The following is a 72,089-nucleotide window of genomic DNA, read 5'->3' on the forward strand; positions in this document are numbered from 1 at the left end:
ACACCATATGTGTTCAGTCACATCCGTTCTTGTAACAGAACATATTAATATTTTTGAGCCTTTTATCTAGTTATTTATGCTATGTTAGTTCAATGAAGTTCTCCACATGTACTAACATTACTATTATTAAAATATTCTGGTGTAATTTTTTTGTTAAATTAGTCATTCATTTATTCAATAGATATTTATTAAGTGTTTACTATACACAAGGCATTGTGTTCCATATCTATTCATAGCTAAGATGAAAAAGATACTCTTGTTTTCAAGAAGATTACAATCTATTTGGAGTAACGTAACATGTACGTAAATAATTACAATAAAAGACTACAATCCTTTGAAAAGCAACACACTATAGGAGTTCAAAAACTATATATATATATATATATATATATATATATATAGGAGTTCAAAAAGATCAGAAATAGTAATAGAATTAGAATTAGAATTAGGATCTATTAAGAATACATCAGATTTGCTTTACCTCTTTAAACTTTTTTTTTATAAAGAGATTTTCAGTTTCAATGGGATTCATCAGATCTATGAGCAAATGTGTAATCTTGATCTTTGGAAACTTTAGCATTTCAATTAGAAACTGTTAGCACCATTAGTTAATAATCTTAAGAATATTAATATAGGTGCTATATCTCAATAACCAGATGAATAAATATTGCAAAGAGAGTTAAAAGTTAAATGCCATTCACATGATTTCACTTTCTCCAGCTAAGTAATAATGGTTCATCAGAAAGAATGATACTTCTGTGGACTCAAGTTGACTCAAGCCATACTGAGTTTTCTGATAATATCTCTGAGATTTTCCATGAAGAATAGTAGAGGATTGAATTTCTCCTCCCCAAAAGCATAGTGATTACTCCTATGTGACAGTGAGAATAGGGATTGTCAGGCAAATGTGATCTGAAGACTAGTTATGTTATGAATATTTCTTTACCACTTGCAAGAGGATGATACCAAGTACTACCCTGGTTTAACATAGAACTGCCCACACAAAATATCAGTGTTTCTATATATTACTGACAAAACCCAGCAACGAGATAGAAAGAGAAATTCCATTTAAAATAATTGTAGAAAAATAAAATATTTAAGTGTCTACCTGCCAAGACAAACCCAAGAACTATATGAAAACAATTATAAAACACTTCTCACACAATTAAAATCAGATATCAACAATTGGAAAAATATCACTTGCTTGTGGATAGGCAAAGTTCATATAATAACAATGACAATTCTGCCTAAATTGGTCTACTTGTTCAGTCCATACCAAACTGCCAAAAAATTATTTTATAGAACTAGAAAAAAATAATGGCAAAATTCATCTGAAAGAAAAAAGGTAAAGAATATCAAGGGAATTAATGAAAAAAATACAAAGGATGGTGGCTTAGCAGTACCAGACCTAAAACTGTACTATAAAGCACACAGTCATAAAAACCATTTGTAGTGGCTAAGAAATAGAGTGGTGGATCAGTGGAGTAGATTAGATACACATGACTCAATAATCAATGCCTATAATAATACAGCATTTAATAAACCCCCAAAGTCCAGCTTTTGGAATAATAACTCACTATTTTACAAAAATAGCTATGAAAACTGGAAGATAATATGTCAGAAATTCAGCATAGAGCCATATTTTACACCCTTTACCAAAATAAGGTCAAAATGCATAAATGATTTGGGCATAAAGTATGATACCATAAATTAAGAGAGCAAAGGTTAATAAATATAGCAGAGCTTTGGAGAAGAAAAGAATTTATGAACAAGGAAGAACTAGAGAATATTATGAAAGGCAAAATGAACATCTTTGACTACACAGAGTAGGGAAAAGAACCCACATGTGCAAAAATGTTTCTAGCAACTCTTTTTTTGATAACAAAGAATTGTAGATAGCAAAGAGTAGATGTGCATCAATTGGGGAATGGCTAGCATATGAAGGTAATGGAATATTATTGTTCTATTAAAAATGATAACTAAGCTGATTTTAGAAAGGCCTGGAAAGATTTACAGGAACTGATGCTTAGTGAAACAAGCAGAACCAGGAATAATTGTATACCATAACAGTAAAAGTATATGATGATCAACTATGAAAGATTTGGTTCTTCTCAGGGATTCAGTGATCCAAAGCAATCCCAATAGACATTGTACAGAAAATACTATCTGCATTCAGAAAAAGAACTATGGAGATTGAATGTAAATAAACATATGCTATGTTCACTTCTTTTTTCTATTGTTCTTTCTCTCACCCATGGTTTTCCCTTTTGTTATGAATTTTTTTCTCTCCAAATATAATTCATAAAACAATGTGTATTAAAAATAATTAATTAATTAAAAAAGAACACATGGACTAGAAGAAAGTGTTTCAAATATAGTTATATAGATAGGATGAGGTAAAAACCTCATATAGTGTTGAGAAACAATATGAAGAAAGTCCTCAATTAATAGTCTAAGTACCTTTCTTCCCCAAGTCAGAGATCATTCTGAAAGAATTAACTCTTTAATTTCTGGAATTACAAAACTTGGGACACATTCTCTCTCTCTCTTTTTTTTTTTTTTTAAATTTAATAGCCTTTTATTTACAAGATATATGCATGGGTAACTTTACAGCATTAACAATTGCCAAACCTCTTGTTCCAATTTTTCACCTCTTACCCCCCACCCCCTCCCCCAGATGGCAGGATGACCAGTAGATGTTAAGTACATTAAGATATAAATTAGATACACAATAAGTATACATGACCAAAATGTTATTTTGCTGTACAAAAAGAATCAGACTCTGAAATATTGTACAATTAGCTTGTGAAGGAAATCAAAAATGCAGGTGGGCATAAATATAGGGATTGGGAATTCAATGTAATGGTTTTTAGTCATCTCCCAGAGTTCTTTTTCTGGGTATAGCTAGTTCAGTTCATTACTGCTCCATTAGAAATGATTTGGTTGATCTCGTTGCTGAGGATGGCCAGGTCCATCAGAACTGGTCATCATATAGTATTGTTGTTGAAGTATATAATGATCTCCTGGTCCTGCTCATTTCACTCAGCATCAGTTCGTGTAAGTCTCTCCAGGCCTTTCTGAAATCATCCTGTTGGTCATTTCTTACAGAACAGTAATATTCCATAATTTTCATATACCACAATTTATTCAGCCATTCTCCAACTGATGGACATCCATTCAGTTTCCAGTTTCTAGCCACTACAAAAAGGGCTGCCACAAACATTCGTGCACATACAGGTCCCTTTCCCTTCTTTATAATCTCTTTGGGATATAATCCCAGTAGTAACACTGCTGGATCAAAGGGTATGCACAGTTTGATAACTTTTTGAGCATAGTTCCAAACTACTCTCCAAAATGGTTGGATTCGTTCACAACTCCACCAACAATGCATCAATGTCCCAGTTTTCCCACATCCCCTCCAACAATCATCATTATTTTTTCCTGTCATCTTAGCCAATCTGACAGGTGTGTAGTGGTATCTTAGAGTTGTCTTAATTTGCATTTCTCTGATTAATAATGACTTGGAGCATCTTTTCATATGACTAGAAATAGTTTCAATTTCTTCATCTGAGAATTGTCTGTTCATATCCTTTGACCATTTTTCAATTGGAGAATGGCTTGATTTTTTATAAATTAGAGTTAATTCTCTATATATTTTGGAAATGAGGCCTTTATCAGAACCTTTGACTGTAAAAATATTTTCCCAGTTTATTGCTTCCCTTCTAATCTTGTCTGCATTAGTTTTGTTTGTACAAAAACTTTTCAGTTTTGGTATAATCGAAATTTTCTATTTTGTGATCAGTAATGATCTCTAGTTCTGCTTTGGTCATAAAGACCTTCCCCTTCCACAGGTCTGAGAGGTAAACTATCCTGTGTTCCTCTAATTTATTAATAATTTCATTCTTTATGCCTAGGTCATGAACCCATTTTGACCTTATCTTGGTGTACGGTGTTAAGTGTGGATCAATGCCTAGTTTCTTCTATATTAGTTTCCAATTTTCCCAGCAATTTTTATCAAACAGTAAGTTCTTATCCCAAAAGCTGGGATCTTTGGGTTTGTCAAAGACTAGGTTGCTATATTTGTTGACTGTTTTATCCCTTGAATCTAACCTATTCTACTGATCAACTAATCTATTCCTTAGCCAATAACAAATAGTTTTGGTAACTGCTGCTCTATAATATAATTTTAGATCTGGTACAGCTAAGCCACCTTCATTTGATTTTTTTTTTCATTAATTCCCTTGAAATTCTTGACCTTTTGTTTTTCCATATGAATTTTGTTGTTATTTTTTCTAGGTCATATTCTCTTTTTTAGTGAGTATTCCCATTGCCCAATATAACAGATCAGGCCAATCTCTATTACTGACTATGGTAAATTCTCTGGATGATAATATAAGGAAAGTAAAGTAGAATTGAGGAAGTGGTGTGCTGGAAGGCTTGAAGAGAGAAGACAAGGTGTAAAACACTACTATAATGAGTGGGATATAGCATCAATTACAGCAAAATAGAAAAACTGCTTTGATGCTTTCAGTGCCTATCTTAGATTTGATAGAAAACATGTGAAATCAGTCAAAAGATTTTGTGATTTCCTGAGTCCCTATTCATCAGCATGCCAGTAGAAACAATAGTACTAGATGGTAAAAGTAATCCTGCATTGATCTTTGATGAGATATGAGCAGTAAAAGGCAAAGAGAACAAGGGAATTAAATAATAGCAGAGGATAGCATAGACTTAAACTGCACCACTATGAGATTGAAATTGGGAAGTAAGGCTGTAGAATTAAAGCAGAAATAGGAAGCGCACATTCAAAAGGCTTCAAAAAGGCTCTTTGTAACAAAGTGCATCTGCTATCCAAAGATCAGACTAATTGAGTATAGAAAAGTTTATCAGGTTATCCTAGAGATGAAAAATTCTTTGACCAAAGTACTCCAAAAAAATAAAGCAAATACAAAATGCTTCTAAGTCACACAACTTTCCATTTTCATGGAAATAGTGGCAGTCTAGGGGGGAAAGAAAATTACAGTTGTAGATTATCTGTAAAATTTAGTTTAGCTCACAGATTTTTTTTGGAGAAGTAATTAAAGGAGTTGGTTTCTAAAGAAACATTATATGATTCAAAGTAAACATAATGTCATGGAACATTTGATCACCTTTCAGTGCAATGCTAATGAAAAGCATTTACAAAGACTATCACAAAAACAACTGAAATATTTAAATGAATATATTCTATGAAGAACTACAGACACCATAGATACCAAAAAAAAACTCAAATTTGTGGCTTTGATTCAAAAGATAGCGTAAGTAAGGATGGGGCAAAGGTGGTAGAAAATGTGGCCCAGACACTAAATTCTTATGAATTCCCCAAAGCCTCATGCCTCTAAATAATGAATACTTTCTTTAGGAAAATAGTCAAAAGATTTGATACAAGGAGAGCACTGAGCAAATCACAAAAGATAAGTCTTAGCATTCTAACAAACAAGACACATCTGGTGTCTAATGGTACTAATTTGAGTCAGCTGTCTGTATACTCAGATCATAAACTTGTTAGAACGAAGACAAAAATCAACATCAAATGAAAGGAGGCAAATGATAAATATGAGAAGACATTGTAAGCAATTAAAACAACTCTAATTTGACTTTTGAGAGGCAGAACGGCATAGTAGATGTAAAGGCTGAACTAAGAGTCAGAATTACCTGGGTTTAAATTGTGTCTCCAAAACATACTGGCTATGCAACTTGAAGTAAGTCATTTAGTTGCTTAGTGTTTCAGCCAGCTCTCTAGAAATATAAGTTATAGAGAAAGTGTCAATCTGAATTGGTAGAAGGAAATTATAAGAAGTTTTTTTTTAATTTAGAATATTGTATACAACATATATTGTATTTAACTTATACTTTAACATATTTAACATGTATTGTTCAACCTGCCATCTGGGGGAGGGAAGGAGGGGAAAAGTTGGAACAAAAGGTTTTGCAACTGTCAATGCTGAAAAATTACCCATGCATATATCTTGTAAATAAAAAGCTATAATTAAAAAAAAGAAAAAAATAATATTGTATACAAATAAAATCACAGATCAAGGGGTGGAGAGGAAACCTGACAATGGGAAATGAATAAAGAAACATATAAATACAAATGCTTTATTCAAAGGAGAATAGACAAGAACAATATATTGGGCATAAAGAGATTGTGATATATATCACACATAAATTATATGAATTGAAAATAAAATAGATAATATAGCAAGAATAAGGCCTAACATATGGACACACACCCTGAATAAATTAATTGGTATCCACATAACTGTAATGATCAAGACACTTATCCTTGAAATGAAGTTCAGAGAACTCTGAAGATCCCTAAGAGTTTTCACAGGGGCCTACAAAGTGACAACTATTTTCAAAATACTAAAGCATTTTAATTTTCAACATGGCAAATATCAATAGATAAAATCATAGGTGTAAAAAATCTTTTAGAGGTCCTCAATAATTTTTAAGACTATAAAGGGGTTTTGAGACCAAAATGCTTGAGAACCTCTGAGTAGAGGAAAGCTCCAACATATTAAGCAGAACTTTTATGAAGGATTTATAAAAAACATGAATAAAGGTCTCACACTATAAATGAGAGATGATGGGCCGTAATCTGTTCTGTTAAAATGATTGATTAAAATATGTCATAAATGTTAGAATCCTAGTGTTAACTCAATGGAATTGATAGAAACAGTGCTTATGTACTTGGTTTTATACCATTGGAATTCACACCTTTGGGTGAATTCACACATTAGAGCTTCCACATTTAAGAGAGTTTACACATTGGCTCACACATTGGAGTTCACAAGTCGGGAGATATCCAAGTTTATGCCTCCCATAATCCTACGCTCAGAGGAGGAGTCAACCTTCGAGTTTACACCTTTAAAAGAGCATAAAAAGGAGCTGAGTCAGTGGAGTCAGTCAGTTAAGGAGATTGAGAAGCTAATCTGCAGTTGGGGAGAAACAAGATTCAGAGAGAGCTGGAAGCTGAAGCTGGCAGACAAGCTGCAAGAGCTCTTGGAACCAAGGAAGGAGATAGGCCTCTAAGAAAACTAACCTGGCTATTTTGGAAGAGACAATAAAAGATTGGATTTTAACTCCTGGTTGTATTTGAGGTGATTATTACTCTGAAACGAAACTAAGGCTGCCTCTAGAAACCTCTCCCAAGAAACCTGCTCCCAGAGAACGATCATATATTATAAAAAAGAAGAGAACACTACACATAAATCCATTGATATCTTGAAGATGTATTTTTTTAACCAAAATGGTCTATGTATATTTCAAATTCATCATAAATTAAATATTAGAAGGATCAAGAGGTCTATCAAAAGCCTCATCTTTATAATCATACAACTGATTGAGAGAAGTTGTACCACCCAAATTGTTTGTGATTTTAAGACAGCATTTTGTCCCTAACAGCAAAATGTTACCTTTCTAACTCACCTCTAAAAAGACATCTTTCATACCAAAATGGAAATTATAAAAGATATCAGATAAACAGACTACAGAGATTGTCTTGTTCAAAGGTCAGCTGCATATTAAAATGAAAGTAACTGCTTGCCATTGCTATTTATATTTGCCAAAGTATTGCTTCAAACCAACATCCTATAAGCTTTCTCAGTAGGATCCACACTCATGAAATTGATCTATTCATTTGCATGGGAAAAATAAGGTGGATGGACCCTTCCCAGATGATTATATATATATATATACATATATATATATATATATACACATATATATATATGTGTATATATATATATATATATGTATATATATATATATAATCATCTGGGAAGGGTCCATCCACCTTATTTTTCCCATGCAAATGAATAGATCAATTTCATGAGTGTGGATCCTACTGAGAAAGCTTATAGGATGTTGGTTTGAAGCAATACTTTGGCAAATATAAATAAGCAATATTTAATAATATAAAACAGATTTTAGGCAAGGAGCAGGAAGTGATTATACTAGATCACATTTGGGCCTCTGCACCTTGCTTTCAATGAGTCCAAACAGCTCAACAATGCAAATGTCCATATGTTTAACAATCTTCTTCATGTGGTCACCCATGATTCTAAATCATGGAATGCCATGATCTCAGAAGAATGAAAATTAAAAATAACACAAATGGCAATGGAAAAACATATGGTGGACATAAACAGACTGCAAGATGTTACCATGATTAGTTGCATGCCAAAAAAAAAAGTCATATAAAACTTTTTTCTAAAATAGTGTTTTGAATCAGTTAAAAAGCTTAATTATTTACCTTGTTCAGCTTTCTTCTCACTAGATCTCTGTGGAACTTAGTGAGTAATAGTGAAGATGTAACTGGAGTAGAGTGGGAGCTGACACAAAAGCAGATAAATTAATCATTCCCCATTCCCACTTTAATTTTTAATACACAGAGACTTTTGTTAAAATATGTTGTCCAGACAATGATAGTTCAAGTTTTGTAGATATTGACAGGAAATATAATTTTGAAGATATGTTACCATAAAAGGGTGTCAAAAGAAAACCATTTCTTTTTTGGGGGGTAGGAACTATAAATTTAATCTGATCCAAGATCCTCATTTTGAATTTGAGGAAACATATGACTAGAGAGGTTAGGTGTCTTAAATAAAGTGATCTTGAAAATACAGACACTTGTATTTGAACATAGGTCCTTTAACTCCAAATCCAGAAGTCTCCATTTTGTAATGGTACAGTCATAGATTGAGAATAAGAGATAACAAATGGACAGCCAAAAGGATAGATATATCCTAAGTTCTTCAAATAAAAAAATGGCCTCCATCACCTAATCAATATATATTGGAATTATGGCCAAGTATAATATAAAAGGGAATGGAGAAAATACAATCTGTGTCAATAGAGGCAGTTCCTACAGCACTTAAATATTTCAAAGTGTCAGATTTAAAAAAGGGGGAAAAACATACTTAGGAATTCTCCTGTTTTTGAAGCTTTGATTCTCTGATAGATTAAAATTCCTTTAAAAAATAGTTTTGACCTTTCTTTGTAGACCCAGAATCTAACACAGTTCCTAGTACATAGCAGAAATTTAAAAAAAAAAAAGTCTGATGCTTGATTTTATTGCTAGGTAAATAATGGCATTAACTGACTTTAGAAGATATATCTTTTGAATTTCAAGGGTTGTTTTGGGAGACTTCTGACAATATCTTAATACTTTCCTTACACCCAAATTCTTAATTTCCTTTTAGGATTTAGACACTGTCTGAATAAATGATGATATATTCTGTAGGTTTCAACAACTTAGTTTTGCCTCTGATTGATACAATTATAGTTGTACTGCATCTACTTTCTGATTATAAATCAGTTGTGAGTACAAAGTTACTTTGTAATTTTGTTTAATTAATGGCATTACATTGATAAAATGACATTTTAATTTCCAATATGGCATATTATCAATAGATAAAAATGACATAAGTCAAAACTCTTTGAGAGGTCCTCAATGATTTTTAAAAGTATGAAGGGGGTTTTTGAACCATGAAGCCTGAGAACTTCTAACTAGAAAAAAGTTCCAATATATTAGACAGAACTTTTATGTTGGATTTATAATGGACATGAATAAGGGTCTCACAGTATGAATAAGAGATGATGTTTTATTTGCTTTTCTTTACTGCTAAGTGGTCTTACAAAGTCATTTACTTCATTGTGCCCTAAATGTTACATGAGGGAAATTGAACTGCATACCCTCTGAAGCCTATTATTCTTCAAAAAATTTTCACTTTTATTAAGTAATTTTTTCCTAAAGATATTTTAAATAAAATATGTAAATGCTAAATCCAAAACAAAATAATTATAGAAAGAAATGTAAAATTTCAGAAATGTATTCAATTTTAATCCAATAAGTACCTGCAATGAAGCAGGCACCATGCCTAGGTGATAAAATTAATAAAAATTTTATGGGAATGCAATTGATATTTAAAAAAAAAAACAATCCTTGACCTTAAGAAGCTCATAATGTAATGGAGGTGGGGAGACAACACAAAAAGAGTCTGGAAAGATATGGGAGATAAGACACCATAGGGTAACTAGCACAGAAGCATTTTGTTCTATAACAACAGTAGATGCAAAGTTGAATGAGCTCAGAATTCAGTTTCTACCCTCTATGAAAGACAGAACTGGGAGGAATTTAATACTCCAACTTCTAGCCCTCCAATCATCAGAGAAAGGAGGATGGGAAAGGTAGTGTCCATCAAGTCTTGATAACTCAAGAAGCTGGTAAGGAGATTAAAGATAATGAGTTTATCCTGGAAGGGGAATTGAATACAGGCAGATTTGCAGTGTGGAATATTCTAGTAACTACAGCTACTCCAGAAAAATAATTGAACCTCTGATATTAAAATTGTTATAATTTTGAGACTAGAACATCCCAAGTTTTAAATATTTTAAATACATTTTGTAGTTTAGTCATTTCAGTTATGTCTGACTCTTTGTGACACCATTTCGAGCTTTATAAGCTTAATTATATTTTCCTATTTCCTTCTCCAACTCATTTTATGGGTGGGGAAACTGAGACAAATAGGGTTAAGTGGTTAGTTTAGGATCATACAGCTAATAAGTGTCTGAGGCCAATTTTAGATTCAAGAAGAGTCTCCCTGAGTCCAGATCTGTTTCTCTATCTACTGATCCACTTTGCTGCCCATCTTTAAACTTAGACTATTTTAATTTTCTTCTCACCTTTCTTCCTCCCTTCCCTATTTCAATATCTTTTTTTGCTTTCTCAGTTTTCAAGATAACTCTCTCCTTCTAAATATTAGCATTCTAGTTATATCCAAATCTCCTATACTTTCCCTTCTTCTCCTTTAGGAGCTTAATGAGGTATATGGGGTATTCAGGAGAACTAACACCTTAGGAGTGACGGCTTGCTGAGCCTTTTTAAAAAATGTTAATAGCCTTTTATTTATAAGTTATATGCATGGGTAATTTTACAGCATTGACAATTTAAGCCTTTTGTTCCAATTTTCCCCTCCTTCCCCCCACCCCCTCCCCTAAATGGCAGGATGATCAATACATGTTAAATATGTTAAAGTATAAATTAAATACAAAGTAAGTATACATGCCAAAACTGTTATTTTGCTTACAAAAAGAATCGGACTCTGAAATATTAAACAATTAGCCTGTGAAGGAAATCAAAAAATGCAGGTGGGCAAAAATATAGGGATTGGGAATTCAATGTAATGGTTCTTAGCCATCTCCCAGAGTTCTTTCGCTGGGTGTAGCTGGTTCAGTTCATTACTGCTCCAATAGAACTGATTTGGTTCATCTCATTGCTGAGGATGGCCAGGTCCATCAGAATTGATCATCATACAGTATTGTTGTTGATGTATATAATGATCTCCTGGTCCTGCTCATTTCACTCAGCATCAGTTCATGTAAGTCTCTTCAGGCCTCTCTAAAATCATCCCGTTGGTCATTTCTTACAGAACAATAATATTCCATAGTATTCATATACCACAATTTATTCAGCCATTCTCCAATTGATGGGCATCCACTCAGTTTCCAGTTTCTGACCACTACAAAGAGGGCTGCTACAAACATTCTTGCACATACAGGTCCCTTTCCCTTCTTTATGATCTCTTTGGGATATAAGCCCAGTAGTAAAACTGCTGGATCAAAGGGTAGGCACAATTTGATAACTTTTTGAGCATAGTTCCAAATTGTTCTCCAGAATGGTTGGATGTATTCACAATTCTACCAACAATGTATCAGTGTCCCAGTTTTACCACATTCCCTCCAACATTCCGCATTATCTTTCCCTGTCATTCTAGTCAGTCTGACAGGTGTGTAGTGGTATCACAGAGTTGTCTTAATTTGCATTTCTCTGATTAATAATGACTTGGAACATATTTTCATATGGCTAGAAATAGTTTCAATTTCTTCATCTAAGAATTCTCTGTTCATATCCTTTGACCATTTATCAATTGGAGAATGGCTTGATTTCTTATAAATTAGAGTCAATTCTCTATATATTTTGTAAATGAGGACTTTATCAGAATCTTTGACTGTAAAAATGTTTTCCCAGTTTATTGCTTCCCTTCTAATCTTGTCTGCACTACTTTTGTTTGTACAAAAGCTTTTCAATTTGATATAATCAAAATTTTCTATTTTGTTATCAGTAATGAACTCTAGTTCTTCTTTGGTCATAAATTCCTTCCTCTTCCACAGATCTGAGAGGTAAACTATCCTATGTTCTTCTTATGTATTTATAATCTCATTCTTTATGCCTAGGTCATGAACCCATTTTGACCTTATCTTGGTGTACGGTGTTACGTGTGGGTCAATGCCTAGTTTCTGCCAGACTAGTTTCCAATTTTCCCAGAAAGTTTTGTCCAACAGTGAGTTGTTATCCCCAAAACTGGGGTCTTTGGGTTTGTCAAACACTAGAGTATTAAAGTTATTGACGGTTTTATCCTTTGAACCTAACCTATTCCAGTGATCAATTAGTCTATTTCTTAGTCAATACCAAATGGCTTTGGTAACTGATGCTTTATAATATAATTTTAGATCTGGTAGGCCACCTTTCATTTTTTTTTTCATTAATTCCTTTGAAATTCTTGACCTTTTGTTTTTCCATATGAACATTCCTGTTATTTTTCTAGGTCATTAAAATCTTATTTGGGAGTCTGATTGGTATAGCACTAAATAAATAGATTAGTTTAGGTAGTATTGTCATATTTATTATATTTGCTCACCCTATCCAAGAGCATTTAATATTTTTCCATTTGGTTAGATCAGACAATTTGTGTGGAAAGTGTTTTGTAGTTTTGCTCATAATGTTTCTGACTTTCCCTTAGCAGATAGATTCCTAAGTATTTTATACTAAGCAGTAGTTACTTTAAATGGAATTTCTCTTTGTAACTCTGACTGTTGGGTTTTGTTAGTGATATATAAGAATGCTGATGACTTATGTGAGTTTATTTTGTATCCTGCAATTTTGCTAAAGGTGTGGATTATTTCTAATAACTTTTTAGTAGAATCTCTGGGGTTCTCTAAGTATACTATCATATCATCTTGCTGAGCCTTTTCCAAGGTTGCTCAACTACCTTTGGTGTCCACTTTCACCCAAATCTCACCTGTGGCTTTGAAAAACAGTGACTACAATTCAGTAAATGGTCTGAACAGGTAGGCTCAACCAAATTGAGGGTAACTGACAGATTTTAAGCCCATTTGTGATTTAGGGAGATGTCTACTCCAACCATGTGAAGGCTACCCCCAGTGGAATGGGCTGACAAAAACAATTTTTTCCAACAATCATGAAGATGGCTGAAGTAAGCACTGAGGAGTACTTATAGCCTGATCAGACATCTAAAACACTAAGGTCATTCTGTCATCAATCACTGAAGGAGTTCTATATATATGGTAGTGACAGATATCACCCAAAATCTCAGCCTATCATCAGTAATTTTACTTTTGTCTTTCAGGTGGGCGTGGATGATTCTGGAAGCAGGAATGAGGGTGCTAACTTTGTGTAACCCTGTCTCACTTAAATGCAATTCATGAGAAAATTAAGACATCACCCCATGAGATCACTGGTATTCACCAAAAATGAAGGAGAAAAGACAGGAGTTTATCTCATTGACCTGAGTGTCAGTGTGTCTAAGAAAGGCAAAAGGACAAAGGAGAGACAGACGAGACTTCAGTTGAGATTCAGCTCAATCCCTTTCAGAAGAAAAAAAGGAGCAGTAGAAATTAATTATTCTACCAACTCATAGACCAATATTGCAAAAAACAAACAAACAAAAAAAAAAAAACTATGTCACTTCTTTTTCATCATTACATCCCATTGCTTAGGATATTGTTCCTTTAAGCACATAGAAACATTCCTTAATAAATGTTTGTTGAATGAAAGAAGGAAGACAGCCAATAAAATAGCTTTGGTTAGGGGAGAATAAGGCATATTCCTTTAAACTATCTAATATCCCTACTTGATATGCTTAGGACTTCCAGCAAGAAGACTCATTAATATTATTAATCTTTCTTCTCTATTCCCAGAGAGAGAAAATCCCTTGTGTGTCCACTTCTAAGCCAGACATAAGTAATACATTAACAAATTTCTGAATTATCCATTCCAGGTCACAAAAATATCCTTGATTTTCTTTGCCTGATTGACTTATTTTCTCTTAATTTTTTAATAAAAATTTTATAGTGAATTTGTCAGTTATCAACAATCATGAATATTTCTATATATAAAGAAGACAGAAAAGTATTATCTACAAATTATGGATTAATTACATGGAGCTAATTTATTTTAAAGTGCACAGCAAATTTAACACAGAAGCAATAGCACTACCTTCTTTGCCTCATCTATATCCCCTTATGAAATTTCTTCTGTTCTCTTCTTTGTTTAATTGATGAACTTTTCTTAATTTTCCTAATTTCTTTTTTTAAAATATCCATCACTACCTTTATATATGCAATTCCCTCTGCCCAAATAAAATACCTACTTGGTGTCAAAAAAAAAGTTTAAGTATAATTGGCTCCTAAAGATCCATAGGACTTATTTTAATTGTCCCTTTTAGTCTAAGAGGCCATCCCATCATGCTACAAACCTTTCAGGAGCCCTGAGCACCATTTTTGAATACCTATAAATCTGCAAGTCTTACTTTGCCCCTGGCTGAGGATCCTCCATATTTTCTTTCTCCTTCCCTCTTATCCAGACTCACTGAGACCTGATTCCTTTATGATGATATAACTTCCCTGGCCACCTTTTCCATCATGTTTTGCACTTTCATTCACATCGTCAAAATTGTTGGTCATGGGAGGGATGTTGGAATTCTTTTTTGCTTCCCATTACTTTTTCCAGGCTTTCCCTCTCCTACCATCTTTTCCTTGGAAGTCCTTTTAATCCATATTTATACCCAAACCAGAATTATTTTCTTACTTCTTCAAATAATTCAATGCCCATCTTACAGGATGAATCCTCACCTCAATGACATATATAGTCATAACCTTGATCTTATCTTTATCTATGGATGGTCTCCATGCCACAAGTCTCAGTCCTCTCTCATTCGAGTCTATCATCCATTCAATTATCAAAGTGATCTTTTTATAGTAAAGATCTAACAATGTTACTCCTCTACTCAGTAAATTCTAGCGACTCCCTATCACCAATAGAATTAAAATCTAAAATCATTTGTATGGCTTCATAGCCAACACACACACACACACACACACACACATACACACACGTGTGCTTGCACACCCACATGCAAACACACATATACATGTTGCAGAAGGTGATATTTTAATGGACACTTGAAAAAAATATCTCTTAGTCAAGCAAGCAATTAATTTCTATTGATATTAAGTAATATATCATGATATTGACAACAATTAGCAAAGCCTGAATTCAAACTTGGGTCCTCTGATTTTAAATCTAATGGTTTTTCTAATAGATTTCTCTTCCAACTTTTTCACTCTATAATTCATCTTTTTTTTTAACTGACCACTTTTCAACCCTCGGTGGCCTCAGACACACATACTATTAACTTTCACTTATGTTCTATAAAATAAAGAGTACCATATCCAATCAACCATCTGGTACATCTCTTCCTTAGACATCAGATTTCAAAGTTACTAAAATTGGATTAAAAAAGGATTTTTTTACTTGGTTTGTTTACTTTAATTTCAATTGGACTATTTTCTTTTACTATTCATTATAAATGTAAAATATTTCACCAAAATTAAAGGTAATAAAATTTCTCCTAAAATTTGAAAGATAGTATGGCATAAGAAATGGAACTGACTTTGGGATCAGGAAGATTTGCCTTCAAGTCTTGCTTCTAATACATACTGCTTCATGACTTTTGAACCTCAGTAAGGTTGAAGTTGTAGAGAAGGCATTGATTTGCACAGGAATTTCTTCCCTAGTATGTCTCTATTTCATCATTCCTGATTAAATTACAGATCTAGTTCCTTCTCTCCCTCCATTTCCCCACTGCCATCAAGTATCAATTTTCTGATTGTATTTGGGAATCAAATAAACATGTATATATAATTTTCTAAACCAATTTTTGGGTTACAGCTTACATATGAAGTAGGACTTCCTATACTCGGCTTCCATTGTTTTCTTTAGAACTTTTGTGTGCTAGATTTGTGTGCTTAAATTGTATGTATGATCCAGACTATACAAACAGAGAATACTTTGGTTTTAGGATCTTGGGATCATAAATAGAGATTTAAAAACTTTGGAGATAATCCAGCTCAACTCTTTATTTCACAAATAAAGAAATGAGAACTAGAAATGTGATGCAGATATTGGACTCTAATCCAACATATTTTCCATTCCTTCATTTATCTACCCATCAACCAACCAACATTTATTATATATAATGTGCTAGTTATGATCAGTGTCCATGTTTTAATGATTATGAAGAACTTCCATTAAAGAAATTCCCACTAATTCAGTTCTACAGCTATTCTGCTCTGGCCTGGAGTCAAGAAAACTCATCTTCCTGAATTCAAATCTGGCTCAACCACTTACTAGCTATGACTTGGGCTAATCTTGTTTATCTCAATTCCTCCTCTGTAAAATGAGCTGGAAAAGGAAATGGGAAACCACTTGAGAATCTTTGTCAAGAAAATCTCAAATGGAGTCACAAGTCTGACATAACTGAAATGACCAAATAACAATAAAATTCTGCTCTGAGACTTGATGGTATATGCCAGAAGCAGTATGCCAGGCTTCCTGAATCCAGGCAATCTTTCTATTTACTATGCCAGAAGCTGGTAGTATAGTTGATAGTAGTGGGCCTGAGGTCAAAAATACCTGTGTTAAAATCCAACTTCAGATACTAACTATGTGACTTTGGTCAAATCAATTAACCTGTGTTTGCTTCACTTTCCTCAATTTAAAAAATGGGGAATATAATAACAACTACCTCATAGGGTTGTTCTTTCTCATAAGATCATGGTGAATGTCATGTGAAATAATAATTGTAAAGCACTTAGGACAGTACCTGCCATACAGTAAGCAAAATTTGGCATTCTAGCAAAAGTGAGTATAAGATGAAATTATATAGCAAGAAACTGACTACTTATGAAAGAGAATCCGCTCCAAGCCATTTCCCATTTAAAACCAATATTCATTCCTGCCTGTTATTATCTGTCTTGTATTAGTAATCTCTTACTAATTGTCCCTACAATTCAAAAGAGAATGACTTGAACATCAAAGTGCTAAAAGAGGACTTTGAAGATATTCATATATTTAATATTAACTTTTTAAAAAATGATGACCTTCTTTACGACTGTGTTAGCAGAGTCAAATATGAACAATGTCATTCTATGCTATATAAACAGTATTTTCATAAAAACAATGTTGAAAAATGAACACAGTTTATTCTTTGTTGTAAGAATTAGCTCATAGTTGTAAATTTACCTTAAATCTTATTAAATACAAATATGATAAACTTTTCATCATTTTTATTTCATTTTTCTTCTCTTTTTTCTTTTCCTTTTTTTTTTTTTTTTTTTTTTTTTGCTTAGGCAATTGGGGTTAAGTGTTGCCCAGGGTCACACAGCTAGGAAGTGTTAAGTGCCTGAGACGAGATTTGAATTCAGGTCTTCCTGACACCTGACATCAGGGTTGGTGCTCCATCCACTTTGCAACCTAGCTGCCCCATTTTTGTTTCATTTTTCAAGAAACTTTTTTTCACTGCTTATTATGATATGTTGGTTCTCAGTTTAAGTGGACTCACTTCAGGAGACCTTTTCCTAACCATGAGTGTCCGAAAGACTATCCTGAGCTTTTTTCTCTTCTCCCTCTATACCATTTTGTTTGGTGCTTTCATCAGACCCTGTGAATTCAATTAGTGTATCTATGTTGAGATTTCTCTATCTACTTATCCCACCCTAACCTCTCTTCTAACCTTCATTCTCTCATTTCCTAGTAGACATCTTGAATTGAATTCCTCTAGATAGCTGAAAGCCCAGAATATACAAAACTGAGCACATTATCTTTTCCTCAAAACACCCTTTTTTATTTCCATTATCTCTCAGTCATAAGTACTACCATCCTCCTAGCTTGCAACCTAAGTATCATCCTGAACTCCTCATATCTAATTTCATGTTCAATCAAGTTTTTCCTTTGCAAAATCTCACATGTACACTCTTGTCTCTTCTGACACAAGAACCACCCTGGGCCATGCCCTGATCACCTTAAACCTGGACTATTGCAATTGACTTATTGGTCTATTTACCATAAATTTCTCTCTACTTAATTATGTCCTCCACTTATTTGCCAAAGGGATTTTCCTAATGCACAGGGTAGACCATGCCAGTCCCTTACTCAATAAAGTACAATAGATCCCTATGTCAGGAGACCTGAACCAAATACAAAATGCTTTGGCATTCAAATCCTAGGCACCTCCTACCTTTCCACATCTTCTTCTACCTTATTCTCATCCATGTTCTCTGCAAGTCAGTGACACTACTTTCAGGTACCTCAGCCAAGGCATTTTATCTCATTATAGGTATTTACACTGACTGTTCCCTATGCCTGGAATATTCTTCATTTTCATCGCCAACTTTAAAATTACCTAAATTCCGTCAACTTTTAGTTAAAAGTTCACTTTCTTCAAGAAACTTTTCAAAACACTATTAATGGTAGTACCTTCCCTCTATTGATTAACTTCAATTTATCTTGTATACAGTTTGTTTATACAGTTATTTGAATATTGTCTCCCCATTAGACACTGAATTCCTCAGAAATACTTGCTGTTTGCCTTACTTTAAGTCATCAATGTTTAATAGTTTTTAGAACATAGTAGCCACTTAATTAATGTTTTATTGGTTTGTCTTGACTTTTTTTATTTTAATTATCTGATACATTATTGATTTGTACTTTTGAAGGACAAAGCTTTATTTTTTAATTTAAAAAACTCTTCTTGATAGGCAACATAACATAGTCTTAAGAGGATAGAAATATGCATTTTAGAATGAATTTCTTTACTCAGAATTTAGGCAAAGAAGTGGTTTGATTGATAGAGAACTTTACTTGGAGTTAGGAAGCCTTGAATTTGAATACACTTAAATTACTTACTATCTGCATGGTTCTGGCAAATCTATATAATTTCTCTCAATTTTAATCCTTCATCTAAAATAATAGGAAGGAGTTTGATGACTTTCAAAGTCCTTTCTAGTTCTAAATCTATGTACTGAAGAATGCTACAAATCATTGATAATCATGATGAGGTTTTAATGTAAATACATTTTTTCCCAGTGGAAATAGTCAATATTTGAGGGGTTGTGGATAGGCACATGAATGCATTATTGGTAGATCTCTAAATTGGTGCAGCAATATTGAAAAGATATTTGGAATGAATTAAACTTACTAAAATGTTCATTTGCTTTGATCCAGAGATTTTACTGTGAGGAATATAATACACTTCAAGTTCATTGACCAAGAGAAAGGCTCCATATATAATGTATTCTTTATGGTAATATATTTTACTAGCAAAGAATTACAAACAAAATAGATGCCCATAGATTAGGGAATAGATCAATTACCACACCATGGCCCTTGAATGTAATGGGATTTTACTGTGCTATAAGAAATGAAGTATATGACAAATATAGAGACACATAAGAAGAATTGTATGAACTGCTGCAAGTTAAAGGAAACAGAACCAGGAAAACAATTTAGACAATGACTATAACAATGTAAATGGAAAGAGAAATGATGACAAAAAAATAGTTCTTTATTATGAAATTATATTGGCAAAACCTGGCTCCAAAAGAAAAAAAAATGTGAAATACTTTACACACAGATATAGAATATTGATTATATTATCCAAATATTTTATTTTCTTCTTTAAAAAACATCTTTTTCAGACAGAACATCTTTTTGATAGAAATGCAGGAGGGGTACAGGATACAAAATGAAGGTAGAAAAAATAATAAAAGTTTATTTTTAAAATTATTTCTAAATTTCTTTGGCCTTTACAATTTCATCAAAATATTTTACCTCTCTGGGGGGTAGGTCTGATTTTGATATGAGACAAATAAATGGTATTTTACCTGCTTTAGAATCCTGGCTCTCTCTCTCCTTTTCTACATCTATTTTAAAAATAAGGGCATTTATTAGATGACCTCTAAAATTTGTTCTGTCTTTAAATCACCAAGAATGTGATCCCTTGTTCTTGCAGTTTAAGGTAGCTACAACTGTATATTTGCCATCTTCCCACACCTTACTCTTTTTATAGGAAAGAAAATCCAGAGTTAAAACCCTATTTCAGAAGTCAAACTCGATTCTAATAGTACTCAGCATTTTAAGCATTGTTCTGTACATAAAAATAATTATTCAAATTGGTATATGCTAAGGTTTATAAAGTGATATCCTTACAACAATCCAGTGAGTTAGATAACACACTATAATCCCTATTTTTATAAATGAGAAAAATGATGCTTTAAGGAAGTTGTCTTTTTTCATAGAATCATATAGAAAAGTATCACAGCAATCAGAAAATAAGCAGTGTTAAAAGAATTATTTGTTAAACACATCCTATCTACTACTTTGTAAATGGGTTATCAAAAATGACTAGAGCCCTTCTTGCACAAAGACACATACATGCAAAGTCACACACAGCCAAAACAATGTTGTTTAATTTTTATAATTCCAACCCTCATTCTGGTAGTAAGAATCTATTAAGACATTCTCAGGTAAAATTTGTGAAGAGGCAATTTAAAATCAAGGTAAAGTGTAGAGGGCCAGAACTTTGGAGAAATGTACTTGAAACAAGGATACTTACAACAAGGTGTTAATTATAAAGAGAATAGTCAGAACTCCTTTTAAGTCCACTCAGTAGAATGAATTGTTTGCAATCATGCTAGCTCTTACTTATTATTCAGGAAATAAAAATATAATATCTGATTCAGCCTATTCAGTAGGTGTGGTACAAAGAATTGCCACAACCCAAATAAAAGTTGTAGCTTCTAATATATATATATATATATATATATATATATATATAAGCATTCCACTCTCATAGTGGACTTCCAGGTCCTATTTTTGATGGAAATTCAAAGGCAGATAGCCTTCTATACATCTTGGCCAATACTCTTTTATTTCAAGAAGCCCAAGAATCTCATTCTAAATATCATCAGGCTGCTCAAGCTTTATTTTTGCAATTTGGGTTAACAAAAGAGGAAGCTGGGAACATAGTAAAAGCCTGTACAACTTGCCTTCCTTTCCATGCTTCTATGCTCCCTCCAGGAAAGAACCCTCATGCTTTCAGACCCAACGAAATTTGGCAAATGGATGTGACCCATTATAAATCTTTTGGTCGTCAGTCTTTTATCCATGTTGAAGTGGTCACCTTTTCAGGATTTACTTTTACAATGCCAGCAGCAAAAGAGATAGCCCAAATGGTCATTGAATTCCCTATACAAGCATTTGCAATTATGGGTGTGCCACAAGCAATAAAAACAGATAATGGACCTGCATATACTTCTAAACATTTTGCACACTTTTGTGCCCAGTATCAGATTTTACACACCACTGGCATACCTTTTAATCCTCAAGGTCAAGCAAAAGTAGAGAGGAGAAACAGAGACATCAAGACGCTCCTCCAAAAACAAAAGAAAGGGTGAGCCACAGGTAACCCTAAAGAACTTTTAAATCTAGCTCTTTACACTATTAATTTTTTGATTTTTGATAAAGATGCATTGGCTCCGGCAGACAGGTTTTATAATCTACCGTAAGGACAGTGTTCCATGCAAGCAACTCCTCTATCTTTAGATAATTGCCAGGTAATGTGGAGAGATACAGAAAGTGGTGAATGGAAGGGACCAGATAGGTTAACTGCTTGGGGGAGAGGAATTGCTTGTATCTCCACAGATGGAGAAGGAATTAAATTGGTACCAATGAGCCATATTTGCTTGTCCATCAGAGAGAGATGAAAAAGGAAAAGACCCTTGAAACAAAGGAGAAGTCCCAAGAAACATCAGATGGTTCCATTTCTGACTACATGTGCCAATAAACAACAAAAATTGTTAATGAGACTATTACAGGACTTCAAAATCTGCAGGAATCATTGAATTCCCTGACACATGAAGTAATGGACAATAGATTGGTTTTGGACTATCTCTTGGTGTAGATATATATAATTCCTCATGTTGATTCATGTTATTTTTTATATCACCACTAGCATTGTTATATTACTATGGGCTTTTATAATCCCTCCCATGCAGATGGATTTATGTATACCTATTTCAAGTAAGACCATTCAGTCCAGAGGAAACCTGCTAACAATATCTGGTTTGGGGTTCTCACCTCCCTGAGAAGTCAGGAAGGGCTTTACCACCTCTGTTCTAAAACAAAAGAAAGTGGAAGATGTAAAGGGCAGGAAATTTGGAGAAGTATAGTTGAAACAAGGATACTTATAACAAGGTGTTAAGTTAGTGGAATTAATGAAATGATGGTTCTCTAAATACATATACTTAGTACTTAGCATGGTGTTGTAATGGTTCTCTAGTTCATACATAATCATTATGCTATAATGATATAATTGTAATAGGGTATTTAAGGGCTGAGAAGGACTGGAAATGAGACATCCCATTTTTGGCCATCCTTCTGGTGGCTCTCCTGCATTCATCACTTCTCCATCTAAAGACCAAGGCCCATCCAAAGGACCTCCACAAAGCTAGCCTAAACATTACAGTAAAGGGGTTCAAATATCATGTTTAATACAAGTTGTGTGTTTCTGAGCAAGGATCAACTAATTCAAGGCAAGAAATGTTCTTGTATAGCAAGTTCCTGTAAAGGGCTAAAACTCTTAAAAGGTGTGCTTAAATCAGCAAAAGAGTGTTTAAGGCTAATTACCTATTTGCTATGAGACAATGACTCTATTAGTATATATTTGGATAAATGGCCCTTTTTACTGTTTGGTGCTGGTTCAATGTTTGGGGTTAAGATGATCCTAGGCAAGGATTAAAGAGGTGGGGTGACAAAGGCCAGAGACATACTTCTAAGCAGGATGAGGAAGAAAAAGGTGGAGATTCTGGACTCCAGAATCAAGAAGAGATCTTTGGCAAAATTTTTGGCAATTTGCCTGCTTCTTTAACTTCTCTCCTTAAAGACCAAGGACTTTTACTTATCCAGACTCTGCCTGATCCTGAGGCCTCAGGGAGCTAGCCTGGTCTTAACAAATCCCCATACTAAGAATTTTCTACACTCAGATCTTTTAACTTTCCTAATAGTTTATTTTGAAAAGAGAGCCCCAAATTGTGTTCATTTTAACATAACTTGTACTAATTATAAGTTATTTAAGTAAGTTATTTAAAAAACCAGGTTCCCAACCATTGGTCTGGTCATGCAATTATCTCAATGCAAGGTCATAATTCAGTTTTAATTGATCTTTAACTTTTTGTGTCACATAGATTCCACCTGGCTTGGATCCTGTTGGTCTTAGTTCAGATCATGGAAATTTTTAGCTCATTTTGACTCCACCCAGTTAGTAAGTGAGAATACGCAAATGTATCAACCATACTAATGGACACAAGTAAAAAAAAAAAAGGCTTTGAAACTGTAAAATATTTATTCAGGACTGGATGAATAATAAACCTACAAGAAAACAAACAAGCATTATCTTCCTTTCCCTTCTGGAGCTATTTTTGAATCAGGTTCTATAAGACTTATGGATCTGGGAATAAAACATTGTACATAATCTATATTCCTAGACAATCTTGGTTTGGTTTGATCTCATTGGAGAGCCAAGTCAATGTCTAGTTAATTAAACTTATCTTGGTTATCTCCATCTCTAATGTAGTGCCCTGGGGATTCTGCAAAAGGGGAGATGCAGCAGTTTTTCTGTTATGACAAACAAGATGCTGTCACCATATCCTTTGAATCCACAGTCAACAAAACTGCTCTGATATCACCCTTTAGGTCTTCAAGCCCCATTTCTGGCCCTAGCACATACTCCAAGGGTCTCCTTGAGAGTTAATGGTGCTTTGCAAATATATGTCACAGAAAATACTCTTCCCTTTCTTTGTTATCAATCTATTGCCAGCAGTATCTCAGGTCAGACTAGACACTACAGAGCAAAGCCTGAATCACAGATTGCTATCATGAGAATCTAAAACTTTCTCTGGTTTCGAGGTCAAGTCATAAGAAAAATATTTTAAAACCCTGTCTTCCTTGTCTAAACTTCTCAGTTGTAGCTTTACTTGAAAAAAAATATCAAGGTTTTGACATTTTTTTTCTCTCTAGCTAATCTTAAGTTATAAATAAAGCATTGCTGATAGTTTTAAACCACAGAAAGATAAATCACTCAGTATTTGCTACTGAAATTTTATCCACAGTAGCAGTGACATATCAGACATAGAACTCAGTATCCTTGTGACTATACCTTGTTCTTAATGATTTTGGCTGTTGTGGTCAAGAGCTAACATAATTCTAAAAACTTCTAAAAATTAATCTCTATTCTGCTGATCAGTTATATGAATTTGTGCAAGTCTGCTTCTCTGGGTCTCAGTTTCTTTCTCATTAAAATAAACAGCATTAGATCATCTTTTAATTTTTGCTCTAAAATTATATTACTCTGTTCTGTCAATGCCTTTCAATGGCATAGTTTTACATCAAAAAAGACTTAATGTAATTAATTATTTGGTTGTTTTTAAAAGAATTTCTATTGATTTTTCCAAATGAACAAATTTGTAAGTGAAATAGCTTTTATATTGTAGATTTTGCTTTGGTCTTTGAGGATCCAGTGATAGTAGGATAGAGTAGGTCTATATAATGAAGTGTTAGGATTTCCTTCCAGTTGTGGTCTTTCATGACTCCAAATAAGGTAGTCAATAAATAAATTCCTCAATATATCTGTTGATCTCACTTTACATCAGGATAGAAAATTAGGGGGGGGGCTATGTTGTTGCTGTTGTTCATCCTGTTGGAATCTTTGTGACTCTGTGTGATCTTTGGGGTTTTCTTAACAAAGATATTGGAGTGGTTTGCCTTTTCCTTCTCCAACTTATTTTATAGAAGAGGAAACTGAAGCAAACAGGATTAAGTGATTTGTCCAAGGACATATAACTCATAAGTTTCTCTAGGTTCAGATTTGCATCCTGGATTAAGACTCTGAAAATGGACAGGCAGATCCATGAATATTTTAATCTTACCAGAAATTTAAAAATTAAATATTATATTATAGACAGTAGCAATGGGAGAATATAATTTCATTAAGATAGTATACAACTTCTAATTTATACTCTAATATATTTAACATCTACTGGACATCCTGCCATCTAGAGGAGGAGGTGGGGGGAAGGAGGGGAAAAATTGGAGCAAAAGGTTTGGCAATTGTCAATGTTGTAAAATTACCCATACATATAACTTGTAAATAAAAAGCTATAAATAAAAATTAAAAAAAAAAAGATAGTGTACAACTAGTTATTTTAAAAAAATGAAATACCATGGCACATTTAAATACCATTTGAATAACAAATACAAATGTTGCATATGAATCTAACAGTGGAATTTGCTTAAAATTTAGCTGATGAATAGGTGTTAGAATTGTAATCAGTTCCTAGCTGGACAACTGTTCACTAGGGGTGTTACTTCTCTAGTAACCTTCTTGGTCTCTCCCCTGTGGGGAATATTTTTTCTTTCAAATTAGGCCAGGAAGTAATGGCAATGTCTCAATCATTTCGTTAACTAGTTTCCTGAAGTCTTTCTGATTCCCTTTGATGCCTTAGAGAAACTCTAATTAGTATATTTTTTATTGAGAAATTATTAAATAAATCAATAACCCTCTCCTTTAATTTTAAATGCCCCCTAACCCCTTTCTCCCCCAACACATTAGTCAGAAATCTCTCTGGCAGATAAAAGTTATAAATCTCCCTCCCCTCTGGTGCAGAGTCACTTTCAATCTCTCCTATCAATTCATTCAAGTAATTTACTCAAACAAATAATTCATACAATTTAAAATTTTGCTTGATCAACAACTTTATCATATTTCCTGGTTTTTGAAATAAAATGAACATTAAAAGAAAAACAAAGAAAAGAAATAAATATCAACACCTCCAAAGCTTATAGGGAAGCACCAGGTTCAAAGGAACTGTTCACTTAGCCCTTTTAGAGAAAAGAAAAGGGGATATGGATGGGGGGCAAGGAAAATGAAAGTGATCACTAGCCTTAGTTTCCAGTCTTAGAAGATTTGAGCAGCATACAGGTTAAGCTTCTCAATTTTGCTATATTTCTTGTTTTCAAAACATGAATTTGTTCCAATGCAATTGATATATTAGGGAAGAATCTGAGCATAACATGAATCTCAGGTTTGTTTTGTTATGCCATGGTTCTCTTATTGTCCTGACTCAGTTTCCCTAATTTTTCTGCTTCAGTTTATAATTGTCTGTTTAGTCCTACAAAACCTCACCTCCCTCTTAATCAGAATATTTGATAAGGATAAAAGATCTTATGTTTTAGAATATCAAAATGCCTCTCTCCATCCCAAGCTATCAGAATATCAGATACCTTCTTATCAAGATGCCTCTCCCCATGTCCCGGGTGCCTCCCCCAATTATGTCATTCCCCTCTCCAGAGATTCACCCCACCCTGTCAGAGACCCTTTCCCGCTCTCAGCACTGACTCCACCCTTGCCTCAGTCTACCCCCGAGTCTGAGCCATGTGTATATATATGTCATTGAGAACTCACATTGTTTGCTGGATTCTTGGAGATGATAGTCTCATTCAGCCCTGGGACCAAACCATGGATTCATTTAGTCCCAGTAAATCTCTTCCTTTTAAAATAAATTATTAAATACTCTCTAATCTCTATCTTGCCTCAGTTTCTCTGGCATTACAGTTTATCCCCCCAAAACCTAGAAAATGTAGAAAAACAACAGCACTTCACAATAACTTTCAAGCATGCAACACTTTTTACATTAACTTTTACAAGTAAATTTCAGGCCATTTTTAAGATAAAGTATCACATTTATTCTATTTTTTTTTTCCTTATGAAGGAAGAACTGTGGTCAAAGGAAGTAAAGTCTGAACTCACAACTGCACATTCCCACCTACTAACATGGCCTGGTCCCAGCCTCCTTCCAAGAGTTAGACTAAAGATAGAGGCTGCAACCATTGCTTTTGCCATCCTAGTGTCCTGGGGCAAGCTAAAGTGTATCAGAAAGTCATGGACATTATCACTATTCATTGTAATATTTTTGTATTTCTTAAGTGCTTAAAGTGCTATTAGGTTCTTATAATTTTTTTTTCACTGATGAAGTTTTTGATTGGCATGCTATAATCCATTTCCCCTTTAAATCTTCTGGTTTTTATTTTATGATTTTGCAAATATTTGAGATTTTTTTGAAACATTTATTTAGATATAGCAGACTGACTGTTATTGACTTTTTGCCTGATAAAAATATCATCCACTCTCTAACCAGTTATCATTTTATTTGCATGCTTTCAATTGAATTTGATTCATAGAATTTTAGAGCTAGAAGAGATCTCAGAGGCCACATAATCCAACCTATAATGTAAAGTTCTTCTCCAGATAACATAGCTCACAGGATCATCAAGGAAGGGAAACCAATCACCTTCTGTATTAATCTCTTTCATTTTTGAATAGCTCTAATTCTTTAGAGGTTTTATTTTTGTTGTTGTTTTGGGTTTTGTGTTTTTTTATGTCAAGCTTTGCTTTGATTCTATAATTTCCACATATTTCCCCAATATTGATTTCAGAAGCCAAAGAGAGCAGATTTAACTTATTTTTCTCATAAAAGTCTTTTAGAATCTTCAGAGGAGTTATCAGCCCACATCCTGCCCTCCCAAAACACCCTAAACACATAGAATTTATCAGGTTAAATATAAATAATTCTTCTAACCAGTTCTCATATTTCATAGACTTAAGGCCTTTCCTTCATGGTTCAGATTGTCCTTCTTTGAATGCTTCCAATTTATCAGTGTTCTTAAAATTGTTTTCCAGAAGTAAACATATGTTCCAGATAAAAGATAACCGTGGAGAAGACTATAGGAATATTGTATTTTTTTTGTTGGAAAGCAAAGTCTCTTTTAATTTTGCCCAAGATACTATCAGCCTTTTTTTGTTATTATTTCAGATAACTCATATCAAATTGTCATGCCATTGAAATCCCTAGAGTTTTTAAATAAAATATAAGAGAATACTACTATACTATAAGACATGGTAAACCAAATAATCTTTACAAAAACTCAAAGACTCGCATGAAATAATGAAGAAATAAAATGAGCAGAACCAAGAGAACATTGTTGAACAATGATTTTGAGTGATTAAGTTATTTTGACTATTATAAATACCCCAATAAAGTATAAAGGGTATATGAATAAAGATGCTATCTGAATCCAGAGAAAGAATTGATAAATACAAGTATACATAGAATAATTGTATATATGTGTACAAGTATGTGTATATATATATATATATACATATACACACATATTTGTATGTATGTATACTTATTTGCATATAATTTATTTTTTGAGAGATGAAAGATAAGAAAGAAATTTACATAATAATTTTGTAGTATATTTAAAAGGAATAATAAGTTGTACATAGTAGATTTGCAGTTTTCTATATAATCTTTTCTTTATTATTATACAGTGATCCTTTCACATCATGAGTTTTCCCATTCAGGTTTTGAAATTGTGTGTGTGTGTGTGTGTGTGTGTGTGTGTGTGTGTGTATGTAAGGGATTCAGCATAAAAAATTAAATGAAAATGGGGGGGGTGAGTTTCATGAAAGATAGAAAATACTAAAGGCCAGCAGATAACTCAGATCCTATGACCAAATACCTAACCCAAATTTTAAAATAAGTTCCTGCAATATTCCATAAAAGAAAAAGAAAAAATTTCAAACTTCTGTTATGAAGGGAGGGTAAAAAAATATACATGGATTTTTCAAATAGTAAGAGTTCCACATCTCTAATCCCCACTACATGGAAAGGATAACTATAACATATTATGGAAATGTTTATTTTATTCCACAAATTAAAAATAAAATAAATTTCTAAAAATACAACTATTATCCTAACCCTGCCTTGCCAATCTAGAATTTATAAAGTTATTCTTTTTTAAAAAGCTGGTTTAAAACCTTATGCTTATTGAATTTCACCTTATTATATTTAACCCAGCACTCTAACCTATCAAGATCATTTTGGACTTAGAACTACAGAGTACCACTTGTTTCACCCAGCTTTGTGTTCATGTGCAAATTTGATAAGCATGCCATTGATGCCTTTATCTAAGTCACTGATAAAAATGTTAAATAGCTCAGTGACAAGCACAGATCTCTGGTGTACTCCACTGGAGATTTCTTGCCAAGCTGAAGTTGAACCATTGATGTCTGTTTTTTTCTTAGCCAATCTCCTAGGAAAAGCTGTCTATATTCACTGCCTCCATTTCTTTTCCTCTCATTCAGTTTTCAACTTTTCTCAATCTAGTTGTCAAATCAATTTGTATCTTCTGAATTCTTATAGTCTTTAATTCTCTTTATTTTTTAACATATAAATAAAATGCTGTTTGTTGCCCTTCTCCTGGATAATTTCCCCTGTCTTCTAATTAAAGCCTTTTTTTTTTTTTTAACTCCCAATTGCTACTACTCTCATTCCTTTCATAGTTGTATTTCCGCTGTATATACATACATCTTTGCATATATATGGATATATATATAATATTTATATTTGTAAGACTTGCTTTCCACAGATAGAATTGAGGCTATTTGAGAATAGACATTTTTGTTTGGATAGCTGGGGCATGGCTGATTGTCTAACATTCATTCAGTACAATAGATATTTAATCAATGTTTGTCTATTGCTTAATTCATTGATTGTTTTGAGGCTTAGATATTCAAATAGATTGTCATTTAGCTAGATGGTCAGAAAACAAAGATCTTGGAACCAAATTTGACCAGTTCATTAACAAAAACCAATTTGGACATTTTAAAATATAACAAAACTTTATTTTAAAATATCAAAACCATTCTTAGAGTAAGGGGATATTGTGGGATGAATATGTGTTGTATGCTGTAGTTTGCTTACTTCTAATCCATTCCATATTACTTAGCCTTTTACAAAAGATTGACATAATATACATTAAAAATGATTTACACACACACACACACACATACACATACACACATACACAAGGCAATTCTTTGATTTACAGCATTTTCTTGACTTACTAAATTAATATGAGTCAAAAGAGGAAATAAGATTAGTATGGTATATAATCTATTTTAGATGAAGTTATGTTGGCTCTTTGTTATTTCTACTTTTATTATTAAACATTCTGTAACCTTACCTTTAATACATTTGAGAATTTTCCACTGAATCAAAGTCAAACTCACTGGCCTAAAGTTGTAAACTCTTTTCTTTTCCCTTTGTTGAAAATTAGAGCAGTAATAGTTATTTATTCTTCTACAGTTCTATAGTGTCTTACATTGACTCCTATCTTTCAAATATCACACAGTGGTTCAGCAATCATATCTGCCAGTTCTTTCAGAATCGAAGAATATGTTACAGTTATAAAAAGTATCTTAAATTCATTTTGATTCTTTCCTTATTTATCTTAGACATCAATTCAATGAAATTCCCATCAATCTAATCCCCTCCCCTCATCATTTCTAGTATATGTCCATTCTCTTTGGTTGAGAAAACAATATAAAAATAAGAATTGAATAAGTGTATTTGGTTCAATTATCACTGTTCCATCTATCTTATAATAACACTTTACCAAAGATTCCACTTGTTACCACAAAGCTTAAAAAACAAACCAGAAAGCAATTCTTTCTTGGTGTCTATATATTCTCTCTATATACTTAACACCATCTGAGATATAGATGATAGCTATTGAATGAAGAGTTTTTTTAGCCACATTAGCTCAATAAGACAATCTAAGACATTCAAGGATTGCTATTTTTTGACAACATAAGGCATAGTCAATGAGGGAAACCCTGAATGCTTAAAGTACTGAAAGATGCATAGTTTGAACAGCTATTGCCTGGCTAGGAAAAGTTAACAGCAGAGTATCTCTAAAAAGGGATATTATGTGTGTATGCATATGTACATGTTTTGAAATCACTTTAGCCAAAACCAGAATGAATGAAGAATCTATAGAAGGTTCTGGGCTCTTTTTTCCCTTCTTTTCTTCCATCTTTTTCTCTTAGCTTCTATCTATACTGTTTCACTTAATAATCAGTTCTTTCCATTGATTCAATTATCATTTCTATCTTTATGATTTTGGGATCTATTTATCCAACTCTATCCTGCCCTCTCATTGGATCTCAAATTTTGCATCTCCAACTATCATATACCTCCAGTTAGATGTCCCATAAACATCTTGAGCTCAAAATATTTAAAATTGAGCTCATTATCTTTTCCCTAGAAGTCTCCTCTCTTCCTCTCTTTCCTATTTTTTAAAAGAGGAATATAAATTTCCACTGGAAAAGGTGGATGAAAACAAATTGTTCCAATAGCCATCAAGGCAACTGAAACACTAATTATGAAGCTCACACAGACATCAAAGATGGCAAAGTCATCCGCTGCATCCCAGACCATCTCTGGTCATAGTGATTTTTGTCTTGCCACTGGACTTTGATGACTCTGTAAGAATCATTAAAGCTAATGACTTTGTGCAGCTCTGTTCTACTTAAATACAATTTGCATGTAATAAAGACATCACCCTTTGATATCATTTATCCTCTTCAAAAAATGAAGGACAAACAACTTTACTATTAAAGAAACCACCATCCTCCTAGTCAACTAGACTTATAACCTAGGTATCATATATCAACTTATATCAATTTATTGCCAAACATGAATTTTACTTTTGTAACATTCACAATTTATTTCTCTTTCTCTCTTTTGACACTGCCACCACATTCAACACCTCATAATTATTACAACCTTCTGTTGGCTCTTCCTGCTTTTTTTAACTTTTTAAAAATTCATTTTAATACACATATTGGAAGAGAAAAAATCAGAACAAAAGAGAAAAACCATGGGAGAGGGAAAAAAACAGGAAAAAGAAGTGAACATAACGTGTTGATTTACATTCAGTCTTCATGGATGCAAATTTTTCTGGATGCAAATGGAATTTTCTATCCAAAGTCTATTGGATTGTCTTGGACACATGAACCACTGAGAAGAACCAAGTCTTTCATAGTTGATCATTACACTTTCTTGCTATTGTTGTACACAGTGTATTCTTGCTTTTGCTTGTTTTGCTTAGCATCACTTCATGTAAATCTTTCCAGGCCTTTTTAAGATCAGTTTATTCATAATTTTTTTTTATAGAACAATAATATTCCTTTACCTCCATATACCACAACTTAGACATTCACCAGTTGATGGACATCTACTTATTTTCCAATTCTTTGCTACCACAAAAAGAGCTACTATAGACATTTTTGTACATGTGGGTTCTTTTCCCTCCTTTATGATTTCCTTGGGATACAGATCCAATAATGGTACTGTTGGATCAAAATGTATGTACAATTTGATAGCCTTTGGACATACTTCCAGACAGCTCTTCATAATGGTTGAATCATTTCACAATTCCACCAACAATGCATTAGTGATGCAGTTTTCCCCTCCAACACTTCTTGTCTTTTCCTATCAACTTGGCCAGTCTGAGAGGTGTGAGATGGTACCTCAGAGCTATTTTAATTTGCACTTCTCTGATCAATAGTGATTTAGAGCATTTTTTCATATGACTATAAGTGGTTTTAATATCATCATCTGAAAATTGTTCACATCCTTTGACCATTTATCATTTGGGGAATGATTTGTGTTCTTATAAATTTGAAATAGTTCTTTATATATTTTAGAAATAGGACCTTTATCAGAAATAATGATTATAAAGATTTTCCCCAGCTTTGTACTTCCCTTTTATTCTTGTTTCTGTTGTTCTCTCTCTCTCTCTCTCTCTCTCTCTCTCTCTCAACCCTTTTTATTGTAACATAATCAAAGTTATCCATTTTAACTTTCATAATGTTCTCTAATTCTTCTTTGGTCAAAAATTCCTCCCTTCTTCCAAGATCTGATAGGCGAATTATCCCTTGTTTTCCTTAGTTGTTTATGGGAACATCCTTTATGCCCAAATCATGTATCCATTTTGACCTTATTTTGGTATGGGGTATGAGATGCAGGTCTATGCTGAGTTTCTGACATTATTTTCCAATTTCCCCAGCAATTTTTGTCAAAAAGTAAGTTGGTTATTTCTTACAGAAAAATAATATTCCATAACATTCATATGCCACAATTTATTCAGCCATTCTCCAATTGACAGGCATCTACTCACATTCCAGTTTCTGGCACTACAAAGAGACCTGCCACAAACATTCTTGCACATACAGGTCCTTTTCCCTTCTTTAAGATCTCTTTGGGAAATAAGCCCAGTAGCAACACTGCTGGATCAAAGGGTATGTACAATTTGAAAACTTTTTGAGCATAGTTCTAAATTGTTCTCCAGAATGGCTGGCTGGATGTATTCACAATTCCAGCAACAATGTATCAGTGTCCCTGTTTTCCTATACCCCCTCCAACATTCTGCAATATCTTTGCCTGGCATTCTAGTCAATCTGACAGGTGTGTAGTGGTATCTCAGAGTTGTATTAATTTGCATTTCTCTGATTAATAATGACTTGGAGCATCTTTTCATATGACTAGAAATAGTTTCAATTTCTTCATCTGAGAATTGTCTGTTCATATCCTTTGACCATTTTTCAATTGGAGAATGGCTTGATTTCTTATAAATTAGAGTCAATTCTCTATATATTTTGGAAAAGAGGACTTTATCAGAACCTCTGACTGTAAAAATGTTTTCCCAGTTTATTGCTTCCCTTCTAATCTTGTCTTCATTACTTTTGTTTCTACAAAAACTTTTCAATTTAATATAATAAAAATTTTCTATTTTGTGATCAATAATGATCTCTAGTTCTTCTTTAGTCATAAATTCATTAGTCTTCCACAGGTCTGAGAGGTAAACTATCCTATGTTCCTCTAATTTGTTTATAATCTCATTCTTTATCCTAGGTCATGAACCCATTTTGACCTTATCTTGATGTACAGTGTTAAGTGTGACTCAATGTCTAGTTTCTGCCATACTAATTTCCAATTTTCCCAGCAATTTTTGTCAAACAGTGAGTTGCTATCCCAAAAGCTGGAGTTTTTGAGTTTGTCAAACACTAGATTGTTAAAGTTATTGACTGTTTTGTCCTTTGAACCAAACCTATTCCACTGATCAATTAGTCTATTTCTTAGCCAATACCAAATTGTTTTGGTAACTGCTGCTTTATAATATAATTTTAGATCTGGTGCAGCTAGGCCACCTTTCATTTGATTTTTTTCATTAATTCCCTTGAAATTCTTGATAGTTTGTTTTCCTATATGAACTTTGTTGTTATTTTTTCTAGGTCATTAAAATAGGTTTTTTTTTAAGAGTCTGGTATAGTCCTAAATAAATACATTAGTTTAGATAATATTGTCATCTTTATTATATTTGCTCGCTCTATCCAAGAGCATTTAATATTTTTTTCAATTCATTAGATCAGACTTAATTTGGGTAGAAAGTGTTTTATAGTTTTGCTCATATAGTTTCTGATTTTCCCTTGGCAGATAGATTCCTAAATATTTTATACTATCAGTAGTTACTTTAAATGGAATTTCTCTTTGTAACACTAACTGTTGGATTTTGTTAGTGATATATAAGAATGCTGAAGACTTATGTGGGTGTATTTTGTATCCTGCAACTTTGCTAAAGGTGGTCATTATTTCTAATATCATTTTAGTAGAATCTCTGGGGTTCTCTAAGTATATCATCACATCATAAGCAAAGAGTGATAATTTGGTTTCCTCATTACCTACTCTAATTCCTTTAATCTCTTTCTCAACTCTTATTGCCAAAACTAACATTTCTTTTTTCTTTTTTATTTTAATAGCCTTTTATTTACAGGTTATATGTATGGGTAACTTTACAGCATTGACAATTGCCAAACTCTTGTTCCAATTTTTCCCCTCCTTCCCCCCACCCCCTCCCCCAGATGGCAGGATGACAGTAGATGTTAAATATATTAAAATATAAATTAGATATACAATAAGTATACATGACCAAACCGTTATTTTACTGTACAAAAAAGAATTGGACTCTGAAATATTGTACAATCATCCTGTGAAAGAAATCTAAATTGCAGGTGGGCAAAAATATAGGGATTGGGAATTCAATGTAATGGTTTTTAGTCATCTCCCACAGTTCTTTCGCTGGGCGTAGCTGTTTCAGTTCATTACTGTTCCATTGGAACTGATTTGGTTCATCTCATTGCTGAGGATGGCCAGATCCAGCAGAATTGGTCATCTTATAGTATTGTTGTTGAAGTATATAATGATCTCTTGGCCCTGCTCATTTCACTCAGCAGCAGTTTATGTAAGTCTCTCCAGGCCTTTCTGAAATCATTCTGTTGGTCATTTCTTACAGAACAATAATATTCCATAATATTCATATATCACAATTTATTCAGCCATTCTCCAATTGATGGGCATCCACTCAGTTTCCAGTTTCTGGCCACTACAAAGAGGGCTACCACAAACATTCGTGCACATACAGGTCCCTTTCCCCAAAGCTAACATTTCTAATACAATATTGAATAGTAATGCTGATAGTGGGCAACCTTGTTTCACTCCTGATCTTATTGGGAATGTTTGCAGTTTATCCCTTTACATATGATGCTTACTGATGGTTTTAAATAGATGCTACTGATTATTTTAAGGAAAAGTCCATTTATTCCTATACTCTCAAAAGTATTCCTCTACTTTTAATAGGAATGGATGTTGGATTTTATCAAATGCTTTTTCTGCATCTATTAAGATGATCATATGGTTTTTGTTAATTTGGTTCTTTATATGGTCAATTATACTAATAGTTTTCCTAATATTGAACCAGTCCTGCATTCCTAGTATAAATCCTACTTGATCATGGTATATTATTCTGGGGATGATTTTCTGTAGTCATTTTGCTAATATCTTATTTACAATTTTAGCATCAATATTCATTTGGGAGATTGGTCTGTAATTTTCCTTCTCTGTTTTCAACCTACCTGATTTAGGTAACATGACCATGTCTGTGTCATAAAAGGAATTTAGTAGGACTCCTTTATTTCCTATTTTTTCAAATAGTTTACATAGCATTGGGATTAATTGTTCTTTAAATGTTTGGTAGAATTCACATGTAAATCCATCTGGTCCTGGGGATTTTTTCTTAGGGAGTTGATTAATTGCTTGTTTTATTTCTTTTTCTGAAATGGGACTATTTCAGCAATTTACTTCCTCTCCTGTTAATCTGGGAAGCCCATATTTTTGTAGGTAGTCATTCATTTCACTTAGGTTATCAAATTTATTGGCATAAAGTTGGGCAAAGTAGCTCCTTACTATTACTCTAATTTCCTCTTCATTGGTGTAAAGATCTCCATTTTATTTTTAAGACTAACAATTGGGGGGGGGGGCGGAGCCAAAATGGCAGAGAAGGTACATGTGATTTTCTAAGCTCCTCTCATACCCTCACGACCAATTATTAAATTCAGCCTCAAAAATAGCCCTTGACTGGTAACATTCATGAAGATTAGAAGTACAAAAACTTACCAGCCAAAGATAATCTGGAAGATTGCCTAAAAAGGTTTATCTTGAGTGACCAGAGCAGATCAGTTCAAGTAGGGATAGAACCAAAGGTTAAGGTCCGGAGCAGACTAGGGGTGGGGGTGACCTCTGTGGTTACAAAAATTATAGAGATGCCTCTGCCATAGGCTTATTGCTCTGCCTTGATTACAAAGCAGACCAGCAGAGAATTTAAAGCCAAAGGTAGAGAATACTCTAAAAAATGTCAGAACCTAACAAGATCTGGCTATACCCATCCAAAACCAGAAGTGACTCATAACAATCCACAGCACATTCTGTGCAGCTTCATTCTGCAGCATGGGCTGGGGCAGTCACAATTCTGCATGGCAGGGGGCGCAGCCTGGGGCAGCCTTTAATCTGAACAGTGGGATGCTCGGCCTGTGGCAATAGAACTTTTGCAGCACGACTGTGCTTTCCTGGGCAGAGACACTTCCAGTCCATGCTGGGCTATTCGCTGGACCACTGCTAATACCCACAGCCCCACAGCAGGCTTTGGCTTGGGGTAGTGACACTTTTACTGCACAGACTCTAGCCCCAGGGTAGTCGCCAATCCATAAGGTAGGGTTCTTCATTGGGCACTTCCTCTGCTTGGCCCTGTGCTACCTAGGTCTGAGTAACTTCCAGTGGGGAACTCTTTCCCAGAGCACTCCCGTACCTCGCTGCTCGTTGCAGCCTGTTTGAAGAATAGCTACTGTCCATACACCTATCCCTGCTCAGCAGAGGAAGCTGGTAACTTCTTTGCCCTGAAGGTAGACCTTACAGGTTTTAAAAAAAAATGAGTAAAAATATCAAAAGGATGATCAAGAGTTTTTATACAGAAAGAGAGAAGGTTTTCATCTCTGAGGAGACTAATAGCAAACAGTCTCAAGACAAAACTGCAAAGGTGGATGTAAACTGGATCCCATCAAACAAATCTCTCCTAGAAGAGATTATTAAAAATTTTAAAAGAGAGCCAGAAGAAAAACAGGGAAAGGAAGAGAAGCTATGCAAGAGAGTTACAACTTCCTGAAATGTGAATTGGAAAAGGTAAAGAACTCCCAGGAAGTGCAGGGGAAAAGAATTTGTGAATTGGAAAAGCTAAAGAAATCCCAGGAAAATAGAATTTGTGAATTGGAAAAGATAAAGACCACCCAAGAAAGTAGCATTTGTGAATTGGAAAAAGAAATTAATTCAGTAAAAAAAAATAGTGAAATGGAAAAAAATCCCATAGAACAAAGCAATTCATTTAAAAACTCAATTGTACATATACAAAAGAAAAAAGCTAATGAAGAAAATAATTCATTAAAAATCAGAACTGAACAAATAGAAATGAATGATTCATTGAGACATCAAGAATCAGTCAAGCAAAACCAAAAAAAAAAAGAAAAGAAAAATTATAAAAAACCGTTAAATATCTACTTGGAAAAATAACAGACCTGGAAACTAGCTCTAGGAGAGATAATCTGAGGATTATTGGACTTTCCAAAAATTATGATGAAAAAAAAAAAAAGGCTAGATACTATTTTACAGGAAATCATCAAAGAGAACTGCCTAGATATAATAGAATCACAAGGTAAAATAGGCATTGAAAGAATTCATCAAACACCTTCTGAAAAAGACCCTAAAATAAAAACTCCAAGAATATTGTGGCCAATTTTCAGAACTATCAGACTAAGGAAAAAATATTACAAGAAGCCAGGAAAAAATTATTCAAATACTGAGGTGCCACAATAAGGATCACTCAAGATCTGACTTCCTCCACATTAAAGGATCGAAGGGCCTGGAATGTGATATTCCAAAAACCAAAAGAACTTGGAATGCAGCCAAAAATAAACTACCCAGCTAAACTGAGCATTTTCTTCCATGGATTATATGACTTTATTAACTTAGATACTCTTTACCCCTAAGGTTGTTGGTAACAATACTCCAAGGGTCTGCTGAAGCCATCATAAACTGGCTGAGAGAGCTGGTTGTTAAAATTTTAAGATAAGCTTTATTACCTCAGAAATAAGAAAATACTAGATATCTAGGATTGATTTATTATTTTGCTGATTTCCTAGATTTAACAAAGTGATAAAGAAAATATTGATAATATAAATAAAACTTAAAAGTGATTTTGCAACTGGTTGTTTTTTACCAGCCTGCCTCTACAGTATTCCTTCAGAGAACAGTGATTCTCTTTCCTGTCTAATCATTTCTCAGGTTGACTTTTCTAGTTCATTATGCCTATTAAGACTAACTATGGCTGTTACTAAAGCTCCTTTTTAGGCCTTATTTTCTCCCTATATATTCTCAATGACTTCATTTGTTTCAATTGGTTTAATTTTGATCTACATGCAGATGGCTCCCAGATGTATGTAATTAGCCTATCTCTCTCTTAAGATTGTCAGTATGTATTATGTAAGTGTATCCTATGTGCCAGGCACTACGATAAGTACTATGGATACAAAGGAAGGCAAAAGTTAATTTCTTCTCTGAAAAAGCTCTCAATCTAGTGCTGGAGATAACTTGCAAACAATTGTGTTCAAACAAATTTATATGGGGCAAATAGGATACAATCAGTAAAGAGACATCACTAGAATTAAAAGAGACTGGGAAAGACTTCCTTTAGAAGATGGGATATTAGCTGATACTTGAAGTAAGCCAGAGAATCTTGTAACTTGAGATGAAGAGAAGAGCATTGCAAGCATGGAAGACAGCCAGTGAAAATGTATACTCAGGAGATGAAGTGTATCATTCAAAGAAAAATAAAGAGACCCATATCACTAGATTACAGAGTAAAAGGAAGGGAGTAAAATGTAAGGAGATTGGAAAAGGAAGTGATGAGTTATGAAGTACTTTGAAATCCAAATTTTGTATTTGATCCTGAAGGTGTTAGAGCATTATTAGGATTTATTGAGTATGAGAATGACATAGTTGAACCCATAATACATAAAAACAATTTTTATGGTTGAAAGGAGGATATACTAAAACAAGGAGAAAACTATGACAAGTAGATCAATTAGAATGCTATTGCAATAGTAAAGCACTAGATGAAGAGGCTCAACAATAGAGGGGATTGGCCTTATCAGCAAAGAGAAGGGAGAGTATTCAAGAGTTGTTACAATAGTAAAATTGACAGGCCCTGGCAACAGATTGGATATGGTGGCAAAGAGATGAGAAGTAGTGAAGAATCAAAAATGATAGCTAGGTTGCAAGTCTTTAGTCTTTATCATCATTTTATTGACATGTTTTATTGACATAGATACCTGAAATTCAACTCAAATTCAACAGATCTAAAATAGAATTCAATGTAATTTTCTTCAACAATGCATTATTAGTGGAGTTGCAAATTGATCCAGCCATTTTGAAGAGCAATGCTTGTAGTATCTCTTTTTGTGATGACAAGGAATTGGAAAATTCATGGATGCTCATCAACTGGGAAGTGACTAATTAAACTGTGGTGAATGAATATGTATATTGTTCTATAAGAAATGATGAGCAGGATGATTTCAGAAAAGCCTGGAAAGACTTACATAAACTGGTACCAAGGAAAGTAAACAGAACCAGGAACCATTGTACACAGTAAGTGCAAAATTGTATAATGATCAACTATGAGAGACTTGGCTCTTCTCAGCAATATGGAATGTGGGATGGAAAATGCCATCTGCATCCAGAAAGAGAACTATGAAGAATGAATGTGGATCAAGCATTCTTTTCAGTTTTTTTGGTCTATTTACTTTTTCTTATGTTTTTTTCCCTTTTGCTCTGATTTTTCTTTCATGACATAACTAATGGAAATATTGTTTAAAATTATTGTGCATGTATAACCTATATGAGATTGCTTCTTACCTTAAGGAGGGAAGAGGTAAGGGAGGAAGGGAAAAACAAAATAGAACTCAAAATCTTATAAATACAAATGCTGAAAAATATCTTTACATTTGATCCAGTCTCTTTTTCTGTGAGCATAGGTATTCATACCTTTAAACTATTTGTCCCCCAAGCCTAGAATATACACCCTCCTTATTTCTATTTCAAAGAATTCCTCTCTTCCTTCAAGATGCAGCTAAATGTATCATCTATATAAAATCTTTTCTGATATCACCAACTGTTGGTATCCTCTCTCCTGAAGTACTTCATTTTTAATAACATTGTGTTTATTTGAATCTTTATATTTATTTTTATAGACCCAATCCTCTATAAAATGTTTTTTTCAGAGTAGGGATTGTTGCATTTTTTTAAAAATAATTGCAACATTAGTATCTGTCATATAATAGGTACTTAATATTTGTTAATTGATTGAGGCATGTAATAAAGAATGAAGAAGTTACAATTACCAAGAAGATATATAAAACAATTCCAAAATTATTACAAAATTTAGCTCTACACATGGGATGAAAATGGCTCTCTCTCAGACCATTAGCACAAAGATTCTGTTAAATATTTCCTGTCATTTCTTTTTGCTTCTTCCATTCCCTTCCTTTATGCTTCTTTTCCTTTAATGATACAGGTTATGCATACCTTGTGCTTTGGAATAACTTCAAATAAAAAGCATTCCCTATTGGCCAATTTAATTGTCCCAAATCACTCAAGAAATGCCTTGAATTTAATAATTTTAAGGAATGGTTTTGATATTAAAATAAATCAGTCAATTATTTAATCTTAAATAACAAATGAGCTGAATTACTTAGCTATCATGACAAAGTGCTAAGTTGATGCAATATTGATATTTTAATTGAATTGTCATTTACACAATAATTTTAAAAATGTGTTCATAATAGATCCTGTTTTAAAATTAATTCTTGTTCCTTGGCAACTTCACTTTTTAATAGTTTTTTATTTATATTATTTGATTATTTAAATGGCCTTAATTATCCCTAGTATTGTTCCACTCTTCATTCCTACAAAACCTTTCCATATAATAAATAATACTTTTAAATAAAAAAGGAGAAAAAAATGTTTAATTTATCAGTATATCAAAAAAGTCTGAAAATATGTGCAATATGCTATATTCATGGATGTTCAAACATTGAGGAGAGAAATGGTGTTTTTTTATATCTTTCTTTTTCTTGAGTCATATTTGTTTCTTTGTTATTTTGCTATGTTTACTTTTGATGTGTATGTGTGTAGCTGTGTGTTTAGCTGTTCTTTCCTTTCACATTGTGAAGTCATTTTGTATATTATTTTCCTTGCTCCATTTACTTCAATTTCAAATGGTAATATTGATCATTCAAAGTCTCTCTGTAAATTCCTGTTTTTTTTTTTGATTCATTTGATGCATAGTGAATTTTATTCACTCTTATTCTGTATATATAATAATTTTCTTAAGTGTGTTTTGTGTGGGTAACAAATTGTATTTTAACATGATCCAACATTTTGCTTATTTTATTGATTAATTCTTCATATTTAAGGTTCTGTTATATTTTTCTCAAATTAATATTTTACCTCTTCTTTAAAAATTTGTTTATTTAGAATATTCATTTTAATAAACTGAGGTCCAATTCTCTCTTTCCTTCTCTTCTCTTCTGATTCTTCTTTCTCCTCTTCTTCTCTTCCCTTTGAAAACACAAGCAATATGATATCAATTATACATGTGAAGTCATGGGAAATATTTCCTTATTAATGTGTTTCCAAAAAATCAAGGAAAAAAATGGAATAGCTATGCTTCAATCTGCACACAGAGTTCAGATCCCTCTGAAGATCAATAGCATTTTTCATCATTACTTTTGAAATTATCTTAAATCACTGGATTATTTAGAATAGCCAAGTCTTTCACAGTTGATCGTCATTACAATATTGCTATCACTATCTATCTGTCCATCATTTATCTATCTATTCATCTATCCATCTATCCATTCATCTGGCTACCTAGCTAGCTAGACTTATATCCTATATCTCTGTCTTTCTTTTTGTCTTTTTGTCTCTGTCTTACATTATATTACTTCTCTAAAAATTAACTCTTCAGGCAACAACTGTTTAGTTGTTTTTCAGAAATTCAATTAAAAGATTAGACTTAAAAATAAAGAAAGCAATTGAATTAGGTTGTTTATTAAAAAGAAATTTCAATAACTGAAATAATAATGAATGCTATCCATGTTTATGACTGACTTTAAGTTGCCTATCTTTCTTGAATAATTTTATTTCATATGTAGACTGAATTTCATTTCACAATTTATTCTGTACCTATATATGTAATTGGGAAGTCTATGTTTTGAGATTATAATCTTATGAATTGCTTATATAAGTCTATTAACTCTGGATATTAATGCAAGAGATATATTATGATTGTGTTAATTTGGCACAGCATGAAGTGTGAATTCTAGATGTATTTTAAATTCTATGTTCATGAATTGTTTTCTTCATAGTGGGTGGAACAGAACTATATAAAGATACATTATGTTGCAAGGCCTGTCTTAATTTGAAAATTATATATTTTATGTATATATATAATATATTTATTTACAAAGTATAAATATTAATAATAAAGATGATGAAGAAAGAAAATTATTATGAACTCAATAATTATGGAATATCATTTCAAAAATTGGCTTCCAGGTAAGAGTAGTCAATGGAAAAATAAGAAAATAGATCAGGGCATGTTACATATAGAAGAGACCTTATTGTTTATTCACTCCAAATCCCTCATTTTATTGATAAAGGAACTAAGGCTTGAAATATTTAAGTTAACTGCACACAAGTATTAAGAGGCAAAGGTAGTTTGAACCCAGGTCTTTTGACTTCAAATCCAATTCTAATTCTTTCTATACCAATAATAACATATAAATTATTTCCTTTGTTGTTCTTGACTTCAAAGAGAAATTATTTAGTTATTTTGAAAAATATATATTATTGATATTTTATGAGTTTGTATCTTATAGATACATATAAAAATAAAAATCAATTTTGTATAAATCGAATATTTATGACTTTTACAATAATTACAATTCTTACATTCTAAAAATTGGAAGAGCATATGGCTCTAAGAGAGGAAAGTTTAACAAGAAATGATGAAATATTTACACTTAATGTTTTAGCCATTGTTAGTATCTCATATACTTAGGGCAATTCTAGATGAATGATAGGAATCTTATGATCATTAACTTTTCACTACAATTATTACAATTATTTATTCACTAAAATTATTCCTTTTGTAAAGGGAACCTTTCTGTGTGATTTTCTGTCTCTGACTCCATCTCTTACACACACACACACACACACACACACGCACACAGTTTCTCTCTATTTAATCTATATTTATCATTCATTTCCCTGATTTCAATTGAGTCTCTAAAATTATATACAATTATTAAATGCTTCCAGAAATAGAAATAAAAAAAACACTTGGTAGACATTTTAAAGCTTTACAGTTTGTCCAGATGTACATATTTTTAATGTACATACTTTTCCTTTTAAATGTACATACTTTTCCTTTTAAATGTACATACTTTTCCTTTTCATTCAGCAGTCTAATGAAATTGAACATTGTCAATAGAATTCCACTGATGTCACCTTTCATTCTTCCTTTCTTCATATTTCTACCTGCACTTACTTTTACTTCTCTAATAGGTCTTTTTATACTGTTCTTCAATGAAATAAAAATAAATGCCATGTTAAAAAACATAAAAATTTTATTCTGAAAATGAAAATTTATTATATTCTGTTTTATTCTTTGTTTATTTTGCTGACATGGATGCTTCTTAAATAAAAAATAGCATGTTATCAATTCAAGATTAACTTGTGATCCACTGTAAACTCCATTGCTTCTCTCACATTCATACAGTTTTTCATCATTTACCATTGGCCAAATTTGATTTTTCTATATAAGATAAAGATGATGTGCTGGGACCTGGTGATTTACATTCTGTGTTTTTTGATCACTTCTACATGTTACCAAAGTTAATAACATTCCTCCATCATCTAAAAAGGTTATGGCTAACGGATATCAAGGGAATTGACAAAAAGGAGGAGAGAGAATCAGATCTCAATTTTACAAAACAGTAATCTTCAAAACAATTGGCGACTGGCTGAGAAATAGTGATGGATCAATGGAATAGATAATAGATGACACATAACAATAAACAAAAGTCATAATTTAGTATTTATTAAATGTAGAAACACATTATTTTAAGGACAAAAACTCACTATTTGATCAAAAGTACTCAGAAAACTGGAAAGCAGGTCAGGAAAAACTAGAAATAAACCAAGACTTGTGCATATGAGATAAGGTCAAAATTGGTGTGTGAGTTAGCAAAAGAGGTGATGTCATGAGCAAATTGGGGGATATGGAATAGTTTTCCTGTCAAATCTAAGATAAGGAGAAAATCTATGACCAAACAAGAGATAGAAATCATTATAAAATATAAGACTGATCATTTCAATAACATCAAATTTAAAAGACTGCAAAAACAAAACCAATATCACCAAGATTAGAAGGAAAGCAGGAAACTATATATATATTTCTATGATAACATTTCTCCATTATATATAGAACTGATTGACATTTTAAGAAAAGTCATTTCCCAATCGACAAATGGTCAAATTGTATTAACATCCAGTACTAAGAAGAAGAAATAAAAGTTATCTATAGTCCCATGAAAACATTTTTTGAATCACTATTGATTAGAGAAAGGCAAATTATAACAAGTTTAAGATAACTATACACAATTTAGATAGCCTAACATGATAGATTAAAAAAAAAGCTTACATGTTTGAAGGAATGTGAGAGGGAAAGAAATGCCTTTGCACTACTCGTGGAATTATGAAATGTTTCAATAATTTTGGAGAACAATTTGAAACTTTTCACAAAGGGTCAGAAAACCACTCATATTCTTTGACTCAAAAATACCATTAACTGGATATGAATCCAAAAGATGTAAAGAGAAAAAGGGAAATAAGTTAAATACAGAAAAAATATCTATAATAGTTCTTTTCATGGTAGTGAATTAGAAATTGAGATCATGAACATAAATTGGGGAATTGCTTAACAAAGTATGGTATATTATTTTAATGGAATACCATTGTAATGTAAAAAAAATTATAAGCAGGGTAAAAAAGAAGAAAAAAGAAATAATAAATAGGCTGCTTTCAGAAAAACCTAGGGAGATTTATGCAAACTGATGTAAAGTGAAATGATCAGAACCAGAAAAATATTGTACATAGAAACAATGATATTGTACAATGATCAGCTGTGAATGACTTCTCTGTTTTCAGTGATTCAATGATTAAAGACAATTCAAAAGGTCTTATAATGAAAAATGTTATTCACTTGCAGAGAAGGATCTGATGGAGTCTGAATGCAGATCAAAGTATTTTTTTAACTTTCTATATTTTTATTTTATTTTATTCTTACAAAAGGGCTAATATAGAATGTTTTTCATGAGTGCACATGTATGACATTTAGAAAATCACTTGCCCTCTAAAGGAGAGAAAAAAAGAGCAAGAAACAGATTTGGAATACAGACTTTTTAAATGAATATTTAAAATTGTTTTTACATGGAATTGATAAAAATAAGATGAATTTAAATTATAAATTGATGATGGAAAAAGTTTTAGATAAGCAACAGTAATAGCTAATTCCAGAGAAGAGTGGCCATTGCGCATATGTGCTTATGTTTGTACCTAAAAAAAAGTTATGCAGAGTAAATATTATTTGATTGGAAAAGCTGGGATTCAGCAAGGTTGGGGAATATAATTGTAAACTATCATAGGAAGAGAAACTTTAACAATATATATATATATATATATATATATATATAAATATATATATATATATATATATATATATATGTAGTATGCTAGACAGCAGAGTAGGTAAGAGTCCAAAAGATGTCTATGTAGTACTCTTACTTCTAAGGTTATAATGTAATTATTGCACATACATTAAGCTGAAAGTACTTTGAAGTGGTACCCACTGAATGGAATGAAAAAACAATGTTTTGAGGGTTTCAGAGGAGGCTGAATCACTATTAATTGGCATTGAGAAAAGGATCACAAAGGAGATGTATTTAAAGTTGGTCAGTATAATAAAAAGGAATAGAGTTTGAGGGACAATATTACAAGTTAAGATGATATGGTGAATGCAAAGGTGGATATGCAAAAGCATGTCTATTCAGTTTCACTAAATCGAAGGCATTTTGCAAAGGGTAGGAATTATTTGATTCAGCTATATGTCTATATCAACTCTTTGAAGAAAATATAAATTGCAATACCAAATTGGGAAAATGAAGATCAAAACATTGAGGGTACAATTACAATAATTTTATCCTGACCCATTGAGATAAATGATTAAGATTGAAAAATAAAAGGAATATAAGTAAACACATTAATCAGAACTATTATTATATCTGATAGAATTTAACAACTTTAAAGCAATACCAGTAATAAAAGAGGTAAAAACAGTCCAAAATCCACTCTCAGCTGCAATCACTTGCCAAATCTCCTTGCCAAAAGAAAATATAGCAAGCATATTGATTTAAAATACAGTCATACAGAGGTAACAGTAATGGGAATCAATGGAAGGGGAAAAATTGTAAAAAACTGAAGCCATATCATTTCATTGTCATTGGAAGCTGAAACAAGAAAGAAGCAAGTAAACCAAAAGACCAAAATAGAAAATACTTCCATAAACAGTTCTAAAACTATTTTCTTCTTTAGTGAGAGAAGTAGCATGCTGAACTGAAGAGTGTTAGATTTGGAATTAAACACTTTGAATTCAAGTTCCACATATATGAAATAATCTATGAAGTTGAAAAAGTCATTTAAATTTTCTCTACCTTAGTTTCCTCATCTATACAATGAGAACATTAGATTTGATAACCTCTAAAATCCCTTTCATCTTTAAATTTATGGTTATATGACAGAGGAAGCACCATCTTTGTACTGTATATAACATTTCAGTCATCAATATGCTATTTGAAGTAATAAAAATGCTATAAAAGATGAAGAAAAAGCAAAGACCCATACAAGTAAATGCAAAAGGAATCAATGCTGTTTCAAGGGCAGGGAAGGAATGCTTCTTGAAACATGAAGATACCAAATAATGGGGGCGGGGGAGAGAAACATAGATGGCATTCCTATGAGGAGAAATAGAAATTGAGAGGATATTAACAATAAATCATATAGCTATTTCTATACCAAAGTTCTTTAGATAGACCTTGTGGGTGTCCTTATATCACTTCTATGTACAATACTCCCTCTACTTTAGTCTCGGATAATAGCCTTTTTAAGTTAAATATTTTATGTTCAATGTTGCAGCCAACCTCAATACTGTTATCCTCTTTGAAGGAATCTGATAATATCATTGAAAATATCAGACTAAAAAGCATGAAAGCAAGCACATAACCTTACTTCAGTGATGAGAAAAGTATGAAAACATTATACATTATACAGAATCCATGCAAGCATGCCATCATGAAACTGGCATACAATATTGATGAATTTCTCTGAACAACTGAATTTTTCTATAATCTTCCACAGGCCATCTGGACTAATAGTTTCAAAGCCTTGGTTTGATTGGTGAACAGTAAGTAAGTATAGAACTCTGTACTCAACATGATGACTATTTCTTGACTCTTTCTAAAACCACACTAATTCTCCTGAACGTAGTCATCTTCCAAGTGAAGGATTAACTGATTAAAGAAGACTCTGACAAGGATCTTGTGAACAATGACTGAGAGATTCATCTGTGTGATTGGCACAGGGCTACCTATTTCTTTTATATAGCTGGGCGATGAAGGCATCCTTAATCTCCTGGGATTTAACCTCCTCTTTCCATATAACACAGAATATTTGTCAGCTATTGTATAAGCTGTAGATTCCCTCTATTATAAATCTTAGCTGGAATGGAATCAGCATTAGGCACTTTGTCACACAAGAAGAACCTCCAAAACCTCTTCTTCAGTTGGAAGTGTGGCCAGAAAGGAATTGACTTCAACCTGAAGTAGATAGTTTATGGCTTCAACATTGGTTGATTATACTTTGTTGAAAACTCTATCTATGGTAATGGTTAGCCCATCTTTTCAGAATCATATCCTTATCACAATCAACGTGATTCCATTAGTATTGAGCACAAAATGTATAAAGGTCTTTGGCCCATAAATAGTCTTCAGAACATCATAAAAACATTTTGGATTGTTACTATCAGCATAAAACTGAATTTCATTTATTTCTTACTGAGCCAAAAGTCTTGTATCTCTTTAAGCTTTGCTTGCACTTTAATTTTGATGGAATTAAATGTTGCCTTATTAGGTAGATACTGTAAAGTTCTTATTTTTCATTTCGTAGCTTCAGAATTTACCCATCTTTTTTCATCAAAGCAATCCTGATGTTTGCAATTTTTCCAGTTCATATACAACTGGAAGTCACATTGTTACAGGCCACAACAATACAAACTTATTAACTAGATTGGTTTTGTTTACTTAGTCTAACTTTGGCACGCTCCTCATTATAGTGGCCACTATGTAATGACCATAGTATCTCCAGTTTCAAAAATAGCAACTGACCTTCATTTCATTTCACTCCGGCCTGCTGTTTGCAGGGGATACCTTCTGAGTTTTCTAGCAACAAGGGTTGTTTGTCCTTCAGGTCTACTGGATTTCTTGTTCATAAATGAACACATTCCATGTACCAGATCTTTACAAAAAATTTTTGTATATGTTTTCATTTTTTGACCACTTGGTACAATCCCTTCCTGCTGTGGTAAGCATGCCAAAGTTAGGACTGGTGAATCAAACAATTTTAGAGCACCTCTTCTAGTCCCTTTCCTCATGCCAGGAGATGAACTTTGCCATCCTTAAGAAGACTACTCAGAAACTTAGGAGGCTGCCAAATCCAATTATTGTTTCAGTCCATTGAGAAGATAACCTTATGGTCAGTGTCACTTATGTACAGGGTTGTGACTACAGTTTCCAGTGCATCCATACCTACTGATTCATCACTAGTTTATAATCATAATATTTTGTGGTAGGTAAAATAATAAGATCTTACAAATGATAAGTGATAAAATTATTAAATATTAAAATGACAAAATGATAAAATTGTTCAAATACTGTGATTATTATACAGTTATTAAATATTTAAATAATTAAATAGCAAAATGTTATGAATTTCTGACTCAGGTGAACATGGAATTTAAGTAAGGAAGAGTTGCTCAAAGGTGTTAGCCTCACTCTTCTTAAATCCCATCAAAGCCTCATGTCAAGACAAAAGTCAATTGTCAATGGACCTGGATGCAGTTGATGACCTTGGTGTCTTTAGTGTCTGACAAAATTCTAAGAACTCCACAGAACTAACTTATGATACTCTCGTGGCCCATTGAAACAAAATATTCACATCTGCCTATTCTGCTGGGGAAGTGTTCATATGCCTATAGAAGACAAGCCTCTAATTCAATGACAGCATCACTGGTTACTCTCAATTTGATTTTGACTATCAACCAAGAAGATTTCATAGGGATCTGGCTCCTGAGTATGCTCAGTTTCTTGGAGTCATAAGGGAGAATTGGGTGGCAGGTGGGAAACAAAGGTTGGTGAGTAACCCTGTACAAGGGTTTAGCAGCTCTCACAACAGAAGTGCTAGTTCTCCTTGAAAGCTCCATACACCTTGCTAATGATCTTTTTACATTGAAAGTTTACTTGATGAAAAAAGGCAGATTTTTGCAAATAATTTTCTACAATTGAAAATAACTTTATAGTCTGATTTAAAAGTGAAGAGAATAGGGGAAGCGAGGTGGCACAATGGATAGAGCACCAGCCTGAAGTCAAAAGGACCTAAGTTCAAATCTGGTCTCAGACACTTAACACTTCCTAGCTGTGTGATCCTAGGCAAGTCACTTAACCCCAATTGCCTCAGCAAAAAAAAAAAAAAAATGAAGAAAATACAAGATCACATACTTTGTTGTTTATTTAAAGAAATAAAAGCATTTGATTCATCAGTACAAGATGTAGCTTTTTTCCAACAAGGTATCTCCTACTTATATGCTAAGATTAGACAAAATGTTTTGATGGATGATGCAAAAACAATACTTTTTTTTCCTAATGAATCTATAAAATAAGGCATAAATCATTCTTACAAGTTGGTTGACATGTCTTTATTGATGTACAATTCAGATACAAATCAGATGAATCTTCTCATGCTTTTCAATATTCATCATATTCATTATTCTTTTTTTACAACACAATAATGTTTTGTTAAATTTATGTACCACAACTTATTCAATCATTTTCCAATCTGAAGATTTCTATTTTATTGCCAGTTCTTTGCTACAGACAAAATGCAGCTACAAATATTTGAAGGCATAGGGGTCTTTTCTTTTTTATATTTGTCATTCTTGGATTTTATATCTAGCAATGAGATACTAATGTTTCCTCTGTGCTTCAAATTTCCATTTTTCAAATTTTCTATATGACATATTCACTTATATATCCCACCACCACTGTGATATAATAAGGAGATTCCATGTTGGATCCCATCTACAAAAGTTCCTGGTCACTTTTTAGGTATATATATATTTTTTCTCTTGCCAGTACTCAGAAATTAATGCAGGGATTTTCTTACACTCTTTCATACAATTTCAAGAGTTGATAGTGATCATAGAAATCATTGAGTTCAATACTCTAATCAATATTTTTCCTTCACTTAGTCTATTACAATATAGTTCCCTCACTGCAAAATTATTTTTGGCATAGTTTAAATGGATTTTAGAAAATACAAACCATATCCACTTGAAATTAGCTTGAAAATAGTTCAATTAGCTTGCAAAATATTTAAGTATTTCCAAGTCTCTCTCTCTCTCTCTCTCTCTCTCTCTCTCTCTCTCTCTCTGTCTCTATCTCTCTGTCTCTCTGCCTCTGCCTCTGTTTCTCCTTGTGTATGTCTTTCTGCCTTTCTTTTTCTCTTCCTTTTTTCATCTTTCCCATAATTCATGTGGCCCATAATTTATATAATAACTTTTAAAATAGAACCTTATAATTTACAAAGTTCTTCATATACATTATGTCAAAGTCTCTTAAACAGGGTCAGGACCCTGTATGGGGTCATGCATCTGAATGTGGAGGTCATGATCAATTTGACAATACTGATTGATATCAGTATTACTTCTACAATATCATGTAGATTATGAATAAGGACTAATTTCAAGGCCATAGTATCACTAAAGATAAGGAAATTCATTTTAATTCTCAATCCTCAAGAAAGTCTATATTCAACCACAGAAAAACCTTCTAAAACTCCAATATAGAAACTATATGCATAAAACCATCTTTGTAGTAATGGTTAGTAACATCACTGAATTTGTCATTATGACAAGATGTTATTAAGCTATGTTCCTCTAATGTTTGTTGTTATTTTTCAGTTATTTTTCAGTTGTGTCAACTCATCATGACCTCATTTTGGATTTTTTTTTGGCACAGGTACTGGGGTGGTTTGCAATTTCCATCTCCATCCCATTTTATATGAAGAAACTGAGGTAAACAAGGCTAACTGACCTGCACAGGGTCACACAGTTAACAAGTATTTGAAACCAAGTTTGAAGTCATATTTTCTAGACTAAAGGTATGATTCTGGTTCTCTAATCATTGTACCACATATCTGATCCTTAAATCTAGAAATTATTAACATTTTTTGTTTCTTACATTTTTAAAAATATTGCCCTTTTAGTTAATCTTGTGATTCCTATGGGACCCCTCCTAAGAAAAAAATGTAATGTGTATAATAAAATCTAGGATTACTAAGGAAACCAAATATATTGAAATGTAGTTGTCAAAATGTATTTTAATCTAGCAGGAGTCAAAATGTCAGAGAAAAGTTAATAAGTAATCTGAGTCTTCCCCAAACCCCTCTGAACATCAATGAATGATATCATAAAACAATTCCTGAAGTGGCAAAATCCACAAAAGGACAAGCCAAAGACAACTTAACGGTCAGCAGGAAAGATCTATTGCATCAGGGTGAGAATGAAGCACAACTCAGCACAGGTAAATTAGTACTATCCCAGCCATAGCAAACCAGAAGTAGACTTTGGGAGCCATTGAATCATAAGCCGAAATGGCTGCATCCAGAGCTCTCAGTTCACAGATGATAAAGGTATCAAACAAGTTATTAGAAGGAGCGTCAAATTTGTTATCTTCTGAATGTGTGTTTTGATCTTTTTTTCCTCATAACTTTTTATGGTCAAAAGTTTTACTGTCAATTATTTTTCCATTCTATTTCTTGACTTAATTCATTGAAATTTTAGAGCCACTGAGGCAGGCCTCTGTTACTTTGTTCATATTCAAATCTGTGTGGGAGTGTTGGGTGGCAGTCCAAGGGCAAGGAGAAGTACAAGCATACCAGAACTTGCAAGCTTTAGGGGAGCTTGGATTCTTGTTATAGTTCCAGAACAGAAAACAGTGCTTAGGGTCACTCACAGATGAGAGAACAGTCCAAGAAAATAGTAGATGCACAACTCCTTAGATCACACAATCCTGGAAGAACTGAAAACTTATTAGAAGTAACTCTGAAAACAAGTTCACAAACTCCCTGAAATCTGGGAAAAATCAGTCCCAGTGGGACAAATCAGAGGACATTCTCCACTGTGAAAGCAGAGTCCACTTTATCAAAGAGTTGAACATAGAATGGAAAAATAATCAAAAGTAAAACTTTTGACCATATGGTGAAAAGGAAGATCAAAACATACACTCAGAAGATAACAAAGTCAAAGCTCGTGCATTCAAATCCTCCAAGAAAAATAAGAATTTGTTTCAGATTGTGGAAGATATAAAAAAGGATTTTAAAAATCAAATAAGAGAGGTAGAAGGAAAAAATGAAAAAAGAAATGAGAGTGATGTAGGAAAACCATGAAAAAAAATCAACAGCATGGTAAAGGAGATACAAAAAATGCTGAAGAAAATATCACCTTAAAAAAACATAATATGCTAAATGGTAAAAGAAGCACAAAAAACAATTCAGGAAAAGAATTTTTTTTCAAAACTAGAATTAGCCAAATGGAAAAAGATGCATGAAAATTCAGTGCAGAAAAAATTCCTTAAAAGTGGAATTGGCCAAATGAAAAAAAAAAAGGTACAAAAGTTTACTGAAGAAAATAATTCCTTAAAAATTCGAACTGAGAAAATGAAAGCTAATGACTGTTTAAGAAATCAAGAATCAGTCAAATAAATAAAATAGAAGTCAATGTCAAATATTTCATTGGGAAAACAACTGACCTAGAAAATAGATTCAGGAAAGATAATTTTTAAATTATTGAACTACTTGAAAGCCATGATTAAAAAAAGAGGCAAAGTATCATCTTTCAAAAAAATTATCAAGGAAAACTGCCCTGATATTCTAGAACCATAGAGTAAAACAGAATTTTAAAGACTCCATTGATCATCTCCTAAAAAAAATCTCAAAATGAAAACTCCCAAGAATAATATAGTCAAATTTCAGAGCTCACAGGTCAAGGAGAGAATTTTTGCAAGAAGTAAGAAAGAAACAATCAAATATTCTGGAATCACAGTCAAGATAATACAAGATTTAGCAACTTCTACATTAAAGAAGAGTTCTTAGAATATGAAATTCTAAAAGACAAAGGATTATAATGAAGAATCATCTACCCAGCAAAACTGAGAATAATTATTCCTAGAGAAAAAATGGTTATTCAGTGAATTAGAAGAGTTTCAAGAATTTGGATGAAAAGATTAGAACTCAGTAGAAAATTTGATTTTCCAATAGGAAACTCAAGAGAAACATAAAAAGGTAAACAGAAAAGGAAAAATCACAAGGAACTTAATAATATTAAACTGTTTACATTTCTTCATGAGAAGATGATGCTTACAACGCATAATAATTTTCTCATTAAGACAATTAGAAGTATATATTAAACAGAGGGCACAGGTGTGTGATTATAATATAGACAAATGATAGATTAAAATCAAATTGAGGGGTAAAAGAAGAATGCACTAGGAAAAAGGAAAAAGGATAAGGTAGAATGGGATAAATTAAAAAAGAGATAAGAAAAAGCTTTTATACTGGCGGAGAAAATGGGGAAAGAGAGGGGTAACAGCCTTATTTTTATCAAAATTGACTCACAGAGGGAACTACATATGACCTCAAGTATATAAATTTCTTTTTCTACAGAAAAGTAGGAAGGGAAGGTGATAAGAGAGGGAGGTGACATAGAAGAGGATATACTAGAGGAGGAAATATCAGAAGCAAAACACTTTTGAAGAGGGACGAAATGAAAGAAGCAAAAGAATATAATAAATGGTGGGGGAAATAGGTTAGAGGGAAATACAATCAGCAATCATAATTGTAAAAAAAATTAAAATAAGTTTTTCTGATAAAGATCTTATTTCTCTAATAGATAAAGAATTGAGTCAAATTTAGAAAATTAAAAGCAATCTTCCTCTCCATAAATAATCAAAAAGTAGAAAGTTTTCAAATTAAGTAATTATGTGTGTGTGTGTGTGTGTGTGTGTGTGTGTGTGTGTAATATCCTCTACTTAACATAATCTTTTCTAAATGCTTTGGGTTCCTAGAATTTTAAAGTTTTCAAATCATTTAAAAATTATCACATTTATATTTACAGCAACCCTTTGAGATTGTGATTTTATATATATATATATATATTTGTATATATTATGTGTGCGTCAACTTACTGATAAAATACTAGAAAAGAGTTGAATTGGCTTGCTTATGGTTGAACTAGTTAGCACATTTGGACAAACTTCTATTAAACTCAAATCCAACTATTTTTCCTATATTACATTACATCTGTAAAGCAATATTTGCCTCATATACTTGCTACTTTGAGCAACAATAAAGCACCATGAGTTGAAGTTCCTTTGGAAGCAATAGACACGGATCAGCAAACTAATTTGGGGCTAGATGGGTTTCTCTGCTGATCTATGTTATGCATGACAATTTAGGCTCCCACTTTCTGTTTCCAATTTATTTCCTTTTCATCCCTTTGGGGACCAGTGAGAACATTCCCCTAAATCAAAAAGCTATTTTTATAATTCAAAGTATGTTTTTATATTTAATAAAACTGTCTGAAAATAATGGTAAATGTGCAAATTGATAACCAAATGACATAGAATTTAAGTGGGCTAAAATCTTTGACCTGTGTAAGATTGTTCACACCAAAATGTTGTCATAAATAGCTCCTATCCAGACTTTCAGACAAAAGAAGTTTACTCTTCCTGGTTGCCTGTAGCTACTTAATTACTTTAAGAGGATGTTAAGTGGAGTGACAGCCAATGAATTTGTCCACAACTGTTTTCAGTGACAAGAAAAATTTGCCTGAATTTTTCTTGTTTAATTCAACAGTAATCAGTGGGTGTTGCTTTAGATCTCAGGTATCAATTAGGTATATTTGAAAATATGAAACCTTGATTTGGGATTCTTTCACTATTTTTGTTCAGTACCCTGGCTCAATTTTTCTTCATGATGCTAAGGCCTCCTAATGTACCTAAAAGAATCTTGCAGCTAAAGATCTCCTAGAAATCCATACAAGCTTGTTGTTGTTTGTTTTTGGTTGTTTGTTGTTGTTTTGTTTATTAAGTTGAAATATATTGACTTGAAACGGGCAAACTAAGTATCATGAGCTCAAATTTTTCCTAGGTGCTTTAAATTGGCAAAACAATGCTGAGTTTCCTTAATGAGGATCAAAAAATGCTTTCAAAGTAGTGTTGGTTGTGGAATCTTAGTGTGTATCTCACATTCTATTCAGCTATTCCAAACTACTGGACCTAATTCCAAATCATAGCTGTTATTGAGGAAGAAGTCATTGTTGTGAAGGGGTTTGCCTTTCTTGGGTCCTCTAATTACAACTATCGACCAAACACCACCAATGAATAGATAAACTTAGGAGCTGAAGCAACATTGTACTATCCTGCTTCCCAATCTTCACAGCCATCATCCAGGGTAGTAACTCTTATGCAGAAAAAAGTGGAAAGCCATTCTCATCCATCACCAACTAATACTCACACAGAAGGCAGATGAGCCAACCTACCTGAAAAAACAAGGGACTCTGATGGAGAGACAGAAAGCAGCCTATTTCAGACAGGTCAAGCAACAACCACCCTGACTACCATCTCCCCTGAGACCTTAATAGAAACAGTCCAGGACCCTAATCCCCCCAAAAATTGAAAATCCCAGTGTTTCCAGTCCATTGCCTTCAGGCATAATCCTAAAAAGAAATCCCTATGGAGAAGTGCCCCAGCAACTGCTTCAGGAACTGCTTTAGCCACAGTTTCTGAAGATCCAGAAAAGAAAGTTCTTGCCACCTCAGTACTGGGAGCTGTCAAATGGTTCAACATCAGAAACTGATATAAATTTTTCAGTGGAAAATATATTAAAGGAGATTCATTAGTACCTGCTTTGTTGTTGTACCCTAAGGACAGTGAGATTTCCTTATGACTTGCAGCATAAATGTGTTGTCTAGTCTATTAGAATGCAAACCCCCTAATGTCCCTTGGTCCCTTTTATGACAAAGTCAGAAACCAGATTGCAGAGAATTAAGAGAGTAAGAAGAAAATAACTGTAACATTTGATGGCCTTCTCAAAGATTTTAGTCGCAAAAGGAACAAAGAGAAATATATAGTAATAGGTAACAGGGATAGATAGATTGTTTTGTTTTTTGAGGATGGAGGAAGCATAAACATATACATCTATGGTTCAAGAAGCTTTTGTGGCTCTGCTTGTCATTTAAAAATCTTCTCAATCTTTTTCTTAATTTATCTTTACAACCTGATTTCACATTATTCAACTTGATTCCTTTTATATTCTAGCCAAACAAGCCCACTTGTTGTCTTTGCTACATGACAGTTCATCTTTTGATTCTACATTTGCATGAAGCTGTCCATCATTTTCTCCTTCCCTCCTCTATACCTTGTAATCCCTAGTTTTATGTAAGATTATTCAAGTTGTGCCACTACTAATGCTTTTTTGGTTTTCCTTTCTGTTAATGTTCTACCTCACTGCCCTAATTAATATATATATATATATATATATATGTTACATTCATCTATCAGTTAATGTATAACTTCCCTTCAGTGAAATATAAGTTATGAGAGATAGAGAGACAGAGACAGACAGAATAAGGAAGGAAGGGAAAGAGTGAAGGAGAAAGGGACAGAGGAAGGAAGAGAATATATAACTCCTTGATAACAGGGACTATCTTTTTGATAATATCAAGCACTTGGACAATGTTTTGTTCATGGTAAGCACTTAATAAATGCTTCATTTATTCATTGCACTTCTCATAACTGTTTAAAATCAGGACCTTTGTTTATTATATAAAAGAACAGGTGACCCAATGGTTAGAATACCTGGAGTCAGGAAAATTCATCTTCCGTAGTTCAAATCTGGCCTCAGCCAATTACTAGCTGTGTAATTCTGTAAAGCTTGTCCTAGACAAGTAAGTAATTTGACTTCTTTACCTCAGTTTCCTCATTTGTAAAGTGACTTGAAGAAGGAAATGTAAAGGGTGATGGTTTCACCCTGGTATCTTTCCAATAAAATCCCAAAATGGAATCACTAAGAGTCAGAAATGACTGAAAACAACTGAACAACAACAAAAAGAACACTTAAATAACTTTTAAAATATGATTTCTTTTATTCTTAAGTGGATAAGTTTTTAGCCAGATCTTGCTTCCTTTTTTTTCTCCAGAATGCTTGTGTATAATGGTGTTTTTCAGTTTTTTAGAATATGAGTTTTATTTACTTTTAGATTTTATTTTTTTTTTTTATTTAATAGCCTTTTATTTACAGGATATATGCATGGGTAACTTTACAGCATTAACAATTGCCAAACCTCTTGTTCCAATTTTTCACCTCTTACCCCCCCACCCCCTCCCCTAGATGGCAGGATGACCGGTAGATGTTAAATATATTAAAATATAAATTAGATACACAATAAGTATACATGACCAAAACGTTATTTTGCTGTACAAAAAGAATCAGACTCTGAAATATTGTACAATTAGCTTGTGAAGGAAATCAAAAATGCAGGTGGGCATAAATATAGGGATTGGGAATTCAATGTAATGGTTTTTAGTCATCTCCCAGAGTTCTTTTTCTGGGCATAGCTGGTTCAGTTCATTACTGCTCCATTGGAAATGATTTGGTTGATCTCGTTGCTGAGGAGGGCCTGGTCCATCAGAACTGGTCATCATATAGTATTGTTGTTTAAGTATATAATGATCTCCTGGTCCTGCTCCTTTCACTCAGCATCAGTTCGTGTAAGTCTCTCCAGGCCTTTCTGAAATTATCCTGTTGGTCATTTCTTGCAGAACAGTAATATTCCATAATATTCATATACCACAATTTATTCAGCCATTCTCCAACTGATGGACATCCATTCAGTTTCCAGTTTTTAGCCACTACAAAAAGGGTTGCCACAAACATTCGTGCACATACAGGTCCCTTTTCCTTCTTTATAATCTCTTTGGGATATAATCCCAATAGTAACACTGCTGGATCAAAGGGCATGCACACTTTTTGAGCATAGTTCCAAACTTCTCTCCAGAATGGTTGTATTGTTCACAACTCCACCAACAATGATTCAATGTCCCAGATTTCCCGCACCCCCTCCAACAATCATCATTATTTTTTCCTGTCATCTTAGCCAATCTGACAGGTGTGTAGTGGTATCTTAGAGTTGTCTTAATTTGCATTTCTCTGATTAATAATGACTTGGAGCATCTTTTCGTATGACTAGAAATAGTTTCAATTTCTTCATCTGAGAATTGTCTGTACATATCCTTTGACCATTTTTCAATTGGAGAATGGCTTTATTTTTTATAAATTAGAGTTAATTCTCTATATATTTTGGAAATGAGGCCTTTATCAGAACCTTTGACTGTAAAAATATTTTCCCAGTTTATTGCTTCCCTTCTAATCTTGTCTGCATAAGTTTTGTTTGTAAAAAAACTTTTCAGTTTGGTATAATCGAAATTTTCTATTTTGTGATCAGTAATGATCTCTAGTTCTGCTTTGGTCATAAGACCTTCCCCTCCACAGGTCTGAGAGGTAAACTATCCTGTGTTACTCTAATTTATTAATAATTTCATTCTTTATGCCTAGGTCATGAACCCATTTTGACCTTATCTTGGTGTACGGCGTTAAGTATGGATCAATGCCTAGTTTCTGCCATATTAGTTTCCAATTGTCCCAGCAATTTTTATCAAACAGTAAGTTCTTATCCCAAAAGCTGGGATCTTTGGGTTTCTCAAAGACTAGGTTGATATATTTGTTGACTGTTTTATCCCTTGAACCTAATCTATTCCACTGATCAACTAATCTATTCCTTAGGCAATACCAAATAGTTTTGGTAACTGCTGCTCTATAATATAATTTTAGATCTGGTACAGCTAAGCCACCTTCATTTGATTTTTTTTCATTAATTCCCTTGAAATTCTTGACCTTTTGTTTTTCCATATGAACTTTGTTGTTATTTTTGCTAGGTCATTAAAATAGTTTTTTGGGACTCTGGTTGGTATAGCGCTAAATAAATAGATTAGTTTAGGTAATATTGTCATCTTTATTATATTTGCTCGCCCTATCCAAGAGCATTTAATATTTTTCCAATTGGTTAGATCAGACTTAATTTGTGTGAAAAGTGGTCTGTAATTTTGCTCAAAAAGTTTCTGATTTTCCCTTGGCAGATAGATTCCTAAATATTTTATATTATCAGTAGTTACTTTAAATGGAATTTCTCTTTGTAACTCTGACTGTTGGATTTTGTTAGTGATATATAAGAATGCTGATGACTTATGTGGGTTTATTTTATAACCAGCAACTTTGCTAAAGTTGTGGATTATTTCTAATAACTTTTTAGCAGAATCTCTGGGTTTTCTCTAAGTATACCATCATGTCATCGGCAAAGACTGATAATTTGGTTTCCTCATTGCCTATTCTTATTCCTTTAATCTCTTTCTCAGCTCTTATTGCTAAAGCTAGCATTTCTAACACAATATTAAATAGTAACGGTGATAGTGGGCAACCTTGTTTCACTCCAGATCTTATTGGGAATGGTTGCAGTTTGTCTCCATTACATATGATGCTTACTGATGGTTTTAAATAGATGCTGCTGATTATTTTAAGGAAAATTCCATTTATTCCTATACTCTCAAGTGTTTTTAATAGGAATGGATGTTGGATTTTATCAAATGCTTTTTCTGCTTCTATTGAGATGATCATATGGTTTTTGTTAATTTGGTTATTAACATGGCCAATTATATTGATAGTTTTCCTAATATTGAACCAGCCCTGCATTCCTGGTATAAATCCTACTTGATCATAGTGTATTATCTTGGAGATGATTTTCTGTAGTCTTTTTGCTAATATCTTATTTAAGATTTTAGCATCAATATTCATTATGGAGATTGGTCTATAATTTTCTTTCTCTGTTTGCAGCCTACCTGGTTTAGGTATCATTACCATGTCTGTGTCATAGAAGGAATTTGGTAGGACTCCTTCATTCCCTATTTTATCAAATAATTTATATAGCATTGGGGCCAATTATTCTTTAAATGTTTGGTAAAATTCATGTAAATCCATCTGGTCCTGGGGATTTTTCTTAGGGAGTTGTTTAATTGCCTGTTCTATTTCTTTTTCTGAAATGGGACTATTCAAGCAATTTACTTCCTCCTCTGTTAGTCTGGGAAGTCTATATTTTTGGAGGTAGACATCCATTTCACTTAGGTTATCAAATTTATTGGCATAAAGTTGAGCAAAATAACTCCTTATTATTTCTCTAATTTCCTCTTCATTGGTGGAAAGTTCTCCTTTTCATTTTAAGACTACTAATTTCATTTTCCTCTCTCCTTTTCTAATCAGATTTACCAAAACATCTATTTTATTGGCTTTTTCATAGAACCAACTCTTAGTTTTATTAATTAGTTCAATAGTTTTTTTACTTTCAATATTTTTAATTTCTCTTTTTAATTTTAGAATTTCCAATTTAGTATTTGATTGGGGGTTTTTAATTTGATCTTTTCTTAGTTTTTTTAGTTGCAAGCCCAATTCATTAATCTTTTCTTTCTCTGTTTTATTCAAGTAAGCCTCTAAGGATATATAATTCCCTCTTATTACCGCTTTGGCTGCATTCCACAAATTTTGGTATGATTTCTCATCATTGTCATTATCTTGGGTGAGATTATTAATTGTATCTATAATTTGCTGCTTCACCCAATCATTCTTTAAGATGAGATTGTTTAGTTTCCAATTACTTTTTGGTCTATTTCCCCCTAACTTTTTGTTAAATGTAGTTTTTATTGCATCATGATCTGAAAAGAAAGCATTTACTATTTCTGCTTTCTTGCATTTAATTTTGAGGTCCTAATATATGGTAAATTTTTGAATAGGTTCCATGAACTGCTGAGAAGCAAGTATATTCCTTTATATCTCCATTCAATTTTCTCCAAAAATCCAACATACCTAATTTTTCTAATATTCTATTTACTTCTTAATTTCTTTCTTATTTGTTTTGAGGTTTGATTTGTCTAATTCTGAGAGTGCAAGGTTGAGATCTCCCACTATTACAGTTTTGTTGTCTATTTCTTCTTGCAACTCTCTTAACTTCTCCTTTAGGAAGTTGGATGCCATACCACTTGGTGCATATATGTTTTTTTTTAAATAGCCTTTTATTTACAGGATATATGCATGGGTAACTTTACAGCATTAACAATTGCCAAACCTCTTGCTCCAATTTTTCACCTCTTACCCCCCTACCCCCTCCCCTAGATGGCAGGATGACCAGTAGATGTTAAATATATTAAAATATAAATTAGATACACAATAAGTATACATGACCAAAATGTTATTTGGCTGTACAAAAAGAATCAGACTCTGAAATATTGTACAATTAGCTTGTGAAGGAAATCAAAAATGCAGGTGGGCATAAATATAGGGATTGGGAATTCAATGTAATGGTTTTTAGTCATCTCCCAGAGTTCTTTTCTGGGCATAGCTAGTTCAGTTCTTTACTGCTCTATTGGAAATGATTTGGTTCTCTCGTTGCTGAGGATGGCCTGGTCGATCAGAACTGGTCATCATATAACGATTGTTGAATATAATGATCTCCTGGTCTGCTCCTTTCACTCAGCATCAGTTCTGTAAGTCTCTCCAGGCCTTTCTGAAATTATCCTGTTGGTCATTTCTTACAGAACAGTAATATTCCATAATATTCATATACCACAATTTATTCGCCATTCTCCAACTGATGGACATCCATTCAGTTTCAGTTTTTACCACTACAAAAGGGCTACCACAAACATTCGTGCACATACAGGTCCCTTTCCCTTCTTTATAATCTCTTTGGGATATAATCCCAGTAGTAACTACTCTTGGATCAAAGGGCATGACAGTTTGATAACTTTTGAGCATAATTCATAGTACTCTCCAAAATGGTTGGATTCATTCACAACTCCACCAACAATGATTCAATGTCCCAGATTTCCCACATCCCCTCCAACAATCATCATTATTTTTTTCCTGTCATCTTAGCCAATCTGACAGGTGTGTAGTAGTATCTTAGAGTTGTCTTAATTTGCATTTCTCTGATTAATAATGACTTGGAGCATCTTTTCGTTATGACTAGAAATAGTTTCAATTTCTTCATCTGAGAATTGTCTGTTCATATCCTTGGACCATTTTTTAATTGGAGAATGGCTTGATTTTTTATAAATTAGAGTTAATTCTCTATATATTTTGGAAATGAGGCCTTTATCAGAACCTTTTGACTGTAAAATATTTTCCCAGTTTATTGCTTCCTTCTAATCTTGTCTGCATTAGTTTTGTTTGTACAAAAAACTTTTTCAGTTTGGTATAATCGAAATTTTCTATTTTGTGATCAGTATGATCTCTAGTTCTGCTTTGGTCATAAAGACCTTCCCCTTCCACAGGTCTGAGAGGTAAACTATCCTGTGTTCCTCTAATTTGTTAATAATTTCATTCTTTATGCCTGGTCATGAACCCATTTTGACCTTATCTTGGTGTCTTGGCGTTAAGTATGGATCAATGCCTAGTTTCTGCCATATTAGTTTCCAATTTTCCCAGCAATTTTTATGAAACAGTAAGTTCTTATCCCAAAAGCTGGGATCTTTGGGTTTGTCAAAGACTAGGTTGATATATTTGTTGACTGTTTTATCCTTTGAACCTAATGTATTCCACTGATCAACTAATCTATTCCTTAGGCAATACCAAATAGTTTTGGTAACTGCTGCTCTATAATATAATTTTAGATCTGGTACAGCTAAGCCACCTTCATTTGATTTTTTTTTTCATTAATTCCCTTGAAATTCTTGACCTTTTGTTTTTCCATATGAACTTTGTTTATTATTTTTGCTAGGTCATTAAAATAGTTTTTTGTGACTCTGGTTGGTATAGTGCTAAATAAATAGATTAGTTTAGGTAATATTGTCATCTTTATTATATTTGCTTGCCCTACCCAAGAGCATTTAATATTTTTCCAATTGGTTAGATTCGACTTAATTTGCGTGAAAAGTGGTCTGTAATTTTCCTCATAAAGTTTCTGATTTTCCCTTGGCAGATAGATTCCTAAATATTTTATATTATCAGTGGTTACTTTAAATGGAATTTCTCTTTGTAACTCTGACTGTTGGATTTTGTTAGTGATATATAAGAATGCTGATGACTTATGTGGGTTTATTTTATAACCAGCAACTTTGCTAAAGTTGTGGATTAATTCTAATAACTTTTTAGCAGAATCTCTGGGGTTCTCTAAGTATACCATCATGTCATCGGCAAAGAATGATAATTTGGTTTCCTCATTGCCTATTCTTATTCCTTTAATCCCTTTCTCAGCTCTTATTGCTAAAGCTAGCGTTTCTAATACAATATTAAATAGATAGCTTGGTGATAGTGGGCAACCTTGTTTCACTCCAGATCTTATTGGGAATGGTTGCAGTTTGTCTCCATTACATATGATGCTTACTGATGGTTTTAAATAGATGCTGCTGATTATTTTAAGGAAAAGTCCATTTATTCCTATACTCTCAAGTATTTTTAATAGGAGTGGATGTTGGATTTTATCAAATGCTTTTTCTGCATCTATTGAGATGATCATATGGTTTTTGTTAATTTGGTTATTAACATGGCCAATTATATTGATAGTTTTCCTAATATTGAACCAGCCCTGCATTCCTGGTATAAATCTTACTTGATCATAGTGTATTATCTTGGAGATGATTTTCTGTAGTCTTTTTGCTAATATCTTATTTTAGATTTTAGCATCAATATTCATTAGGGAGATTGGTCTATAATTTTCTTTCTCTGTTTGCAGCCTACCTGGTTTAGGTATCATTACCATGTCTGTGTCATAGAAGGAATTTGGTAGGACTCCTTCATTCCCTATTTTATCAAATAATTTATATAGCATTGGGGTCAATTGTTCTTTAAATGTTTGGTAAAATTCACATGTAAATCCATCTGGTCCTGGGGATTTTTTCTTAGGTAGTTGTTTAATTGCCTGTTCTATTTCTTTTTTCTGAAATGGGACTATTCAAGCAATTGTACTTTCCTCTCTGTTAGTCTGGAAAGTCTATATTTTTGGAGGTAGTCATCCATTTCACTTTAGGTTATCAAATTTATTGGCATAAAGTTGAGCAAAATAACTCCTTATTATTTCTCTAATTTCCTCTTCATTGGTGGAAAGTTCTCCCTTTTCATTTTTACGACTACTAATTTCATTTTCCTCTCTCCTTTTTCTAATCAGATTTACCAAAGGCTTATCTATTTTATTGGCTTTTCATAGAACCAACTCTTAGTTTTATTAATTAGTTCAATAGTTTTTTTACTTTCAATATTTTTAATTTCTCCTTTTAATTTTAGAATTTCCAATTTAGTATTTGGGGGTTTTTAATTTGGTCTTTTTTTAGTTTTTTTAGTTGCAAGCACAATTCATTAATCTTTTCTTTCTCTGTTTTATTCAAGTAAGCCTCTAAGGATATATAATTCCCTCTCATTACCACTTTGGCTGCATCCCACAAATTTTGTTATGATGTCTCATCATTATCATTATCTTGAGTGAAATTATTAATTGTATCTATAATTTGCTGCTTCACCCAATCATTCTTTAAGATGAGATTGTTTAGTTTCCAATTACTTTTTGGTCTATTGCCCCCTTACTTTATGTTGAATGTAGTTTTTATTGCATCATGATCTGAAAAGAAAGCATTTACTATTTCTGCTTTCTTGCATTTAATTTTGAGGTCTTTATGTCCTAATATATGGTCAATTTTTGAATAGGTTCCATGAACTGCTGAGAAGAAAGTATATTCCTTTCTGTCTCCATTCAATTTTCTCCAAAAATCCAACATACCTAATTTTTCTAATATTCTATTTACTTCTTTAATTTCTTTCTTATTTATTTTGTGGTTTGATTTGTCTAATTCTGAGAGTGCAAGGTTGAGATCTCCTACTATTACAGTTTTGTTGTCTATTTCTTCTTGCAACTCTCTTAACTTCTCCTTTAGGAAGTTGGATGCCATACCACTTGGTGCATATATATTTAATATTGATATTGCTTTGTTGTTTATGCTACCCTTTAGCATGATGTAGTTTCCTTCCTTATCTCTTTTAATTAGATTAATTTTTACTTTTGCTTGATCTGAGATAAGGATGGCTACCCCTGCTTTTTTGACTTCACCTGAAGCATAATAGATTTTCCTCCAGCCTTTTACCTTTACTTTATATGTATCTCCCTGCTTTAAATGTGTTTCTTGTAAACAACATATTGTAGGGTTCTGACTTTGATCCAGTCTGCTATCTGCCCTCCTCTTTATGGGGGAGTTCATCCCATTCCATTTACGGTTAGAATTACTAAATCTGTATTTCCTGCCATCCCTAATAACCCCAGATTATGCTTTACTTATTCTTGCCTCCCCAACCCTCTTTCCCCCTTTTTAAACTTATGTACCCCTCTTGTATCCACGATGCTTACCCTCTTTATAATCCCTCCCTCCCCCTTTGAGTCTTTCCCCTTCCTTCCCTTATTACTCTTTTCTTTTCCTTTTCCTCTCCCCGTTTTTAATGAGGGAGAGAATTTTCTCTAAAACAAATGTCAATTATTTTTTCTTTCAGCCAACTCTGATGAGGAGTAAGATTCACACAATGTTCCTCCCCTCTCTAAATTCCTCAGATATGATAAGTTTCCTTTGCCTCTTTGTGGGATGTGGTTTCCCTCTTTTTATCCCTCCTTCCCACCTATTCACTCATCATCCCTTTTCCATATCTACTTCCTTTTTATTTTATATCAAGTACAATCAAATTATACATGTATTCTTTTGTATATCCACAACAAATACAATTCTCAAGAGTTATTTTTACCTTTTCTGCATCTCTTGAGTTCTATGGTTGGAGATCAAATTTTTTTGTTTAGTTCTGGTTTTTTCTTCAGAAACAAATGGAATTCATTTTTTTCATTAAATGTCCATCTTCTTCCCTGGAAGAAAATGCTCAGCTTAGCTGGGTAGTTTATTCTTGGCTGCATCCCAAGTTCTTGTGCCTTTCAGAATATCATATTCCAGGCCCTTCTTTCTTTTAATGTAGAGGCAGACAGATCTTGGGTGATCCTTATTGTGGCACCTCGGTATTTAAATTGTTTTTTTTTTTTTTTTGCTGCTTGTAAATTTTTTTCCTTAATCTGATAGTTCTGAAATTTGGCCACAATATTCCTTGTGGTTTTTATTTTAAGGTTTCTTTCAGAAGGTGTTCGATGAATTCTTTCAATGCCTATTTTACCTTCTGATTCTATTACATCTGGGCAATTCTCTTTGATGATTTCTTGTAAAATAGTATCTAGGCTCTTTTTTTCATCATAGTTTTCGGAAAGTCCAATAATACTCAGATTATCTCTTCTAGATCTATTTTCCAATCTGTAGTTTTTGCAAGTAGATAATTCATGATTTTTTCCAGTTTGTCATTTTTTTGTTTTTGCTTGACTGATTCTTGCTGTCTCAATGAATCATTAGTTTCTATTTGTTCAGTTCTAATTTTTAAGAAATTATTTTCTTCATTAGCTTTTTTTCCTTCTTTCTGTATATGTCCAATTGAGTTTTTAAATGAATTGTTTTGGTCTGTGGAATTTTTTTCCATTTCACTAATTTTTTCTTTTTAGTGAATTATTTTCTTTTTCCAATTCACAGATCCTACTTTCTTGCGAGTTCTTTGTCTTTTCCAATTCGCAAATCCTACTTTCTAGTGAATTCTTTATTTTTTCCAATTCACCAATTTTGTTTCCCTGCACTTCCTGGGTATTTTTTAACTTTTCCAATTCGTATTTCATGAAGTTGTTGCTCTCTTGTAAGGCTTTTCTTTCCTTTCCCCATTTATCTTCTAACTCTCTTTTGAGACTTTTTATGGTCTCTTCTATGAGAGCATCATGTAAAGGAGGACAGTCTGATGCATTTTTGCTGTTTGAGGTCTCTTCAATTTTGCTGACCTGCTCTTTTTAAGCATAGAAGCTGTTGATCATTCTTTTCATCTTTTTATTCATGTTTTAAAGCCTTTAGGGTATGTCTCCTAGGCAAGGGTGTTACCAGCTTCCTCTGCAGAGCAGGGAGAGAAGTAAACCGATTTCCGGCTCCGAGGTATGGGGGTGCTCTGAGTGAGAGTCTTCCTTTCCCCCAACAGGAAGTGGATTTAGCACTGGCCGAGCTATCGAAGTGCCCAGTTGGGCTGTGTGGGTTAGCGATTGCCCTAGGCTAGAGACTAAGGGATGAAAGTGTCACTGCCTCAGGCCGGAGCCTCTAGTGGGACTGTGAGTATTAGCAGCTGACCGCAGACAGCTGCAAACTCTGCCCGGCGTCTCTGCCTGATGTAAATCGGCCCTGGAAAAGCTCTATGGCCCCAAGACGAGCTCCCCACTGTGCAGATTGGAGGCTAACCCGGGCAGCGTCCTCCTGCCATGCAGGATCACAACTGCCCCAAGGAAAAGCCCGGTACTGCGGGTTGGGGCTGTGCTTGTGCTGAGATCTGTGCTTTCACTTTCGGTTTGAGGCTCTCCTGGGAACCTAATTTCTCTCCCTGTCTGAGCTGATCTCCCCCCTGGGCCCGGAACCAACCTTTTTTTGGCGAGACTGCAGATTTTCTTCGGAAGGTGAGTTGTTCTACTTCTTATCTTTATGAATTGTAGCAGTCAAGACTATTTTTGAGGCTCGATATAATATTGATAAAGAGGGTAAGAGAAGAGCTTAGAAAGTTGCCTGTGTCTTCTCTGCCATCTTGGCTCCGCCCCTACTTTTAAATTTTAATATATTTTGGTTTCCCCAATTATATGTTAAAATAGTTTTAATGTTTCAAAATTTTAAAAATTGTCAATTAACAAGCATTTTTCTCTCCCTCCCTTGATGAAAAAAGAGAAAAAAAATCAACAAATATGCATAATGAAGCAAACCAAATTCCTACATTATTTTCATTCTGTATAGAAAAAAACATTATATCTCTTTCAAGAAGTAGGGAACATTCAGTATTATCACTCTCCTAGGGTCATGGTTGATCATTGCAGTGATCAGAAATCTTTTTTTTTTATTTTAACACACATTGCTTTATGAATTATGTTCATCAGAACAAATTAGGACATAAGGAAAAAAAAAACCGTGGGAGAGATTAAAAAAAAAGAAACTAAAAAAGAAGTTTACATAACATGTGTTGATTTACATTCAATCTACTTAGTTCTTTTTCCAGATGTAGATGGCATAGTCCAAATTGTATTGTGATTGCTTTAGATCACTGAACCACTGAGAAGAACCGTGGTTGATCATTGCACATTCTTACTGTTGTTATATACAATGTATTCCTAGTTTTGCTTGTTTCACTCAGTATCAGTTCACATAAATCTTTCCAGGTCTTTGTAAAATTAGCTTGTTTATCATTTTTATATTACAATAATATTCCATTACCTTCATATAATATGACTTGTTCAGCCATTCTTTAATTGATGGCATCTATTCATTTTCCAGTTCTTTGCTACCACAGAAAATAGCTCCTACAAACATTTTTGCACATGTGGATCCTTTTCCCTCCTTTATGATTTCCTTGGGATACAGACTCAGTAGTGGCACAGTTTTATAGTCCTTTGGGCATAGTTCCAGTCTCTAGAACAGTTGGATCATTTCACAACTCCACCAACAATGCATTTTCCATATCCCCTCCAACACTTATCATTATCTTTTTCTATCATCTTAGCCAATATTGATCAGAAATCTTAAGTTACAATTTTGCTTTTATCATATAAATTGATTTTCTAATTCTGTTCATTTTAGGTCTTTCCAAGTTTTTTCCAAAATTATCCCCTTCATCATTTTCCCTCATATAGTATTCCATTTGTATGTTGTAATTTATCATTCCTCAGCTGATGGGTACACACTTAATTTCTGCTTCTTTGTTGCCACAAAAAAGAACTGCTATTTTTTTTAACTTATGGACTCTTTTCTTCTTTCTTTATTATCTGTGAGGCCTAAGAACAAATCATGTTTCAAACAATATCATGCAAATCTTTGTAATATACCTCATTTCCCATTTCAATCATACATCTTCTAAAGTTTTGTGATTTGGAAATAACACTATTCTGATTTAGTCTTAGCCTACAAGAGATTCTTGTGAGGGGGGAAAGGCTTGAATTGAATCAATTCTCTAATTTCATAATCCATGAAACATAGTGAAATGGAGAATTCTATGAGAAATTAATGTAATTTAATAAATTCAAAACATTAGAACTTTCAAATTTAAAATTTCCCCTGTGGCTCAAGAAGAAAACAGCATGCAGATAAACTTTAAGGCAATATTAACATTTTAAGCTATAAATAAATTTAACAACATTGGTTCAACTGAATATTATTTCTATCATGATTTAATTGGCATGACCTACATTTCCCTTCTAATTTCATGAGCTTATATTCACCTTCCTTGTATACTCTCCTGGGCATCTAGAGCTGTGTTGGGAGAGGAAGAAGATCTTAAGGAGGGCATTGGGGAGAGACCTTTACTGCTGCCACCTTACATTCACTACTTATATGTTTCAGGATAGAGAATTTCCACTTCCCAGGCTGTCCATCTAGCACCTTGCATCACTCAAATGTAAAGGAAGATTCTATTAAAGCAGAAAAAAAATCCTTTCAGATATGGCAAAGTAGGCCAAACTCTTTGAGGAAAAAATTATATTTTCCATTCTTACTAAAGGAAGAAGAAAGACAGTAATTTTTTTTATCTAACACTTTCACCTGAGATACATATATTATATACATCCTACCATGATACTTCCCCTTCCATATGAACTTTGAATTCACATTCATAAAGATTTCAAATGATGTGTTTGATAATAATAAAATACTACATGCTCTATGTTTGACTAGAATTCTATAGGGAAAATAATGAATTCCAACAGGAAATTGTAAAAAAAATCAGTTTGTTTATTATTTTATTATCTCAGACCTTCCTTTGGGTTGGAAGAGGCTAGTAATAGTTTGTCTATTTACCCTATTGGTTAGACTTTATTTAGGTAAGGACTGAACAGGATCAAAACAGTATTTGGATGAGTTACCATTTGCATCATTGAAATGGCAACTCATCCAAATGCTGTTTTGATCCTGTTTAATGTGAAAATGCTCTCATTAAAGTGATGACAGATCTGTATTTTGAAGTATTAGAGATTTTATTAATTTAGATAACATTTTAACTTTAGAGGGTATTTGAGAAAAAACAGCAATTAATTTCATTTAAAAGAACAGAAGTTATGGACTGCCAAGGAAATATAGAAAGCTCTAGGTAGTCAATTTAGCTAACTTTCTAAAGTAAAAGCAACATCAGTCTTCTCCTTTGTTTCAAACAACTCCCAGTTTCATATCATTTGCAAATCCAATTAGCCTATTCCTAATGCTTCTCACATAGCCCATCTGACCTCTGTGTCTTTCTGTTCCATTTTCACCCTTCTATCCCCACAGGTTACTCTTGGTGCACATATGAGCCTCATAGCTTTAGCCTTCCTTCTCTGTTTTTGCTTGCTATGCTCAGAGTCTCTTATATAATGAAAAGGAAGGGCACACAGACAGCTTTATAGTTTCCTCTTAATAAAAGTACTAAAATATATCTACAATGATTTTCTCTACCTCTCTTTTTCTGATCCCATATCTTCACTTTACATAAAAGCACTGAAATATATTCCTATTTTGAATGTGTTGATTTCTTCTCCTCATGTAAACTACTTGACAAAGTCAGTGTCATAAGGTTGTCTGACTAGATACTTAGGATGAACTAAGCTTAAAACAAAAATGAAATAATAATAAATTTGACTTGGATACTTGGCTATTTCTGTAGTCATAGACATAAATATTATCATCAAAAATTATTTATTTACATGGTGGTGTTGACCTTTTAATTAAGTAGAAATAGCTGGAGTCTATCATGTATTGACAGGTATTTACATAGTACATAAAATTATA

The sequence above is a fragment of the Sarcophilus harrisii genome, chromosome 1 (assembly GCF_902635505.1).
Source record: "Sarcophilus harrisii chromosome 1, mSarHar1.11, whole genome shotgun sequence".
In the NCBI taxonomy this organism is placed as follows: Eukaryota; Metazoa; Chordata; class Mammalia; order Dasyuromorphia; family Dasyuridae; genus Sarcophilus; species Sarcophilus harrisii.